At 41.4% G+C, this 71,837-nt stretch overlaps 4 protein-coding genes, 1 long non-coding RNA gene and 1 other non-coding gene across 10 annotated transcripts in view; 1 reads left to right on the top strand and 5 right to left on the bottom strand.

The window, feature by feature from the left end:
• Positions 1-23,521, bottom strand: part of LOC118396735 (FERM domain-containing protein 5) — a 117,635-nt gene extending 94,114 nt beyond the window's left edge. For all 3 annotated transcript variants that reach the window (XM_035791124.2, XM_035791126.2, XM_035791125.2), the window contains exon 1: positions 23,202-23,521. In XM_035791124.2, coding sequence (XP_035647017.1) covers positions 23,202-23,303 — 102 coding nt within the window. In that variant the 5' untranslated portion in view covers positions 23,304-23,521. The remainder of the gene's footprint in view (positions 1-23,201) is intronic.
• A 793-nt stretch (positions 23,522-24,314) lies between these two features.
• trnah-gug (transfer RNA histidin (anticodon GUG)) lies at positions 24,315-24,386 on the bottom strand. The gene has a single exon. It is a non-coding gene; the product is annotated as a tRNA-His (tRNA).
• Positions 24,387-24,977: 591 nt separating this feature from the next.
• malt3 (MALT paracaspase 3) lies at positions 24,978-39,340 on the bottom strand. Of its 2 annotated transcripts, none has more exons than XM_035791122.2 (15): positions 39,190-39,340; positions 38,243-38,332; positions 37,994-38,118; positions 37,746-37,884; positions 37,437-37,612; positions 37,133-37,229; positions 36,368-36,409; positions 33,650-33,853; positions 31,762-31,939; positions 31,553-31,627; positions 31,336-31,463; positions 27,982-28,131; positions 26,967-27,121; positions 25,882-26,004; positions 24,978-25,729 (listed from the first exon to the last, which is right to left on the bottom strand). In XM_035791122.2, the coding sequence occupies exons 2-15, from the start codon at positions 38,259-38,261 to the stop codon at positions 25,397-25,399; spliced, it is 1,944 nt and encodes a 647-aa protein (XP_035647015.1). In that variant the 5' UTR covers positions 38,262-38,332; positions 39,190-39,340; the 3' UTR covers positions 24,978-25,396. The 2 variants fall into 2 exon arrangements, with proteins under 2 accessions (XP_035647015.1, XP_035647016.1); XM_035791123.2 differs by having other exon boundaries at positions 33,659-33,853.
• Positions 39,341-40,159: 819 nt separating this feature from the next.
• Positions 40,160-62,455, top strand: alpk3a (alpha-kinase 3a). Its single transcript, XM_035791121.2, has 14 exons — positions 40,160-40,299; positions 40,659-40,938; positions 41,845-41,966; positions 44,476-44,593; positions 44,748-46,158; positions 53,613-56,046; positions 56,294-56,441; positions 57,048-57,175; positions 57,259-57,294; positions 57,415-57,689; positions 58,145-58,233; positions 58,399-58,616; positions 58,708-58,756; positions 58,917-62,455. Exons 2-14 carry the CDS (start codon positions 40,799-40,801, stop codon positions 59,284-59,286), a joined length of 5,538 nt encoding a protein of 1,845 aa, XP_035647014.1. The 5' UTR covers positions 40,160-40,299; positions 40,659-40,798; the 3' UTR covers positions 59,287-62,455.
• LOC127908234 (uncharacterized) lies at positions 41,992-46,078 on the bottom strand. Its single transcript, XR_008066428.1, has 3 exons — positions 45,938-46,078; positions 44,665-44,877; positions 41,992-44,537 (listed from the first exon to the last, which is right to left on the bottom strand). It is a non-coding gene; the product is annotated as an uncharacterized LOC127908234 (long non-coding RNA).
• Positions 62,131-71,537, bottom strand: slc28a1 (solute carrier family 28 member 1). Of its 2 annotated transcripts, none has more exons than XM_052465785.1 (18): positions 71,392-71,537; positions 71,058-71,128; positions 70,892-70,968; positions 70,240-70,331; positions 69,755-69,944; positions 69,508-69,649; positions 69,086-69,199; positions 68,615-68,689; positions 68,439-68,519; positions 68,219-68,299; positions 65,735-65,860; positions 65,487-65,617; positions 65,187-65,355; positions 64,663-64,860; positions 63,346-63,427; positions 63,140-63,238; positions 62,878-62,983; positions 62,131-62,775 (listed from the first exon to the last, which is right to left on the bottom strand). In XM_052465785.1, the coding sequence occupies exons 1-18, from the start codon at positions 71,393-71,395 to the stop codon at positions 62,664-62,666; spliced, it is 1,950 nt and encodes a 649-aa protein (XP_052321745.1). In that variant the 5' UTR covers positions 71,396-71,537; the 3' UTR covers positions 62,131-62,663. The 2 variants fall into 2 exon arrangements, with proteins under 2 accessions (XP_052321745.1, XP_052321744.1); XM_052465784.1 differs by having other exon boundaries at positions 71,058-71,131; positions 71,392-71,497.
• Between the last annotated feature and the right edge of the window lie 300 nt (positions 71,538-71,837).

Below are 71,837 nucleotides of genomic sequence, written 5' to 3'. Positions count from 1 at the left end.
GTTTTTGTCACAGCCGTGTTCCACCTCAAACCGATACCACATTCGGCCCTCAAGGAATTACACTGGAAACCACATATTCTGAAGCCGCATTTATTGTAGCTGGGGATTTTAACAAAGCAAATTTGAGGAAAACACTACCGATGTTCTATCAACACATCGACTGTTGTACTTGCTTAGGGAAAACACGAGATCACTGCTACACGCCTTTTTGAGATGCCTACAAGGACCTCCCCCGCCCTCACTTCGGCAAATCAGATCACGACTCCATTTTACTCCTCTCTTCCTATAAGCTGAAACTCAAACAGCAAGTACCAACGCTAAGGTCTTTTCAACACTTGTCTGACCAATCGGTATCCATGCTTCGAGATTGTTTTGATCACGTGGACTGGGATATGTTCCGAGTATCCTCAGAGAATAACATTGATGCTTACACGGACACAGTGACTGAGTTCATCAGGAAGTGTATAGGGGATGTTGTTCCCACAGTGACTATTAAAACCTACCCAAATCAGAAACTGAGGATAGATTGCTGCAGCATTCGCGTAAAACTGAAAGTGTGAACCACTGCATTTAACCATGGCAAGGTGACTGTGAATATGGAAGAATACAACGAGTGTAGTTATTCCCTCCATAAGGCAATCAAACAGGCAAAACGTCAGTACAGAGACAAAGTGGAGTCGCAATTCAATGGCTCAGACACAAGACATATCTGGCAGGGTCTACAGACAATCACAGATTACAAAGGGAAAACCAGCTACATTGTGGACACCGACATCTTGCTCCTAGACAAGCTATAAACCTTCTTCGCATGCTTTGAGGATAACACAGTGCCACCGACGCAGCCCGCTCCCAAGGACTATGGGCTCTCGTTCTCCGTGGCCAAGGTAAACCATTTAAGCATGTTAATCTCTCGCAAGGCTGCCACAGCATTGCTTGCCGCATCCTCAGAGTATGTGCAGACCAGGTGGCTGGAGTGTTTACGGACATATTCAATCTCTCCCTATCCCAGTCTCCTGTACCCATTTGTTTCAAGATGTCCACAACTGTTCCTGTACCCTAGAAAGCAAAGGTAACTGAACTGAATGACTATTGCCCCGTAGAACTCACTTCTGTCATGAAGTGCTTTGAGAGGCTAGTTAAGTATTATATCACCTCTACCTTACCTGACACCCTAGACCCACTTCAATTTGCTGACTGCCCCAATATATCCACAGAAAATGCAATCGCACTGCACACTGTCTTATCCCATCTGGACAAGAGGAATACCTACGTCCGAATGCTGTTCATTGACTACAGCTCGGCCTTCAATACCATAGTGTCCTCTAAGCTCACCAAAAAGATCACAGCCCTGGGACTGAACTCCTCCCTATGCAACTGGGTCTTGGATTCCTGACGGGCCGTCTCTAGGTAATGAAGGTAGGCAACATTACCTCCTCCACGCTGATTCTCAACATGGGGGCCCCACAAGGGTGCACCCTCAGTCCCTTCCTGTACTCCCTGTATACCCGCGACTACGTTGACTCACACAGTTCCAACTCCATCATCAAGTTCGTTGACCACACGACTGATTACCAACAACAACGAGACGGCCTACAGAGAGGAGGTAGACACTCTGAAGGCATGGTGCCAGGTACCTCTCCCTCAAAGGTGCTGATTGTGGACTTCTGGAGGAAGCAGGCTAGGCATTCCCCCATCCTCATCAGCGAGGCCGCCGTGGAGATGGTCAAAAACTTCAAGTATCATATCACCTCTACCTTACCTGACACCCTAGACCCACTTCAATTTGCTTACTGCCCCAATATATCCACAGACAATGCAATCGCCATCGCACTGCACACTGTCTTATCCCATCTAGACAAGAGGAATACCTACGTCAGAATGCTGCTCACCAAAAAGATCACGGCCCTGGGATTGAACTCCTCCCTATGCAACTGGGTCTTGGACTTCCTGACGGGCCGCCTCTAGGTAGTGAAGGTAGGCAACATTACCTCCTCCACGCTGATCCTCAACACGGGGCCCCACAAGGGTGCACCCTCAGTCCCTTCCTGTACTCCCTGTATACCCACGACTACGTTGACTCACACAGTTCCAACTCCACCACCGCTGACCGCAAGGCTCTACAGAGGGTGGTACGCTCAGCCGAACACACCATTGGATGCACACTGCCTGCCCTCCAGGACACCTACAACACCAAGTGTCGCAGGAAGGCCAAGCAGATCATCAAGGACCTCAGCCACCTGGCAAAAACTGTCAGACTGACCAATAGCTTCAACTCCCAGACCATCAGGCTGAATAGCAATTGCACACCATCCGCAACGAGCTTCCAGACGCATAAATAGGCTTTAAGTGAATGAATAACGTTTTGTTGGTTATTAGCTTTGAAATTAGAATATTTTTGGTTAGCATATTAACACAAACAAAGTACTAGGGCAGTGAACTGAGGTTCGCTTTAGCTGCCAGCTAGCAAGAAAAGTTAGCCTAGAAAGCTGGAAGCTACCAGTATCTTCTTCCACAGTAAAGTGTTTTAGCCTGTGTAGACATTGCTTTTGCACAGTAATTAACAGTTTCAACATTTCTATTGGCTGTGTTGCATTATTTCAGACTGTTCACTTCTGTGCAGCATGAATGGGGAGCTAACATGATGTAGCCCAGACTCCCAGTGCAGGCTAGCAATGAAGAAGTACCGAAAGTATTTTAGTATCAAACAAGGTCCGAAGTTTCAGTATACTGTGCAACACTATGGTACAGTCTGCACCCATTCACCAGCATTAATTCACCACAACACACATTCACCAGCACTAATTCCTCTGCCAGGACATACTCAGGGACACTAACAGGCATACAGTATAGCACTAATGTTCACACATGTAGGATAATACAGTATGTGAATAGACTAAAAAAACTTTAAAAACTAATACTATTTTACTATGTTTGAACCATGTGTCAAATCATAACAAGAAACCTAATTCCATTGTAGCAGTCTAATATATAATATATAAAGATAATCTAGGTATGTTTATTTTCATTGCAGATAATCATTAGCCCCAATTTTTACACACGGTTTCTCCCCAGGAGTGGAGGCTGATCTGGCTCTCCCATTTTGGGCTTCTGAGTGGCCACTGCATCTCAGTGCTAGAGGCATCACTACAAACCCTGGTTCAATTCCAGGCTGTATCACAACCGTATGTGATTGTGAGTCCCATAGGGCGGCAGGCACAATTGGCCCAGTGTCATCCAGGTTTGGCTCGGGTTGGCGGGGCATTGTAAATAAGAATTTGTTTTTAACTGACTTGCCTGGTTATATAAAGATTAAAGTGAAAAAATCCCTTCAGAGGCATCCAGTGCAGCGTGTTAAGTCATTTATGATGCCACTGGAGCATATAAATATCTCCAACAAGCTGTGCAATCTGTTAGCCCTGCCGCAGGCTCTCTCCTTTTACTCTATATGCCCTGCTATGGTCCTATCCCATTCTCTCTCTATCTCCATAGGTAATCAAAGTGGTCATAGTGGTGTGTTCATTTGGCCTGTGTAGAGCCAGGGAGGTTGAGGTTCAGTATTCATATCCAAAGCTGGAGCATTACCCCTGGAACCTCTCAGATTTCTCTCTCACTCGATACAGCCCAGACAGTACAATAGGAGGACATGGCAGACAGTTATTGATACACTGACAGACTTCTCGTCTGCGGTCTGTCCAGCCCACACAAAGACACTGGGGACTAGGGAGAAGACGCTCAGCCACCCGCCCAAAAGCACATAAACATTCACCCACACAGTGGTACCAAACTTGGCTGTGAAAATAGAGGCAGTTGTGTGTGAATTTGGGACAGACTAGTTGAGCAGCTTGTCCGCCACACTAAGCCCTTGTTATTGAATTCCGGAAACCCAATATCAGTCAGTGGAATATCAGGTCTATAGAACTGTGATAAATCATAAGGAAGTTAGGAATCCCATCCAAAGACAGCCATAAAAAAGGATGCCTCCAAACCCTGGAAGGCTGCATCAAAGAGGATTTCATTATGAACCAGACAGTGATGCTGATAAGTTGCTTCTATCCTAGGTAAAACACATGAAAGGGATCCAGAGAGCTGGGATGATTTGCCTTCAGTGTGCTGCTCTACTGGAACCCCATGTGATGTATTCATTGAATGCGGTAGCCACGCAGCCTTCCAGGGTTTGGAGGCTAGCCAATCAGCGCACAGCTGAGCCGTGATGCTGGTAAACAGTGGCGATGTACTCCGGTGTTAATTCCTCATAAAACATTCAGGCCTAGCAAACATTTGAATCTTTAATAGGCAGCATATCCTAATAGGCAGCATAGGTGGCTGCTCCTTCATCACTAGCTGACACATGACCGGTGGCGACTCATCAACATTATAATTTCTATTGTTCCTCTTTTGCATGTTATTTTGGCATTAATACGTGTCACATATCATTTTTCAAACAATGTAAAAATATATATACTGAGTTCATAAAGCAGCATACAAAATGTGATTTATTTTTTGCTTTCTTGAGTAAGGCAGCTCCAAAATGCAGGTGTTTCAGTCCAGCTCAGTGCTTTCTGTGGTGGTGAGGCAGCTAGCTGAAAATACGGAGCGTAAGGGTTTGTAATGTACTCTAGTTGCGCTGTAATTGGCTCGGTGTTCTGTCACTCATGGGGATACTGCATCACGTCACCGCAAAATATACAGGGAGAGCTCAAAAGTTCAAGCCCCTTGGGTGCTGCCAGAGAGTTACATTAGAAGAGGCCATCCAAGAAGGCTCAAGGTCATTGGCCACAGAAAGGAATTACATAATGTCAACATCTTACATTCAAAATCTTAGCTTGCAAGCTAGCAGTCATCATCATGACTCAAGTCGACAATCTACTAGCAAATCCTTTTCAATCCTTGTCGTAAGAAGAGAAATGATGAAGAGAAATTATACAGTTGAAGTCGGAAGTTTACATACACCTTAGCCAAATACATTTAAACTCAGTTTTTCACAATTCCTGACATTTAATCCTAGTAACAATTCACTGTCTTAAGTCAGTTAGGATCACCACTTTATTTTAAGAATATGAAATGGCAGAATAACAGCAGAGAGAATTATTTATTTCAGCTTTTATTTCTTTCATCACATTCCCAGCGGGTCAGAAGTTTTCTTACAATCAATTAGTATTTGGTAGCATTGCCTTTAAAATGTTTAACTTGGGTCAAATGTTTCAGGTAGCCTTCCACACGTTTCCCAAAACAAGTTGGGTGAATTTTGGCCCATTCCTCCTGACAGAGCTGGTGTAACTGAATCAGGTTTGTAGGCCTCCTTGCTCGCACATGCTTTTTTCAGTTCTGCCCACATAAGCCATTTTGCCACAACTTTGGAAGTATGCTTGGGGTCATTGTCCATTTGGAAGACCCATTTGCAACCAAGCTTCAACTTCCTGACTTGAGATTTTGCTTCAATATATCCACATAATTTTCCTACCTCATGATGACATCTATTTTGTGAAGTGCACCAGGCCCTCCTGCAGCAAAGCACCCCCATAACATGATGCTGCTACCCCCATGCTTCACGGTTGGGATGGTGTTCTTCGGCTTGCAAGCCTCCTCCTTTTTCCTACAAACATAACGATGGTCATTATGGCCAAACAGTTGTATTTTTGTTTCATCAGACCAGAGGACATTTCTCCAAAAAGTACAATCTTTGTCCTCATGTGCAGTTGCAAACCGTAGTCTGGCTTTTTGATGGCGGTTTTGGAGCAGTGGCTTCTTCCTTGCTGATCGGCCTTTCAGGTTATGTTGAAATAGTACTCGTTGTACTGTGGATACAGATACTTTTGTACCCGTTTCCTCCAGCATCTTCACAAGGTCCTTTGCTGTTGTTCTGGGATTGATTTGCACTTTTCGCACCAAAGTACGTTCATCCCCATGAGACAGAACGTGTCTCCTTCCTGAGCGGTATGACGGCCGCGTGGTCCCATGGTGTTTATACTTGCATACTATTGTTTGTACAGATTAACGTGGTACCTTCAGGCATTTGGACATTGCTCCCAAGGATGAACCAGACTTGTGGAGGTCTACAATTATTTTCTGAGGTCTTTGCTGATTTCTTTTGAATTTCCCATGATGTCAAGCAAAGAGGCACTGAGTTTAAAGGTAGGCCTTGAAATACATCTACAGGTATACCTCCAATTGACACAAATTATGTCAATTGGCCTATCAGAGGCTTCTAAAGCCATGACATCATTTTCTGGAATTTTCCAAGCTGTTAAAAGGCACAGTCAACTTAGTGTATGTAAACTTCTGACCCACTGGAATTGTGATACAGTGAATTATAAGTGAAATAACCTGTCTGTAAACAATTGTTGAAAAATGACTTGTCATGCACAAAGTAGATGTCCTAACCTGTCACGCCCTGACCTTAGATATCTCTGTTTTCTTATATTTTGGTTAGGTCAGAGTGTGACTAGGGTGGGTACTCTAGGTTTTTGTTTGTCTAGGGTTTTTGTATGTCTATGTTGGCTTGATATGGTTCCCAATCAGAGAAAGCTGTTTATTGATTGGGGATCATATTTAGGCAGCCCTTTTTCACACTTTCTGGTGTGGGATCTTGTCTACAGTTAGGTGCCGGAGCCGCCACCGAGGGTAGATGCCCACCCGGATACTCCCCTACAGGTTCAGGATTGCGGCCGGGGGTACTGTCACGCCCTGACCTTAGATATCTCTGTTTTCTTATATTTTGGTTAGGTCAGGGTGTGACTAGGGTGGGTACTCTAGGTTTTTGAATGTCTGGGGGTTTTGTATGTCTATGTTGGCCTGATATAGTTCCCAATCAGAGACAGCGGTTTATCGTTGTCTCTGGTTGGGGATCATATTTAGGCAGCCCTTTTTCCCACTTTCTGGTGTGGGATCTTGTCTACAATTAGGTGCCTGTGTGCACACCCGTAGCTTCATGTTTCGTTTGGTTGTTGTTTTGTTCAGTGAGTTTCAGTTCATAAAAAAATATGTGGAACTCTATTCACGCTGCGCCTTGGTCTCATCATTGCGATGATCGTGAGATAACCGACTTGCCAAAACTATAGTTTGTTAACAAGAAATTTGTGGAGTGGTTGAAAACGAGTTTTAATAACTCCAACCTAAGTGTATGTAAACTTCTGACTTCAACTGTAGATAAAATGTATCATGTTCATCGGCCATTGGGCATAAACATTACAAAACAAGTTGGAAATCACAAATTCAACAATGAGTGGTTTGGAAGGAATCAGTGGCTGACTGCAAGCATTGCAAAGCAATCACTAGTCTGCTATTCAGTGGTGTGGGTGTGTGGTCCAAGTTTGGGTTTAAGGGTCTGTTTTCTAAGCTTAACCCTTGTATTGTCTCAATAAGGGTACAAAATGACCCACCACTATGTTTAGCGGTTATAAAATAATTTACACACCACAAAGACACACACACACAATGAGATATTGAGATTGTGTGCTACTGATTGAACTCAGACAAAACTTTCTTTCTTGTGTATGTGCAGCATCTCTCTCCACGACCCCACACATGGCTCAAGTTCACAGGCAAAATAAAAACCATTTCAGACCAAATGAAAACAATTGTTTACTAATGGGGAATGCAGTCAGAGGCTATAAAAGTGCAGCAGATGACAGTCAGCCTAGTTCTCTCTTTGCCGAAGCCAGGAGTACACGTTTCAGTGCCCAACAGGTCGTAGATCTATTTTTTTTCAGATGTCCAGGAGGAACCAGAACACAATGATTTAAAAGAAGGGGTATCTGAAGAAGAAGATGGGGAAGAATACAACCCAAAACATGATGCATAAGAAGAAATCCCCCAAGCTGAAAGAGAGACATAACATGGTCTAAATAACATGGTCCTTGTCACCATATGACAACTAGAGCAGGATGGCAGCACAAAATGTCATAAAGACGACCCCAGGACCCACAAGACATGCAGTTGTCCATGCCCAGGACATCACCTCAACATTTTTTACTTTACCTTTATTTAACTTGGCAAGCCAGTTAAGAACACATTCTTATTTTCAATGACAGCCCAGGAACAGTGGGTTAACTGCCTTGATCAGGGGCAGAATGACAGATATTTACCTTGTCAGCACAGGGATTTGATATTGCAACCTTTCAGTTACTAGTCCAACACTCTAACCACTAGGCTACCCACATTACACATGTTCATCACACCAGCCATCTAAAAAAATCCTCCTGGAGATGACAAATGTTGAGGGTTTCCGTAAAGATGGAGACAACTGGAAAAGGATGGATGAGATTGACCTTCGTGCCTACATAGGGCTGCTAATCTTAGCGGGTGTGTATAGGTCCCGAGGCGAGGCTACATGTAGTCTCTGGGATGCAGAGTGGAAGGGCAATTTTCCGTGCCACGATGCCACTGAAAGTCTTTCACACTTTCTCAAGAATGCCACGATTTGATAACCGTGAGTCAACACCTGCAAGACGTGTGAGAGACAAACTGGAGGACATAACAGAGGTCTGGGAGAAGTGGGTGGAGCATCTGCCATACCTCTACAACCCGGGCCTGAAGTAACAGTTGATGGTTCCATTCAGAGGTAAATTTGTATTTTCATATCTGTAATGTAAGTGATTTTCACTATTCATTTTATTATGTATTGCTGCAATATAATTGATTTACGTGATTGTTTTCTGTGACACTGATACTAATTACTGATCTCTTTTGTCAAAAGGTCACTGTACTCTCCGGCAGTATATGCCCAGCAAGCCAGCAAAGTATGGCATCAAGATATGGGTGACCTGTGATGCACAATCCAGCTACACTTGGAAGATGCAAGTCCACACAGGGAAGCCGACCAGTGGAGGCCTGGAGGAGAACCAGGGGATGTGGCTTGTGCTTGATGTGACAGACTGACTGAGGGGGCACAATGTCACGTGTGACAATTTCTTCACCTCTTATGAACTCAGCCAGCAGCTCCTGAAGAGGAAGATCACTATGGTTGGCAGGTGTTACAAAGAACAAGTCTGAGCTCCCCCCTGCATTCCTCACAACAAGGGGGAGAGAGGCCTTCTCATCAAAGTTTGCTTTCACTCCCCACCACCACTCTAGTTTCTTACCTCCCAAAGAGGAACAAGTATGTGGTCCTCTGGAGCACACTGCACAAAACAGCTGAGATCAGTGATTGTGAGGACAGGAAGCCAGCCATCATCCTGGACTACAACCACAACAAAGGAGGCGTGAACAACCTGGACAAGATGATTGGAACTTACAGCTGCAGGAGGATGACTAACCGCTGGCCCCTGGTCATCTTCCATAACACCATTGATGTGTCCTCGTACAATGTCTTCATGATATGGAACAAGATCAACCTTACCTAGATGCCTGATAAGTGGAACAAGAGGAAGGTGTTCCTGGAGCAGCTGGGAAAGGCACTTGTAAACCCACACATTCATAGAAGGGAGCGCCTTCCCCGCACAGCAGCCTCTGCAGCGCTTGTGTAAGCTGTTCAGGGGTTGAATGTTGTCCGGATCCACCTGAGGCCGCAGCTGGGGCAGGCAAGAGGAGGAGATGCCAATTCTGCCCCGCAAAGAAGGACTGGAAAACAAATACTATGTGCTGCACATGTGAGAAATACATCTGCAAAGTCCATCCACACACACTTGCATACTGTTCTACATGTGCTAATTAGAGTTGATTGATTTATGTTCTTTGCATTTTTGTTTTGTATCTATTATCTTACTTTATTCTTATTTATTGTTATTGTTTATACACCTTGTGGGTGGGGGCAATGGTTAAACAAATGGGAAAATACTATTATTTTGTAGTTGAATTCCTCATTGTACAGTATATACGAATATATCACTATGTTGCCAAAAAAGTTAGACTTATTTTTTCCCTTCAATAAAATGCATTCAAAACTACTTTAAGTTACTTTCTTAGGCTATACAAGTGCTATCTCTTGCTAAAAAAATTATGTTTACACCTATTCAATACCTTTAGCAAAAATAATAATACATCTCTTCTTTAGTATGACAGGTGTGTTGTAATAAAAACGAGTGGTGTCCACTGATTAAATGCAGTCTTTCTGCATTGTGAAGAGGGAAAACCCAGATATTCACCAGGTTTGTGATGAATGACAGGTTGTTTCTTCATGCAAAATAGATTTGGGGTTTAAAAATCAATTAAGCTTCTTTGTTTTAGGGGTTTAGTGACGGCCTGTCATTTTTGACCCTGAGGACAAGGGGAGTATACAGAATGTTAAGGCTACACAAGGGTTAAAAGGATAAATATTCAACATTGGCCAAGCTGTCAATCCACCATGACTTCTGCCGCATTTGAAACAACTGGAAACTCGGAACTTGGAAATCTCAGACTTCAGTGAGTTCAAGACAACTGGGAAAAATATCTCCGACTGGGAAATATGTTTTGAACGGTCATCCAACTTAGAATTCCAAGTCGGCAACTCGGGCCTCTTTCTAGAGCTCCGACCTAAAGATTCCTGACATCATGATTCTACCTTGATTCTACCAGAGTTCTCGGTTGTCTTAAAAGTACCATAAATACAGAGAATGTCAGACTTTGATGACAAAGTTTGATGACAAAATCTGCCACGAAGGACCACCACGCCACCTTCCTGTTCAAGTGGACAAAGCACAACAAGGTGAGTCCAAAAATATATTTTATGCTGCTGCATAAACGATGCAATATTGCCAGGGAGATATGTATACCGTAGCTAAGAAAGTAATACTAATTGTATGTTGTGTAGTAAGCTGTTAGTAGCCCCTAATAATTGTTTCACATTTCCCCTCATAAATTAGCCTACTGTTCTGACTTGGTGGTGCACATTTAGCCTATAGCCTGTTTTAGAGAAATGTCATCATTGAATATTGTAAGAGCTTTCATTGGCTGCTTATATGCCCCCTTTATTTATCCTATGATTCTGACTTGGTGTACAGGGAAAATACTGTAAAAACAGCACATGTTCTGAATTCTGATACTGTAGATTGCAAAGGTGCTGAGCAAATAGTTATATTGTCTCATTAATGTCTTAATCAATGTCTTAATGTCTTAATCAAAATTACGGATTGCCTCTTATCCACTCGTCGTCTCCTTATGCCATAGTTTGTACATCTCAATTGTCAGTAGAAACCACATTTGTCTAAGCAAGTCAGCCAAATCAGCTATGTTTTTTTTAAGCCAGTAATTCGCTGCCAGACAAGACCCCGCTGATAGCCAGGTGTAGCAGTGGTAAGGTGTTGGGACAGCTTTATGCAGGCCCTAACAGTTTGTGGGCACCGTTTGTCAACATTATAGTGCAATTAATGTAATGTTTATTGTTGTGTAGTGGCTTTGCTGGCATGCATCACATTAATTATTTTTTTGACCCACCAAAATGTACATGCTTAAATCGCCACTCCACATGACTATCTGACAGAGAACTGTATCAGGCTCCTGAGGACCTGACAGGAGCATGTGAGCAGACGGTGAGAGAGAGGAAGGCATGGGAGGAGGGGCATGGGAGAGACCTGAGAGAGACCTTTAGAGAAGCTTGGGAGGAGACGCCTGGGAGGAGAAGTCTGGGAGAGGCCTGGGAGAGGCCTGAGAGAGATTGGGAGGAGAGAAATGTTATGAAAGGCATCCTGGATTATGATTAGCAAATTAGCAAATGGCAGGTCAGGGAGCAGTCCATTATTCAATATCTAAAAGCTCATATGGAAATATGAAACATAACACTCACAACAATAAACAAAAAGGTGCACATTAACCAGACACATCATAAATTGTATGGGCTGTTTTATAGACTAGACAATCAAGAAATTTTGTTTTGGCCATAAAATACCTTTGGCCAATCGAAACAGCGACAGCTTGAGTTTTTGAAGAGCCAGGAATTCCATTCAATGGCCTCCAACCCCATTCACACATGCAGACTGCATGGTCAATGTAGCATCAAAGCACAAACAATGCACACTGAGAAAAATGATGAAACCATTACATTTTCAATCTTAATTAGATATTCTTCATCTAAGCCCATAAAAACTGTGTCACAGTAAGATACATAAAAGCTTCTAAGGAGTGGAGTACAGAGGAGTCTTTGACGTTGAGAACAGCATTGTGGGGGAGAGGGGAACTGGAAAACTGGGTCAGGGGAACAGTTGGACAGGACTGTGGTGTAGTAGTAAGTGGGATTAGTGACCTCATCACCAGTATGCTCCAATAACATTCAGGGACTAAATAACCTTATCTTATCTGTTACACTTTGAGTGGCTACAGTTTGTCCATCGTTGGGACTTCTACATTGCCTTGGGATATCCTGACTAAAGTGATCTCACATTTTGGCAGTGTTAGAAGTCACCGTAGCAACAACTGAATGTTTAAATGTAACCCCTCCTGTCCCCCTGCCTGCCGTATCACCAAGGAGACAGACCCTAGGACAGTCTGTGCAGCACCCTCTTGTGAAAATTTCCCCAAACATTTCAGTCCTGCTTTTCTTTAGGGAGAGGAGGGTGTGCTCTAATGCTTCTCTTTACAGGGCAGTTTTTGCATGGAATCATCCAATCATCCAATATTGTCTCACCACATGCTTATTGGATTGTTCAGTGCTAGCTACAGTAAAGATCCCACATTTGTAAGGTCAAAAATGATCTGTCACTAATGTTGATAAGATCTCAGCATGACATTGCTTGGGACACTTAACACAAAGAGCTGAAGAGAGAAAAGATATCAGAATAAAATACTAAGGAGTAACCTAAATTAGTGTCCCTGAATCTAATTATCTGTATGGCAGTTCTGAAAGGATCCAATTTAAACATCCACTGACCTGAAAATGAGAGTATCTATCTCAATTATCCTCCATGGAATTCTATTCAATATTTCCAGCAGTTCACATTCTTTAAAAACTATTCCCAACACATTATCAGATTCAGACTCCAAAGCAAACTACATTGGTTTAAATTAGATAATATAGTTGCTCTTAAACACATTCTGGTCTGAAAGCTCACGTAAGTGCGATACAAAAATACAAAACATATACTAACGCACACTGTATAATTAGCTATTGATGTGGGAAGGTGTACTGCACCATTGACAACCATCTGGGTCTTCGTCAAATCACCATTTAAATGTATGAATAAAACACAGATTAACAATAAACAACACATTGGGTTCCCTGGAAATTACACGTTTCTTCCTCCAATTAGAGAAAGACTGTACAAAAGACTCAAGCACTGAATATATCACACGTGCTCTCTTTAAATGAAGAGCAAAGTTTCTGTAAAAACTTCTCTATGTGGGCTAAAAAATGTAGTATTCTGATATGACTTTAAAGTGCTATTTTATGCCGTTTACCAGAAAATGGCATCTTCTTTCTTAAATGCAGCTCATGAGTAGTGATGAGGCTGATAAGCACAGGAAACTGTGGAAAGCACATCCTATTTTTATTCTATGAAAAGCCTGAGCTTGGAGAAATAAAGTTTCTGAGAAAGCCAAATAATGCTAGATGGTTCAAACCCCCACACGCATGCACACACACAATTAACACAAAGTAGCTTTAAGCATGCACATTCTCCCTGGATTTGGTTGAAAGTATACAGTATGCTGCATATCAAACACAATCTACTGCACATCTTGGCATTTACACCATCGTCAGCCAAGAAGCTGCAACTTACTAAGGAAAAAGCACACCAGCACTGTGTTTTATAAAAAATAATTGCTGCTTCCAGCCTTCATTTCTTGGTTCTTTACGTGCTCAGCTGGTACAGCAGTCCCATCCAGTGTCAAGCAGGGACAGAGTCTGTAGATGCAGCGATGCAACATGCACTCAAGGCTTTTGTGTTGCCATGCAGATTTACCTAGGGGCTTGACAAAACTTTTAAAAGGACAGCAAACAGAATACACAACCTGAGCAAAGAAATCCCATTCATGATCTTAAATAATATATTGGACAGGACTAAATTAGAATAATGTTCAAGTCTTGCTTTAGACCTGAAGACACTGCTTTGATTTTATCGCAGCTCAGTAAAGTGCCTTCGTTCTGTGCTGTTGTGAGTCCTACCTCAACGCTGAGACTAGCTCCATCTGGACAACTATTCTCCCTGGGATGTGTTGATTTTTACCAGCAAACAGCACACTATGACACAACACCTCTCCAATAAAGCAATACAAGATGTTATGGATAAAAACAACCACATATAGACAGAGATAGCTATTGGTTTGCAATTAGAAATCCACCTTCAACACACCTTGTTGCACTCAAATGTAACTAAATGGAGAGTGTAGCTGAATACAATGAGAAGACTGAGCCACTGATGTAGCAGCAACAAAATGGGGCTTTACAAACATGCAATGATAGGTCAGAGAGCTTGTGATGAGGGTAGAGGGAACACATGGTCTAGACATGGCCTACTTTCACTCTCACCTCTATCATACAGGACAAAAAAAAGGACTCCCATTTAGACAGCTGAAACAACACCCGTTCAACTGTGTGTTCATCAAGAGAGGTTGCTTGAACAGAGAACAATTCTGGAAGAACACTCTTGAAGAGTGTGTGTATTTATGTAATTATTACTGTGCCTGTCTGTGTGTCATACATACACAGTACACATACAGCTGTCTACCTTCCATTTCTAATCCTCTCTTATGCAAAATCACTACAGCCTGGCTGCCTTCGCTTGTCTGCTATTCAACTGTGACCTAGAGATGTGAGGAGCCTTGAAATTCCCAGCCATCACCAATGCTGTGATACTGCATCAGAGGAAGAGGCCTGGGGCAAGTCATTTCGAAAAACCCGACCCTAGGCAACAGTGACTACCCACTGGGCACACACTGTTGAATCAACATTGTCTTGACGTAATTTGTCAACATTTTGTGACGTGGAATCAACAAGGAAAATACACTGGATTTGAAAAAAAGTCACCAAGCAGCTGTTTTCATCTCATTTCATCCAGCGTTGTAAACATTAAAATTAGGGTAAAAGTTCAACATAAATATATTGATATAACAACCTTAGTCAGGTTAAGTCAATCTAATTTCAACATAATCATCAGAACTATGTATATGTTGAAATTGCAATGAAAATTCCATGTATAAAAGTACAAATTCTTGTTCATCCTATATTCAATGTACACTGAGTGTACAAAAAATTAGGAACACTTCCTAATATTGAGTTGCACTCCCTTTTGCCCTCAAAACAGCCTCAATTAGATGAGACATGGACTCCACAAGGTGTCGAAAGCATTCCACAGGGATGCTGGCCCATGTTTACTCCAATGCTTCCCACAGTTGTATCAAGTTGGCTTGATGTTGTTTTGGTGGTGGACCATTTTTGATACACATGGGAAACTGTTGATCGTGAAAAACCCAGCAGCATTACAGTTCTTGACACACTCAAACCGGTGCGCCTGGCACCTACTACCATACCCCGTTCAAAGGCACTTAAATATTTTGTCTTGCCCATTCACCCTATGAATGGCACACATTCACAATCCATGTCTAAATTATCTCAAGGCTTAAAAATTATTCTTTAACCTGTCTCCTCCCCTTCAACTACACTGATTGAAGTGGATTTAACAAGTGACATCAATAAGGGATCACAGATTTCCCCTGGATTCACTAGGTCAGTCTATGTTCTTAATGTTTTGTACACTCAGTGTATATTGGGGTCGTTGAAATGATGTTGAATTTCATATTGATTAGACATATTTCATTTGACCTTGTTTCAATGTTGATAGTAAAATGGTATACTATATATACAAAAGTATGTGGACACCCCTTCAAATGAGTGGATTCGGCTATTTCAGCCACACCCATTGCTGACAGGTGTATAAAATCGACATAGACAAACATTGGTAGTAGAGTGGCCTGTACTGAAAAGCTCGGTGACTTTAAACATGGCACCATCATAGGATGCCACCTTTCAAACAAGTCAGGTCATCAAATTTGTGCCCTGCTAGAGCTACCCCGGTCAACTGTAAGTGCAGTTATTGTAAAGTGGAAATGTCTAGGAGCAACAACAGCTCATCTGTGAAGTGGTAGGCCACACAAGCTCACAGAATGGGATCGCTGAGTGCTGAAGTGTGTGGCGCGTAAAAACCATCTGTCCTCGTATGCAACACTCACTACCGAGTTCCAAACTGCCTCTGGAAGCAACGTCAGCACAATAACTGTTCGTTGGGAGCTTCATGAAATGGGTCTCCATGGCCTGACAGCCATAATTGGACTCTGAAGCAGTGGAAACGTTGTCTGGAATGATGATTCACGCTTCACCATCTGGCAGTCCGACGGACAAATCTGGATTTGGCGGATGCCAGGAGAACGCTACCTGTGTGCATAGTGCTAACTGTAAAGTTTGGTGGAGGAATAATGGTCTGGGGTTGTTTTTCATGGTTCGGGCTAGGCCCCTTAGTTCCAGGGAAGGGAAATCTTAATGCTGACATTGTAGACAATTCTGTGCTTCCAACTTTGTGGCAACAGTTTAGGGAAGGCACTTTCCTGTTTCAGCATGGTAATGCCCCCGTATTACCATGGATACATACAGAAATGGTTTGACGAGACTTCCAAAGATCCAATCAACCATGGATGAATGAGAGTATACCTAGCTACACGCTGAAATGATGGTGCCCTTTGTTGAGCAAATCAGATGTCAATGTAGCCTACATAAACCCAACCTCACTCTGAATTTACTTTCACATACAGCTTGGATATTTTTTATTCACCCAGTCAGATAAACACTCCAAACAGCCTACCCGACGTTCGGAGGTATCTGCATGGTCCTAAAGCACACCGTTGCCTCATTTGTATAACATTCCAATGATAACACTGGGGGGGACAAAAATGCAATTTCAGAATGTGGGGGGGATATGTCCCCCCTGTCCCCAAGTGAAAGTTGTGCCCCTGGGCAGTGTAGTTCCTTTATGCCTAAAGAGTCTGTCATTGAAACCAGAATCCTACGGTCGGGATTTTGAGACTATGGGGATAGGGGGATGGCAGCGGCTTCAATCAAACTACAGGGATATATAATGTTGAGCACTCCCTTTCTCATCCCACAAATATAGAGGAAATATCCATAATTCATTGGAGTAAAACTTAAGGCCATGCATTAAGACAGATACAGTACTTTTCCCATCTATGTTTTAAGGACTTCCTCTTCCCTGGTTTTGACACAGAATTTTCTGAAGATGATGATAGTGAAGGCTGTAATGGCCCACCTGTGCATTGTAGATGTCAAAGGAAGGAGGCCATCCTGCTCCAGAGGCAACTCTGAATTTGTTAAACAGTTTAGGGAAGAGATCAGAGTGTAATGAAAACAGGTCCCCAGGGGGAATAGGATATGCGCAAAAGTGTGCGGGTGAAAGAAGTGAGCGGGTGAGAGATAGCGAGAGAGAGAGAGAGAGAGAGAGAGAGAAAGAGAGGGTGACCTAGTTACGCCTTTCACTGCTTCCTGATTCCAGTCTAGGTGTCCTGGAATCCTGGGTGTCTTTGGCAGGCTAGCAGCCTGGGAGAAAGGGCAGAGGAAGAATTAAATGAGGAACATGCTCTCTGGACCTCCACTGGCATGGCATGTCAGGTGTATTATTCCCTAGCCCAGTGGTTCCCAAACTGGGGGTCGCGACCCCATGTGGATATAAAAATGTGGTCTCAGGAGAATTTCCAAAATCCTGAAAAAATACAAATATATATACAAAAATATACATATTATAATATCGTCATTGTATCTCAAAATCCTTGGAATGTGGTTAACCTTAAAAAGCGAAATTTAAAATGTTCACATCTAAAATTCAACCAGAGAGCGTCCTTAGATCATGTGAAAAGGTCACACTTGACCGTTGCATTTGAATCCTTTATGAATGTGTCTCCATCTGCCATATGGACACATTGTATGATACACGGAGAGCAACTGACGGCAAAAGAGCTGAACACAGAACTATATACTGCAGCAGGTAACTTAGGTTGTAAACAACATCCGCTGCGTGCACACTTGTTCAGAAAAATATGTGGAGATATGGGATCAGAGCATTTTTTTTATTTAACCTTTATTTAACTAGGCAAGACACATTCTTACTTACAATGACAGCCTACCCCAGACGACACTGGCCAATTGTGTGCCGCCCTATGGGACTCCCAATCACGGCCGGATGTGATGCAGCCTGGATATGAACCAGATACTGCAGTGATGCCTCTTGCACTGGGATGCATTGTCTTAGACCACTGCGCCACTCAGGAGCCCATGACAGCATGACAATGTTCTATTTCACACTTGGTGGTTATCGATGGGGAGTGTTGGAAAGATTTTTCGCATTGAGAGAGGAACTGTTGTCATTCACAATGGATGTAAAAAGAAAAGAAGACTTGGTTGACTTTCTGTGTAAGAAAATGTGCCGCCTTGCCTATATGACAGACATATGGTAAACTGAATGAACTGAACCCAAGCAGGCAGGGCTACAAAAACATTCTACAGATGGTAACCGAATCAGTGGATTCAGATCAGAGGAAAGAATTCTTATTGGAGTCTTCCAAAAGCAAACCATGCCCCCCCCTTCCATCGGCTGTGCATGTTTCTAACAGAAACAGCATCAGTAAGGGTCCCACACAAGTGATGACTGCTCACCTACAATGCTTGGAATAGCACTTTGGGACCTACTTTTCAATCCATTTGACTGTGATTCTGGCTCAGAAGACATGCCGGTAAGTGAAATTGAACAGCTGACCGAGCTGTCATGTGACCGAATGATGCAGACAACGCATTCACGGGTCACACCGGAGGTGTTTTGGTTTCTGACTCAAAGCGAATAATACCCTGCCGTCTCCATCTGAGCATTAATGCGGCGTTCAAAATAACTGGGAACTCGGAAATCTTGGAATTCCGACTTCAGTGCGTTCAAGACAATAGGGGAACTCTGAATAAAACTAGCTCCGACTGGGAAAAATAGTTTTGAATGGTCATCCAACTCGGAATTCCAACTCGTGAACTCGGGCCTCTTTCTAGAGCTCCAACTTTCTGACCTGAAGATCACTGCCTGACCTTGTGATTTGACCTCACATTTTTCAGAGTTCCCAGTTGTCTTGAAAGCACCATAAAACTCATGCTACCCTTTGCCAGCTCATAGCTGTGTGAAGCTGGATTCAGTGCTCCCGTCTGCATTAAAACCAAATATCGATCCAGGTGACAGCAGAGATGAATTGGCACTGTCGACCACGCTCCCTAACTTTCAGAAGTTCCGACGCGACATGCATCAAGCACACCCATCTCATTAATGGTGGTGAGATATATTATGTCAAGTAATTTGCGACTGACTGTCATAGCCCCACATTAAAAGTATGTGATGGTGGATGGTGAGTTAAGAAGACAATCAGAAATACTATTAGAATGTTTTTCAATTGACTGCAATAGCCCCAAATAAACAAGTCAACATTGGCTGTTAATTACATCATTGTTTTCACATGGTTGCGATCATTTTCAGATATCAAAATAGGGTTCTGGGCCAAAAGGTTTTGGGAACCCCTGCCCTAGCCACATCATCACCAGTTCTTTTTGAACTGCTATTTTTGGTGAATGTCAGGAAACAAATCGCATCTGTGAAAGAGCTGTTCATTTGTCTCCCTGACTGTCACACAATTACTACTGCTTTAGACAAGAACTATCTGCAGATAAATTAGAAAAACATTCTCTGAAGATTGTAATTCCTCACTGCATGACTTTTTGGTCAACACATTCTGCAGTGCATTAAAAAAAATCTTACATTTTTGGCAGGCCATCCAATAATTTGGGCAGTTAACATGTACACTGAACAAAAATATAAACACAACATGCTACAAAGATTTTCCTGAGTTACAGTTAATTTAAGGAAACGAGTCAATTGAAATATATTTATTAGGCCCTAATGTATGGATTTCACATGATATGCATCTATCTGTGGTCACAGATACCTTTAAAAAAAGGTAGGGGCTTGGATCAGAAAACGTGTCAGTATCTGGTGTGATCAACATTTTCCTCATGCAGCGCGACACATCTCCTTCGCATAGAGTTGATCAGGCTGTTGATTGTGGCCCGTGGAATGTTGTCCCAATCCTCTTCAATGTTTGTTTGAAGTTGCTGGATATTGGCCGGAACTGGAACACTCTGTCAATCCAGAGCATCCCAAACCTGATCAATGGGTGACATGTTTGATGAGTATGCAGGCCATGGAAGAACTGGGACATTTTCAGCTTCCAGGAATTGAGGTGATGGCTGCAGATGAATGGCACGACAATGGGCCATGATCTCGACATGATCTCGACAATGATCACGACAATGATAACATCACGGTATCTCTGTGCATTTTAATTGGCATTAATAAAATACAATTGTGTTCATTACCCATAGCTTATGCCTACCCATACCATAACACCACCTCCACCATGGGGCACTCTGTTCACAACATTGACATCAGCAAACCTCTCACCCACACGACACCATACACACTGTCTGCCATCTGTCCGGTACGGTTGAAACCAAGATTAATCCGTGAAGAGCACACTTCTCCAGCGTGAGTGGCCATCAAAGATGAGCATTTGCCCACTGAAGTCGGTAACGACACCGAACTGCAGTCAGGTCAAGAGAGAACAAAAGAAGTAGCCAGCCAATACTCCAGTCCAGACTGCCAGAGCAGAGAATAGGCAGATACTTTCTGCTTCATCACTCCTCACCCCCATGACTTCAGCTCAGTCTCAAGGCACTAGCAAGAATACAAGGGCTGTTAATATGGCCTGTTTACAAGATGGGCCTTCTGATATCACTCTCACTCTCCTGGAGCTCTGAGATTCTATCTCCTATCATCAACTCTAGAGGGAAAAGGTTCTACAGCTGCACCATCGAGAGCATCACTGCCTGGTATGGCAACTGCTAGGCCTCCGACTGCAAGGCACTACAGGGGGTAGTAAGTGTGGCCCAGTACATCACTGGCTTCCTGCCATCCAGGAACTCTATACCAGGTGGTGTCAGAGGAAGGCCCTAAAAATTGTCAATGACTCCAGCCATCCTAGTCATAGACTGTTCTCTCTGCTACCGCACGCCAAGCGGTACCGGAGCACCAAGTCTTGGTCCAAGAGGCTTTAAAACAGCTTCTACCCTAAAAGCCATAAGACTACTGAACATCTAATCAAATGGCTACCCAGACTACTTGCATTGCCCCAACCCCCCTATTTTACACTGCTGCTACTCTCTGTTATTATCTATGCATAAGTCACTTTAATAACTCTACCCACATTGATATATTACCTCAATTACCTCGACTAACCAGTGCCCCCACACATTGACTCTGTACCGGTACCCCCTGTATATAGCCTCGCTATTGTTATTTTATAGCTGCTCTTTAATTTGTCTTTTGTTTGTATATTTGTTACTTTTATTTCTTTGTTTTGTAGGTATTTTTCTTAAATCTGCATTGTTGTTAAGGGCTTGTAAGTAAGCATTTCACTGTTGTACTCGGCGCATGTGACAAATACAATTTGATTTTATTTGAAATATATCTCCAACAGAGATGCATGCAACCAAAAGGGAAATGTTTCAGCAAGATAACAGAAACAAAGACTGCAGCTTTAACATTTAATTGCATCATACAGGTGTCCCTAAACCTGATTCATTTTTCCTTCTTCAAGATTTGTTGAATGTCTCAATGTGTTAAAAATAGTAGGAGCCCTCTAGGGATTTCCTCAGTCCAGGGGATAGCTCTCTCCACTAACTTCTGAGGAACGATGATCCACAGATGAATACACACACAAACATACTGTAATTGGTTCTGATCGACCCTCTCCCCTACCTTTATTTCAGGCTGAATATAAAACGAAGGATACATCAAAGCAAGACTAGCAGCAAACAAAATAAAAATAAACAAATACCTTACTCCTTCCTATCTTCCCTTACAGGAAATCAATCTCACTTTGATTTATACAGGAAATGTATCTCACTTTACTTTCTACAAAACATAACTTGTTTTATTATAATGATATGTCTACATATAGTAGTGAACTATATACAGGCTCATAACAGTTTCAGTAAACAAATTGCTCTTGAGCAACAATAAAATCCAATCTGAGTAATAATAACATTGAACTCTTAAAACTGTTGACAGATTCAAATATAAAACCTGAAAACTTTTGATCACTTTTCAAACCCCTACTTCCAGCGCTGTCATGATAGTGAAAAATAACAATTCCACTAGTAGGCTAGATTATGTGTCTGTTATAAACCATTTCCTATTTGCCATGTTTAGCCTATGTCAGCAACAAAAACGCCGATGAGGTCATGTGTCTGGTGGATTATCATACAGATGTACAGTTACCTATAGGACATCCTCTATGTCAGGGTTTCCCAAACTCCATCCTGAGGCCCCCCTGGGTGCACATTTCCCCCTAGCACTACACAGCTGATTCAAATAATGAACTCATAATCAAGCTTTGATTCTTTGAATCAGCTGTGTAGTGCTAGGGGGGAAAACTAAAGTACACCCATGGAGGCCCCAGGACTGAGTTTGGGAAACCCTGCTCTCGGTGCGCCAAGTCAGATGGCATAGACCAGAGTTCCCAACTGCCTGCAAGTGGTCCGCGGGTGGTTTCATTTGGCCCCCAAATTTTTCTGAGCAAAAAATAAACACAAATATTATTTGTATTATTGTTGGCCATAATAGACTAGAAAAACACAAGGAGCTCAGCTCCGAGTAATTTGTATTTAAGAAATCTGTTCCCAAGTACTCTCACGCATAATAGAAAGACACGTGATCGTATACAAACGTAAGCAAGGTTTGAAATGATTATGTTTTAGTCTAACATTATTTATGTTTGGGCTTCTTGCGGTCAATTTGCGGTCTACACAATTATTTTTAATTATGTTCCTGCGGCCCGACCATACGCGCAAGAGAACATCGGCCCACGTTGATGATCCCTGCACAGGCTACGGCAAAAAAATGTGTTAGAAAACAAGTTATTCACACTGCGATATATTCAGATCATGCCTATTGTGGGTCCTGCGGGATGCGGGCACTTTCTGAAGGGTCAGTGCAATCCAGAATTCTTGGGACATCCATACTCTAAAGCCTAACCTCATCCCTTACCTTAACCATTTTAAATGTTAACTTCAATGGAGGTATGGACCCTTGCGGTAGTAACATCCTGAAACACTGTGCGTGCTTTTCTATACAGCACTTGCCTTGCAATATGCTCTGCAGAGGGAAAACAGTTATTGGAAAAATATAGAGCACGTGACTGACCTGAATTGTGCATGTGTATTCCGTATCATCCAGGAGTCTGACGGTGCAGTCATATTCTCTATCCAGATTCCTGATGCTGCCACTCATTATTCGGCTCAACATCTTCTCACAGAATTGCTGGTCTGTGTCTAGGACCAGAACAATACACTAAACACAGCACAGAATGACTACATTTTTCGATCAACCAGACTAGCAGCAGCTGAAGATTCTACTGCCAAGACGCAGCATAGTCTATCCCATGAAGTTAACACAACACAGACACTGGCCACAGTGCGGAATCATTGAAATGACGCTCGCATCCAGATCCAGGAGCAAAACCGTGGCCGAACGATGGGTGACCATTCACCACTTGCAACCTGAGCTAGAGGGCGGTCCCTTAGAATAGACAGACGTCAATGAGAACCAACGAGAGCGATGTCCACAAAATGGGCAGAAGCCCTAAATAAGCAACACCAAAAATGAATATTTCATCTTTTAATTTTCTTAAGCCACCAATTGGCACAAGGAGGTCCAAAGGTGGTGTTTTCAGTCTCCCATGCATCCCATGTTTATGAATGTTTAGCGCCTCAAACGAATGAGGGGTAGCCCAACCAGACGCAAGATGGCGGTATTATTCATTTTAGGCTGCGTCGTTTATGACAAATGACTTAAAAGGAATAATACCACCATCTTGCGTCCGGGATAGCTATCCCTCATCCGAATGTATTTCCCAATTGTATGACTCAGTGGCCAGAGCTGTTAAGGAGTCTTTTGGACCAAGACTTGGCGCTGCGGTGTCTTTGACAAATCTTTCTTTGTAAGAACTTTGTGACGAATGCTGATGTAAAAAGGGCTTTATAAATACATCTGATTGATTTATTTGATTGATGGCTTTTCGCACAATAGTCTCAGCACAACAATTATCGAATAGCGACTCTTCCACCCCCTAGCGGACATATAACACATTTCATATGAATGACTACAGCCGACTTCATAGGTTCGCTGTGTTCGGAAAATTGATTCGACAAGCAATGACTGAACGAGGATAATTTATAAAACATTTTGAAGCTTAAAAAAAAGAACAAGACAATCCAGAAAAAAATCTACCCTTTTGCCGTGACATTGTGTTCGCAATGCCGTGACCCGGATTCGAACCGGGGTTGCTGCGGCCACAACGCAGAGTACTAACCACTATACGATCACGGCGAGCTACCAGGGCTTGTATAACTTTTGGAGATATTAGGTTTATAACCCAGTATGCAGCGGCATAAATTGACAAAATTGTATCTAGTGAGCTAGCTAGATTACTTTTTCTTTATGAGGTAATGATAGTATTTTATGCATTTTATAGACCTTTCAAATGTCGAATGCTATGTGTAGTAAACTATCCAGAGACAATTGAATCTGAAAATGTGACACCATGTTTAAAAACTATTTGAATCATTTTATTTAGATATGTATTTTTGTTTGGTACATTTCAGTCATAAATGTTTAGGATTCTTCTTAGTTTTATGCAAATTTGCAAATGGAATTAGTTAGCTAATATCCTATTGTTCCTCATCTGCTCATCATGTCTGCTTATATGATGTTTATTGTAGCTAACCTTTCTTGACTTTTGTCTTTTGCCTGAATTATTGTATTTTTTCTTTCAGTTCATGGAAATTGTATTGAATTGTAGGATTGTTGTTAATACGGTTAACATAGGCTATATATTAATAAATATATTAAAGTAGTTCAAATATAAAACCACAAATTGTGTTAATCATAAATGAATCTTGAATAATACAGTCCTAAAAATGGTATTTCATTCATTTTAATAGTTACATACAGGTACATAAGAGCTGAAATGTGTATTATTATTGTTATTATTCACAAGCATGTAGAAAAGTCAGCTTTTTTCATACTGTGATCATTTAAGAATAAATATTGCTTGGGTATCATGCTGAGAACTAAAAACCGAATAGTGCTTTAAGAGAGGAACATAATCCAGGAGATAATCTCCTCAAACTCACATGCCACATGTATACACACACTGACACACACACCTCATAACCATCATTAAACTGATGAAATGTAGCCTAACCAGAGAAATAGAATGTATCATGCTGATTTAATTATGTACATTGCTTTAAGCCTAAACAGCAAATATCCTATTGACTACTCTAGTCACTACTACTACTAAACTATCCTTTTTCCAAAGACGTGGAGAGCGGAAATCAGAAGGTAAAGTCTTGAGGCTCAGTCTCATCATTTTCCTCTGGTTCGTTGCTCCTTGCTGTAGGGACTTTGGCAGCACACTCTGCCTTCCTGGTGAAGGGGCGACCTGGCTGTCCCAGTGTTTGACGTGGGGGCTGCTTGCTGTGTGAAACGTGGCCCATACTCTGGGAAGGGGCACCTTCTTGTCTCTGGGTCACCAATGCTTGCTGTCCCCTGTACTGATCACAAGATGCTACCAAAGGCTTTCCTATGTCTAGCTGTTTGCTCTCTTGCAGCCGCAGCTTGCTGCCCGTGTGGGTATAGTGTAGGTCCACCTTTATCACTAAGGATCCCTTTGGAACAGAGAGAAAAAAACAGAATGTAGATTTTTATTCATACTTTTAGTTAACCATTGAATAAATGATAGATTGCAAAATGTAAACCGTTCTACCATATTATTGAATACTTTCAATTTTAAATATGAGGACGCAGAAAGTAAGCATACCTGGAGCTTTTGAAGGCCACAAAGTCTGAGGCTACAGTCAGGGTTTTCAGCAACCAAGTTGTTTAGCAAGAGAGAGTCCATTTCACCTGACCTGCCAGGACTAGAGAAGATATCCTCCATTGCCTAGACAGAGGTTGGGAATCAAATACATCAGGCAACTACAACAAAACCTGTCACACCCACTTATTATTATTATACACATTATACATGGAGTGGCAGGTAGCTTAGTGGTTAGAGCGTTGGGCCAGTAACTGAAAGGTTGCTGGAATGAATCCCCGAGCTGACAAGGTAAAAATCTGTTGTTCTGCCCTTGAACAAGGCAGTTAACCCACTGTTCCCTGGTAGGCTGTCATTGTAAGTAAGACTTGCCAGGTTAAATAAAGGTTACACATACATGGTATAATGGTTTTGTGTACGGGGAAAATAATGCATTGAACCACTAGGTGTCAGTATGCTCCAAAGAGTCACACCACAGATGCAAACACTTGATAAGCGGTTGTGCACCAATTTCCTGCTCTTGTTTCTCACTTCGGCCATTTATTACAGCTAGGAACTCTATATATGGGCCAACATTCTTGTAAATGGGAAACATCATTCAATGACTGTGTTACGCTGTCGTGAAAGCCAAGAGGGCATACACTGCATAAGGCAGACCTGTGCCAATAAGTGTGCTGTGCATAAGATATACCCTAGAATGGGGAGGGGATGATACTGCGCTCTTGACAACCTTTGTACATGCATGTTCTCTACATATAAAACTTAGTTTTATGAGCAATAAACATTCAAAATTGCAAAGAGTTATGCCGTGTCAGGTTCAGATAAATATCTATACGACAATTTTAGCCTTGAGAGCTGTGACCACAAACTTAAATAGTTCAGACACCATTTGCAGAACCAACTCTTAGAACCTTCTCTCAAAAAATTTTCTTAACATTCTGTTTTCAGTTTTGTTGTGAGTGTAGCTGCAGTGTCATTTAAGTTATGCAACTAAATCAAAATTCTGATTAGTGGGTGTTTGTTCACCACACCCTGCCCTTTACATGATGTGGCAGGTATCAACAAGTAAGCGTGAAGAGGTGACTCACAGGTGTGCTCCTCAGAGTAACAGTGCAGTCCTGGGTCCTGGGGCCAGTAGTTTTCACTGTGCCGAAGGCAACCATGACGTTAGAGAACAAGGCTGAGAAGCTGACCTCCACCTCAACTCCACAGGGGAAAATAAGCAGCTTCTGACGTGGTAGCTCTGTGTGGGATGATATCACATGGAAAGGCAGTTTTAAGATACAAATCCTATGTCAGAAAGCATCTGACATAGGATGCTATCTCTTATTCGTATCCATATTTTTTGAAACTGCACTGTCGGTTAGGGGCTCGAAAGTAAGCATTTCACTGTAAGGTTGTTGTTGTTGTATTCGGAGCATGTGACTAATACATTTTTATTTGATTTAATTTTATCTCTAGGAGACAGACTAGATAAGAGAATTAACCAGGCATGTTATCAGAAAAGTTTATTTTATCAGATGTTACCTTGTCCTTGAAAAAGGTTACAGTAGGAGTTTGTTCTTCAAAATCTGAGGCCAAAATATACATAGGGATTTTCAAGAACTTCAGTGATGACAACATTCTATTTGAATAAATAATACACGATAAGCAAGTTCCTAGGTGACAGGGGGACAACAAAAGTATATTCCCTTCTGTTATGTATACAACTGATATACTGTGAGTGAAATAAGCTTATAGTTGACTTTAAATATACAAATAAGTTCGCTGTCTAAACTGTCAATTATTGAATGGTGGTGTGATGGTCATGACTCATGCTAAACCACACTGTTTTTAACAGCCACATCCATATCACATGCAGAACTGGAGGGGTGTAGGGAGGAGGGAACATATTGCTATTCCTCTTTCTTGATAAGACTAGTTTAGGGCAAGAAAATTATATTACAGTATGTCAGAGAAAATCACACACCATACCATTGCTAATGCATCTAAAATAAGAACAGCACTTGACATACACACAATAATTTATCAATAGTGTCTTTAGATTACCCTTTATTGTGGAAAAAGGGTCTGGATTGCGGATATTGTGGTATAAAAACTTACCGTTGGCTTGTCTCCAGCAGGCATCTCTCAGACGTAGCTCCCCAGTGTGGCCGGTGGTCCTGACCGGATCTGTAAGGGAGCGAGGCTCCTTCAGCGTGTGCTTGATCTCCACCGCCTGCTTCCCTGTGACCAGAGGGTCTCTGCCTAGATCTGAGGAACAGGGTAAATGTTAAAGGTTAGCCTATGCTGCCAAGGCAACAGCTGTTCTTAAGGAAGGTTCAATAGTAGGACTGAAATGAAAATAATAATACTATTTGACTGATGTAAAGGCTCTGAAATTATAAACATGTGGATAATAAGAGTGAAATGTTTAGATGACAGACATGTACAAGACATTGTGGGCCAGAGTTGACATTTTTTACATTTTAAATGTAACCTTAATTTACTCGGCAAGTCAGCTAAGAAAAAAATATTCTTTACAATGAGGGCCTACGGGGACAACTGAAAAGGGACAACTGATACACTGAAACCCTATTCAGGGCCCTGGATACAGGCTTACTCTTAGCCTTGCAGAGGATATGGCTTTAGTACATATTTTAAGCAAGCTGTCTTCGCTATGTTTCCATTAGAGTTGAGTGAACAGCAGTTCATCATCAACTATTTTTCCATTAATAAATAACTCGAGGACAGAAATAGATCATAATTCTTCAAATGAGGTTCTGGGAACATGGTCTCATGATCTGTCACTTCAGTGAATATTATTTCATAGACATGAATTAGCAAAGGTTGTTTAAGGTCTAAAATACGATTCTGATAAATGCAACAGTTAGACAAAGTATTCCCACGCATAATAGAGAGATGAGATCATGCACAAATGTAAGCAATGTTTGAAATTATTATGTTTTAGTCAAATTTTATATCTGTTTGGGCTTCTTGAGGTCAATTTGCAGTCTACAAATTATTTGTAATTATGTTCCGTCCCCCCGACCATGAGCTCAAGAGACAAATCGGCCACACGGCTGAATCTAGTTGATGATCCCTGCAGTACAAAACGTCACCTTTTATTCAAGGGTATTTTCATACATATCTGTTTTATTGTGTAGAAATTAATGCACTTTATGTATCTAGTCCCCCCGTAAGTATTTGAACAAATTCACTTAGAAAATTAAATTAAGTCAAACGTTTAGTATTTGGTTACATATTCCTAGCATGTATTGACTACCTCAAGCTTGTGACTCTACAAACGTGTTGGCTGCATTTAGTTTGTTTTGGTTGTGTTTTGGATTATGTTGTGCCCAATAGAAATTAATGGTAAATAATGTATTGGAGCCACTTTTATTGTGGAGTCACTTTTATTGTAAATATGCATAGAATATGCTTCTCAACACTTCTATATGAATGTGGATGCTACCATGATTACTGATATCCATGAATTAATGAAAGTTACAGATGCACAAATATCACGCCCCCAAAACATGCTAACTCACCATTACCAATAACAGGGGAGGTTAGCAATTTTTGGGGGTATGATATTTATTTCTCTGTAACATTCTAACTCATCATTATTCACGATTTATTCATGATTACACTTCCAGAAATGTAGCTGTAAACCTGAAATAAAATGTATTGTGTCACGTTTGTTTTCACAATGTCCCAGTGAATAACGGTGCAGTAAATATATGTCTTATGTAAGCCGTGAGCTTCTGTGCTGAGGTCCAACCGTTACAGCCACTGGTAATTCATCAGTCAACCAAAGCAGTACTTTACCACCACCTCCTTGGATGGGTTGTGTTAAGTTATGCAGGATCACTGGAGCTGGAGCTGATTGACCACAGGAGAGCAGTGTAGGGGGGTACATACACACGCCAGAGCAGCTGTCTTTAACTCTACTGCTCTCAGGTTTCCTGCTGTGCTCTGACCAACAGTGTGAATTTCCAGAGAATGAGGTCACATGCTAATGCAGCTCTGTCCCACAAAGTCATGTTACCAGAGAGACCCATCAAACATGTTACAGGTTTTCACGCATTTCGCTACACCCGCAATAACATCTGCTAAACATGTGTATGTGACCAATCAAATGTTATTTTATTTAAGATTTTGGTTTTTCCAATTATGTTTTGAGGTTAGACTTTAGCACGTATAGATCGTAGGGGGCGCTGAGTGGTGTCACCTCGTTACTCAGTATGTGTTGCACCTGTTCTGGTTTCCGTCTCGTTAGTGGGAAGGTGTTTCACCTGTGCTGGCCCAGGTGCTATTCAAGAGTGGCTGGCCCAGTGCTCCAATTGCCTTGAGAGATGTGGAGGGTCAACACCTTTAGTTGGTGTGTTTATAGAAAAGCGTTCCTTTGTCTGATTTTGGTTTGATTCCTGTCTTTAATTTTGGTGTGGGTCTTTCTTTTGTTTGCCTCTTGGGCAAATGTATTGTGCGCTCGTGGTGGGTGTCTTTTAGGTTCCAGTTGTTGTTGCTATTCAACTTTCAGTGGACAACCCCATGAGTGTCTTTCAGAACCCTTCATAAAACCCATCTGTTTTGGTTGTTGGTCAGTAACTCTTTGTTAGTTCCCCCTTTGAGTGACACTTTGATTTCGTGCTGGGGAATGAAACAAACAAAACAAGCAGCCCTCCAAGCGCCGCCCACTGCTACCTGCTGAACCAGTGGGAGTAGTTAGTGATAGAGAAACATTAAAGGCCCAGTGCAGTCAAAAATGTGATTTACTTGTGTTTTATATATATTTCCACACTGAGGTTGGAATAATTCTGTGGAAAATTATGATAATGTCCTTTTAGTGTAAGAGCTGTTTGAAAAGACCGCCTGAAATTTCATCCTGTGTTGATGGGATGGAGTTTTGGCCTGCCTGGTTACATCACCAGGTGGTAAATTAGTTAATAGACCAATAAAGAGTTCCAAACCTCTCTCAGACCACTCCCAGATAGTCCAAGCTAAATTCTTGCTTAAGAAATTGAACTTTGCTAAGAATTTTTTGTTCTTTTTTTAAACCATTTAATTAAAAACAATCACAGTAAGGAAATTAATTGTTAACTAGAAATGATTTGAGATTGAGATAAAAACAGCTGCATTGAACCTTTAGGATGTGAAAATGTCTGTGCTTCATCCAACAACAACTTCCACACTGACCCAGTTTACAGACACTATATTATGCATCTCATATAGAGGAGCTATAGAACCCAGAGTCACCTAGAGTCATTAGCAGGGAATTTAGTCTTTCTTGGGTAATATCTAGTATTTTTTGGTCAAAAGAAATACAGGGGTTTCCCATATGAGTCATGGATTGGTGTTAACAGTATGTCAAAACATCCATCCTGGAATTCCAAAGCCACACAGACTGAGGGAAGTACTATAAGCAAAGCCACCGTCATACTATAAGAGCAAAGCCTATCATCCAATAACACTGACCCTCAGAGACCTGCTCCAGGACGTGAGTGACCTTCTCCGGCTGCAGAATGTGCTTGTTCAGGTACTTGGTGAAGATCCCAGTGCTCTTCCCTCCGTCCTGCACCTCATACGCTTCTGCATCTTCACATCTTTTAAGGCAGCAGTAGGTCATTTAGATGTCAGGTCATGAATGAACACTCATAAAATAAGTTGTTACATACACACAAAAAATACATACGTGGCATATCCATACACTGTGTTTCCCATGGGTACCAAGGGCCTGATTTCAGAAGTTATGCAATCTTGGTTGTACCTTAAAATACAAATATACAACTTAACACGAATATACAACTTAACACCTGTTTTAGTCCTTCCACAATCATAATACTGTTTGTACAATAGTTGTACAAGATGTAGCGCCACAAACAGTAACATGAGGAGGCCTACCATGTTCTGCAGGTGTCTAGTAAGACCACACTCAATGCAGTCCGTCTCTCCTGCATCATGCGCATGACCCTCTGTACACAGACACAGTTCTCTGGACGGTAGGGCTGTGGAGCGTCTATGGCCACCAGGTAGTTCCTCCCTGAACGTTCGTACCCATGACCAGCATAGTAGAACAGGGCTGTAGGGGATATCATAACGTTACAGGTATTTTTTTAATGTATTTCAGTGATACACCAAAATTACTATTTAGAGTTAGTTACCATTGATCACATTTACTTCATCAGATGAACACAGGAAAGACAAGTCTCTCATAGGTGTAAAATAGTACATTCAGAACACAAGAAGAGTACACTGAGTGTACAAAACATTATGAACACCTGCTCCATGACATAGGCTAACCAGGTGAATGCTATGATCCCTTATCGATGTCACTTGTTAATCAGTGTAGATGAAGCCTTGAGTCACTTGAGACATGGATTGTGAATGGGCAAGAAAAAAATATTTAAGTGCCTTTGAGCAGGGTATGGTAGTAGGTGCAAGGTGCATGGTATACAGTCTGTCAAGAACTGCAACGTTGCTGGGTTTTTCATGCTCAAAAGTTTCCCGTGTGTATCAAGAATGGTCCATCACCCAAAGGACATCCAGCCAACCAACTTATCACAACTGTGGGAAGCATTGGAGTCAACACGGGCCAGCATCCCTGTGGAACGCTTTCGACACCTTGTAGAATCCATACCCCGACAAATTGAGGCTGTTCTGAGCTCAAAAGGACGTGCAACCCAATATTAGGAAGGTGTTCCTAATGTTTTGTACACTAAGTGTATATTCCCGTTCAGAGCGAGGTAGAGATAAGGAAGAAGAAAGGGTGAAACTGCACATGAAAAAGGTCAGGGGTTTTCAGAGCAATGAAAGTAGGACATAGTAGAGCCGCAGTAGCTACATGTTTCATACTCTTTATGCATCTGTCAAACAAGGCTCCATGTTTTAGCCGGTTTCATTTGATCAAAGATATACTGTGTAGAATATCACACAACACTGACCCTATCCTTTATCAACAAGCCATTATGTTGCTTGCTTTCTAGGTATTATGTCCAGCGGAAACAGGTCAACTGTGCAGGTCCTAAAAGCTCATAGAAAGCCAAGTTGATACTTTTTAGATAGTTTTTTTAGTTTCACATTAAGCTGACCTCGTTTTCTATAACAGCCAACAACACACACGGAGAGTTTTGACTGTGTTAGATTGCTTCTTGTGTAAATATTTTCTGTCTGGATTTTAATGATTTGTATGTATTGTATTAGATGAGGCAGAAAGTTATACATTCTTAAAAATGCTTACATACCAAATAAAATGTAATGTGTATGGCTCAGTGCCTGTAATAACAGTGTGAACGTTTATTTATTTGACTAAAATATAAAAGGGAGATAAGCTGACAGTTTGCTGGGTTGCTAAAAGCCCTTTACAGGCGCTAAATAATTCTGTAAAGTAGAAGTATCACAGGACTTTAGAAACGGCTATAAATAGCCAGGCTTTTCACACCAAACACTACAGACCCATGCTTCTCCTTTCCACCTCTTATCTGCCTTCTAAACCACACTCACACCAAGCTACTAATAAGATCTCAAAACAGCAGCATAGAATTATGAACTGTGACCTCAACAAGTTCAACGGAAAAGAGTAGAATAAGTTCAAAGGGAACTTAACCAGACTACGAAGTCTAATTTCCACTTAACATATACTTTTAAAAAATACATTTACACCTATTTATCTGAGATGGGGAATAGTATTACTCTCATCGTTAGCTTTTTAGAGTCTCTGAAAAAAACTCAATTCAAAATACATTTTCCATTGTAATGTTACCACCAGAATACTGTACAATGTTAAACTCACCATACACACCCCTATCAAGCAGAAGAATGAACTTGTCAATGGCTGCCAGCATCTCCTCCCTGGTGAGGTCCAGAAGAGACACCACTCTGAAGCCCAGCTGCTGCAGCAGGTTGGCCAGCTCATGGACATCCATAGTGGGGGCCATCAGGTCCGGGTGGTGGGAGTAGTTGAGGTTACCAATAAGCAGGGCCACTTTGTCAGTCGCTGAATGGAAAGACCATAGTGGAATTAGTAATTGGGGTTAATTTACTGTACAAGAACAGCTAATTAAACTGTAGAAACATGAAACTGCATGCAGTACCAGTCAAAAGTTTGGACACACCTACTCATTCCAGGGTTTTCTTTATTTTGACTATTTGCTACATTGTAGAATAATAGTGAACAGATCAAAACTATGAAATAACACATATGGAATCATGGAGGCTGCTTTTCCTTCAATCTACAGTTCAACTCATCCAAAACCATCTCAAATGGGTTGAGGTCGGGTGATTGTGGAGGCCAGGTCATCTGATGCAGCACTCCATCACTCCCCTTCTTGGTCAAATAGCCCTTACACAGCCTGGAGGTGTGTTGGGACATTGTCCTGTTGAAAAATAAATTATAGTCCCACTAAGCGCAAAGCAGATAGGATGGCGTATTGCTGCAGAATGCTGTGGTTGCCATGCTGGTTAAGTGTGCCTTGAATTCTAAATAAGCCACTGACAGCGTCACCAGCAAAGCACCATCACTCCTCCTCCTCCATGCTTCACAGTGGGAACCACACATGCAGAGATTATCCGTTCACCTACTCTGCTTCTCACAAAGACATGGCGGTTGGAACCAAAAATCTCAAATTGGGACTCGTCATACCAAACAACAGATTTCCACCGGTCTAATGTCCATTGCTCATGTTTCTTGGCCCAAGCAAGTCTCTTCTTATTATTGGTGTCCTTTAGTAGTGGTTTCTTTGCAGCAATTCGACCATGAAGGTCTGATTCACGCAGTCTCCTCTGAACAGTTGATGTTGAGATGACCCTGAGACTTAAAGTCTGTGAAGTATTTATTTGGGCAGCAATTTCTGAGGCTGGTAACGCTAATTAACTTGTCCTCTGCAGCAGAGGTAACTCTGGGTCTTCTCTGGGCGGTCCTCATGAGAGCCAGTTTCATCATAGTGCTAGATGGAAGAAACTTTCAAAGTTCTTGACATTATCCAGATTGACTGCCCTTCATGTCTTAAAGTAATGATGCACTGTCATTTCTCTTTGCTTATTTGAGCTGTTCTTGCCATAATGTGGTCTTTGTATTTTACCAAATATTGCTATCTTTTGTATACCAGCCCTACATTGTCACAACACAACTGATTGGTTCAAACGCATTAAGGAGGAAGAAATTCACCTGTGTAATTAAATGCATTCCAGGTGACTACCTCATGAAGCTGGTTGAGCCTCGGCATACACATCACAGACAAACTGAATTGGTCCACTCACACTGACAGCGTCGTGAAGAAGGCGCAGCAGCGCCTATTCAACCTCAGGAGGCTGAAGAAATTCGGCTTGTCACCAAAAGCACTCACAAACTTCTACAGATGCACAATCGAGAGCATCCTGGCGGGCTGTATCACCGCCTGGTACGGCAACTGCTCCGCCCTCAACCGTAAGGCTCTCCAGAGGGTAGTGAGGACTGCACAACGCATCACCGGGGGCAAACTACCTGCCCTCCAGGACACCTACACCACCCGTTGTTACAGGAAGGCCATAAAGATCATCAACGACATCAACCACCCGAACCACTGCCTGTTCACCCCGCTATCATCCAGAAGGCGAGGTCAGTACAGGTGCATCAAAGCTGGGACCGAGAGACTGAAAAACAGCTTCTATCTCAAGGCCATCAGACTGTTAAACAGCCACCACTAACAGTGAGTGGCTGCTGCCAACACACTGTCATTGACACTGACCCAACTCCAGCCATTTTAATAATGGGAATTGATGGGAATTATGTAAATATATCACTAGCCACTTTAAACAATGCTACCTTATATAATGTTACTTACCCTACATTATTCATCTCATATGCATATGTATATACTGTACTCTACATCATCGACTGCATCCTTATGTAACACATGTATCACTAGCCACTTTAACTATGCCACTTTGTTTACTTTGTCTACACACTCATCTCATATGTATATACTGTACTCGATACCATCTACTGTATGCTGCTCTGTACCATCACTCATTCATATATCCTTATGTACATATTCCTTATCCCTTACACTGTGTATAAGACAGTAGTTTTGGAATTGTTAGTTAGATTACTTGTTGGTTATCACTGCATTGTCGGAACTAGAAGCACAAGCATTTGCTACCTCGCATTTAACATCTGCTAACCATGTGTATGTGACAAATAAAATTTGATTTGATTTGAGCGAATGCCAAGAGTGTGCAAAGCTGTCATCAAGGCAAAGGGTAGCAACTTTAACACTTTTTTGTTACTGCATGATTCCATATATGTTATTTCATAGTTTTGATGTCTTCACTATTATTCTACAATGTAGAAAATAGTAAAATAAAGAAAAACCCTGGAATGAGTAGTATGCGTGTCAACTTTTGACTGGTGCTGTATATTCGATAATACTGCTACAACAGTTCCCCTCTTCAATGAGGAAATGCTCAAACTGCATTCTAAAAATTACAAATACTTTATTTACACTAATACTTTATTTACACCGAGCCATACCTGTGAGTTTTGGAGCTGTGGCTTTGAGTTGATTAGATGGCTCTGAACAAAATGGAAAAAAGAAAGAAAAACAAAGGTTGAAATCAGTGCATAACTTCACACATCACACTTCAATCTGTCAATCAAACACAACAAACAAGATCAAAAGCAATATGAGTGTGTTAAAGGCCTCCGTTTTACTTCAGACTGGTTGAGTCAAAATGTAGAAAACACATTCAAATGCAAAAGGGGAACATACATCCAAAGGCTAGTTTCATTTCAAGTGATTTAGATGTTGTCTATACAACCCTGCCCACTGTTGAGAGCCTGACAACTTCCTACCATTTCTGTCTTTAACAAAGGGAAAGTACCTTAAATCCTCAGCAGAATGGAAAGACCCACTTGATAGTTTTGTACAAAGGTACTGGGAGACATGTGCAGAAATCGAAATATTCACAGCTATTCCACTAGCTCATTGAAACGTGCGGAATTACTTTTACAGTGAATTATGTGGTAGACTTCATCAGGGAAAATAGAAAATGTTAATAGTAAAGCTCATGCCACTGAACAAATAACTGTTGTTATTGTTTTGTCATGTGCTTCTATGAAGGACTTTTGGGTTTCATATTCACTATATCTATATATAATTAAAGAGACACATTCACAAAAGATAGAGTCCATCATTTTACAACATCATTCACAGTGGGTTGACTTCCTACAAAGAACAACATTCCTTCCTAATTATTTGCAAAGATGCCCTTCGAGCTCTATCATATTTCCATTTACCTATATCAACATCAGCTGGCTCTGTCCATCTTTCTTCTTCAACATTGGACACAGAGCAGAGATATGTTCCTCTATCGTCTGCCTCTGCATTATGTATCTACAAGGGACACAAACACATTCCCATTAATGTTTGGCTCTACTCATGCACATAAGACTATTCTAGAAAACAAACCGTATGTTAAATATTAACCAAGTTCTTCTAAATTGCAATGTTTACATAGGACTGCTGAAGCAGCCAGATCAAATGTCAAGACAGAGTAAATACGATGACATCAGTGCAGGAGTAATTAAACACTGGAGTTACCTGCAATGTGTTAGTGGTTTTGCCCAGCAGAGGATGTCCATTTCTGTACCACTGGTAGTGTGGGATAGGAATGCCAAAGGCAGAGCAGCTGAGGGTGAGTCTCTGCCCCTGTCTGACAGTCTGGGGTGCAGGGTGTACAGCGATATGGAGCTCCCCTCGCCAGGCTACTGGGAGACCTAAAGAAATCAAAAATGCAATATTAATACATTCTATGCAAAATAGTTCTCTGCAATGATCAAATAAGTTTAAACATCTGCATTGAAAACATATTATCTTATAACTAGTAACTAATATAGACTATTCATATACCTGGTTTAGCAATGTCCGGGACCTTTACTTTGACCCATTCACTGAACACACAGTTGCAGAACTGGTCATTCACTCGGCAAATGTAAAGCTGAGACCTCTGGGCTGTGACAGTCAGATCTGCTCTGGTTGCACCAAATACCTAAAAAAAACATTAGCCATTTCATTGGTTATACACTGTGTTACTCTATAAATTGACAACATAATACAGTGTCAGACAAGAATGACAAAAATCCTCCACAACCACATACCTCCTCTTTATCAGATTTGAACCACTGGTAGTTCAGGATACCTGTCCCCTCTGCTCTCACACTCAGATTCACCTGATAGTTCAGTGGTACACTCACAGAAACAGGATGCTGCACAATGACAAGGTCTGAAAATGGAAAGTGATAACATTATATTACAGAATTGTTATTAAAAAATAATGTTATGTCAGCGTACTGATCAAAGGTCACAGAACATAGTTGATTTGCAAAATAAATTGGGAAAATTCACACCTCTGATCATGTTTTTCATTACTTCAGTGTGGAATAGGAGCTTCTAAACCTCAAGTATAGTCGGTTCTGGTCATTCCTGCACTGTGCTGCCTGTAAGATGTGAAAAAAATACAAAATATGGGCATCAGACTGGGTATCAACCAACACAAATCAAGATGCAGCCAAAAATCACAGGAACACGTGGAGCTGATGTCTGATAAGGGCCATGACTATGTTTGTGGACACAATGGAACAAATGTGCATTGGCAAGTATGACTAGCAGATTTCTGCCCACTTCCCACTTTACAACTGTACATGTGACAATCACCATAAGACAATTAATCTATTTCCAGAGAAATAGACTGGAGGCTAGCATCTTTACAACACAATCTGTGCTGGCTGACCAAATCTGGACAGTTGTCCATCATCATCTTCCTGAAAATTGCTTATTACAGAGTAGTAACAAGTATATGCTACTATCAATATGCTGTACAGTTCTACAGTTTAATGGCTGTAAATTTAGACCTGAACAATGTCCACTACTAGTCTACAGCTCAAAATTGTGACTGTTAGTTATATGGTATACTACTTGACCAATAAGAATGTCCTGACGCACACATTAGTAGCCTATAAACTTAGGTGAATCACCACCACACATTCCTGTCTGCACACTCATCCCATAATGTGCTGCGTTGTTTCAGCAAGAAGGCACATAAATATGTTTTACAATTATTAGTGTTTGATCATATATTATTGTCATAGAAAAAAATCACTAGGCCTATGTTAATTGTTGTAATTGTGAGAGGTATTCTTACATTAAATGAAATATAGAAGTCTTTGGTAAACACGAAGGGGAACAAGCAGAACAAACACGCAAATAGTATGATTATAGAAGAAGTGATCCAACACATTTCTATGGCTAGAGAGGGTTATTGTGTAGGCTACCTATATCAATGTTTTGTACATACCTGAACTGCGACCAAACACCATGTAAATGCCACACTGTAAGAGCATTCATTCGACTGCCTCAAATAAACTACAGTCGAGAATTTAACTAACCGAGAATCCTCAAAACTTTATCTCAATAAAAAAAATAAAAGGACATCCTTTTTTCCCGGAACAATGATACCCGCCCTTTACCGTAGTATATGTAGTATATGAGCCCTATCATATAAAATATCTTATGAAATGCAATACTAACGCAATTAAATTAGGGAAATAGTTATCCACAACGAGATCAACAGTCACACGTGGACAACAATAACATAGCACAGACATCTAAAAGGTTGATTCATTTTGATTTCACTTTTGAAGTCTCTCAAAATGCTCAACAATGCTCCCGCCTTATCCCTTTTGAAATAAATAGGCTTATTACGTTATATGAAACGTATTTCGGTTTTATGAAATTACTCTTGTGCTTATTAGTTTAAATTGGGATTGAATTAAATAGCAATGTTTTATGTAATGCCCCACTTTGCTGGTAGTCCTCTGTGCTTAGTGTGTAAAGGTAACCTAAGCAGGCAATGGAAAATTAAGCAATGTGATCAGATGGATGAATTTACAACCCACATTCTCAAGGGTGTTTTGGAAGAACTCTTTAGTGGTAGGCAGTATCAAATGGGGGCCGCCCCTGGGTAAGCACACTGACAAAAAGTATCCCTGGATACACAACATATTAGTGTTTTGCAACAAGTCTGCCACCAACACAGTGTCCCACCGAAATATGAGTCTATACTCACTGTTGTCAACATGTTAAGAGGTTGGATGTTTAACATGACCTTGCGTGGTCAACTATGATAGTGTATAATGGTCTGTTATCTCTTGTGATATTTATTTGACATACATTCTTCCAATTTGAAATGTATAGATTTTTCCTCAGACATTACCTTTAGCCTTCTCTTGTTGAATATATGTCTGAAGGCTAGCTTGGGAAAATGTGATGTGCACTTGCGGCTATTTGTAGGTCTGCTATAAATAGTGTCCTGATGGCACCACAAGCACGCCTATGATTGACAATTGCATTCAGAGTTTTGCTGCTGGGAATCAGGCTCCAAAGGACACTGAAAAGCCTATAATTGGTAAGTTCACAATATTATACACTTTTCTTTCAACCAAGAAGTCTTTGAGTTCAATGTTCACCTCTGAATTGTAAAATAATGTCTAAGGATTATGTTTGACTCCTAAAAACCTTTGTAGAGTCTGATAGCAGTTCCTATTTATAACATTCTCCATTGCAACTGCTTAACTTGGTCAAAGGAAAGCAGTTACCCACTGTCTGAATTATATTTTAGTTCAATAATTGTTACATTGCTTGAGAAAGGTGCATACATGTTATTTTTTATTCAAGGATCTATTTGAGTTGTTGAAAGGTTTCCCAAAGACTAATCTAGATCACATTTTTTCAGTATTCACAGCTGTTTTCTCCTTTCTTTTCCAGCAACTCTTACATCGGTAAGACACTGCAACTTGAAACTGGGGCTTTGATCCATGCCAAGCTGAGCATTTTTTACTCAAGGACCAGTCTTCTGTAGTAGACACTTTTCCTTTATATTTTTGGGAATATCTGTTGAGTGGACAATGACTTCTAGAAGACCAATGACCCGTTCTTACTCTGGCAATGGGAGGTCCGGCGGCAGCCACAATGAGGAGGAGGTCAGCTCTTCGAATGGCCGCTTGGAGAGCTGCAACTACCTCTCCAATGTCAGGCCCGGAAACAGGTAGATGACCTCTTCTTCCTTGTTTCATTACGACTCTAGGCATTTCAGTGTGACTCTGTCCACCACACACATTCATTAGATACTTTGGCCATCTCAACATATCTGTGGAGCCTTTTCTAGTCCAAAATGCAAATGTTACATGGCAAGTAATAACCATGCAACAGTATTTCAGTATTCTAAAGAAAAGTACAGCTCTTAGAATACCGGTAAGTATTCTTCATTTGTAGCCTACTTTATAAATACAAATGAGCCATGTAAAATAATCTAAGACATAAAACCACCAATATGACTGATGAGATGCCTTTATTCGCCTCCTCTATGAATTCCTCTATGTATTCTCAAATCAGGTCATCGAGGTAATGCATTCTTTCTAACATTTTAACCACCCTTCCCGGTTACACCCAAGATTGAAAGAGCAAATCTACACCTGTTTTTAACAATGCTGTAAGTGAATATGTTAAATTGACTTCTTTGATGTTATTGGACATCAACGTTGATATACAATTTAATTCATACAAAGTTATATGTATATTTTCAACAACGTTATAGGCACTGTTTCCATGTCACTTTCTCAACTGCTAAGAAATGTAAAATATTTGAGAGAGCAATCTCAATCTTCCTTCACAATCAGTAATGATCATGAACTGCCTTCTTCCCCTCCCTGGAATAAACAACACTCTGTGCAATGATGTCTATTCGACATCTATTCCACATTGTTTCAGCGTAATTTAGTAAAAATGACGTGAAAACAACATTGATTCAACCACTATGTGCCCAGTGGGAAGTGAAGAATGAATAATGGTTGGCTAAAAGATCCTTGAAATATTGGCTTTCTCATTGGAAAGTACTTCAGCACATGCCCTGAAGAACAGACACACAAGCTAAAGCACCATTTTTTGTCTCCAGGAGTACATTGTTCGGTGTGATGGCTCAGCTGACTGAGGACACCCAGCCTGTATTTGAGACCACCTTAAAATCCAAGGCCGTGTCAGAGAACTGTAATGTTAAGTTGACATGTGTGGTTACAGGTAGGCCTACACTAAACAACCTCCATCAGAGTTGACCTAATTACTTGCATTTGCGTATGTGTGTTTGAATGCTTTAGATAGTTATGAGTAGGCGATGGTATTAGTCATTCTGTGGTTAGTTTGAAATCAAAGCAGAGAAACAAACCTACTTCTGAACAGCGATGCAAACATGAATTGAGAAAGGTAATGCATATATAAACGTCAATTGAAGACAATGAAAAGAGAAAAGTTACTTTAAAATGCTTATGACTGCTTATTCTTATGTTTTCTTCTATAGCTTATTCATTAATGCGAAAGTAAAATAAAACTGTTAAAAAAGTAAAGGCAGCTGAGACTAAATTAGCAATGGCATAATGTTGGCGCAGAGAGGCAAGACATAAATAGGATTAAAAATCTAAGCAGGTTTTGCTATTTCCTTCCCCCCGGCATCTGAGTTGGCCCCTTCTCAACCACAGCAGCAGAACTTGTGGCCTTGAACACTGCCATGACGCAGCAGTCTGAAACAGGCCTTTGTTCTTGATACAATTTCCTTTCAAAGCTTTCTGTTCCTTTTGTTTTATTGCTGATTAATTAATTCATAAGATGCTTGAAAAAAAACAGCGAATGGCTACTGTGTTCATACTTCAATGGTAACCTAGAAATTAAAATAATGATCATACGGGCATAATCTTAATGAGAGATAAACATGAAACTATATCTAATAAAAAATAGTTTTTTTGAGTTTTTAACCAGGTTATTATTTTACACTGTATGTCTGTGATGTACAGTCGAAGTCGGAAGTTTACATACACTTAGTTTGGAGTCATTAAAACTTGTTTTTCAACCACTCCACAAATGTCTTGATAACAAACTATAGTTTTGGCAAGTCGGTTAGGACATCTACTTTGTGCATGTGCGGCCGATGTGAAATGGCTAGCTAGTTAGCGGGTGTGCGCTAATAGTGTTTCAGTCGGTGACGTCACTCGCTCTGAGACCGAGAAGTAGTTGTTCCCGGTAAAGATGCTTTGTGAGTGACTGTGGTTGATGTGTGCAGAGGGTCCCTGGTTCGAGGCGAGGAGAGGGACGGAAGCTATACTGTTACACATGACACAAGTAATTTTTCCAATAATTGTTTACAGACAGATTATTTCACTTATAACTCACTGTATCATAATTCCAGTGGGTCAGAAGTTTACATACACTAAGTTGACTGTGCCTTTAAACAGCTTCTGAAAATGATGTCATGGCTTTAGAAGCTTCTGAGACTAATTTATTTAATTTCAGTAAATTGGAGGTGTATCTGTGGTTGTATTTCATGGCCTACCTTCAAACTCAGTGTCTCTTTGCTTGACATCAAGGGAAAATAAAAAGAAGTCAGCCAAGACCACAGAAAATAAATTGTAGACCTCCACAAGTCTGGTTCATCCTTGGGAGCAATTTCCAAGCGCCTGAAGGTACCACGTTCATCTGTACAAACAATAGTACACATGTATGGAACCACGCAGCCGTCATACCTCTCAGGAAGGAGATTCGTTCTGTCCCCTAGAGATTAACATACTTTGGTGTGAAAAGTGCAAATCAATCCCAGAACAACAGCAAAGGACCTTGTGAAGATGCTGGAGGAAACAGATACAAAAGTATCTATATCCACAGTAAAACAAGTCCTATATCGACATAACCTGAAAGGCCGCTCAGCAAGGGTGAAGCCACTGCTCCAAAACCGCCATCAAAAAGCCAGACTACGGTTTGCAACTGCACATGGGGACAAAGATCATACTTTTTGGAGAAGTATCCTCTGGTCTGATGAAACAAAAATAGAACTGTTTGGCCATAATGACCATTGTTATGTTTCGGGGTGCTTTGCTGCAGGAGGGACTGGTGCACTTCACAAATAGATGGCATCACGAGGGAGGAAAATGATGTGGATATATTGAAGCAACATCTCAAGATATTAGTCAGGAAGTTGAAGCTTGGTCTCAAATGGGTCTTTCAAATGGACAATGACCCCAAGAAAACTTCCAAAATGGTGGTAAAAGGGCTTAAGGACAACAAAGTCAAGGTATTGGAGTGGCCATCACAAAGCCCTGACCTCAATCCTATAGAAATTTAGTGGGCAAGCAAGGATGCGAGCAAGGAGGCCTACAAACCTGACTCAGTTGCACCGGCTCTGTCAGGAGGAATGGGCCAAAATTCACCCAACTTATTGTGGGAAGCTTGCGTAAGGCTACCCGAAACGTTTAAAGTTAAACACTTTAAAGGCAATGCTACCAAATACTAATTGAGAGTATGTAAACTTCTGACCCACTGGGAATGTGATGAAAGAAATAAAAGCTGAAATATATCATTCTCTCTACTATTATTCTGATAGTTCACATTCTTAAAATAAAGTGGTGATCCTAACTGACCTAAGACAGGGAATTTTTACTCGGATTAAATGTCAGGAATTGTGAAAAACTGAGTTTAAATGTATTTGGCGTAGGTGTATGTAAACTTCTGACTTCAACTTACCATCTCCATGTGATGTCCACAGGAAACCCAGCCCCAGAACTGACGTGGTACAGAGACGACATGGAGTTGGACCGATACTGCGGTCTTCCAAAATATGAAATTGGCCGCAATGGAAAAACACACACACTCCAAATTTACAAGTATGTAAGGCAATGAGAATACCATACACAATTTACACCAGATAATAAATGTCACGAAATTCAACAATTACAATTTGGGTTTAGAAGATGTGTATTCTTGTGCTCAATGGTGCCTGCACTGTTCCCAAAATGATTTGAGTCTCTCTCTTTCCAGCTGCACAGTGGATGATGCAGCCATCTATCAGGCTTCAGCCAGGAACAGCAAAGGCATTGTCTCCTGCTCTGGGGTTCTGGAGGTGGGCACCATGAGCGAGTTCAAGATCCACCAGAGGTTCTTTGGCAAGCTGAAAGAGAAGGCAGAGAACAAGAAGAGGGAGTTGGAGGAGAGCAGGAGAAGGGGAAATGAGAATGTCCAGAAAGATCCTCAGGAACAGAAGCCTCTCCAGAACAGCCCGATCGCCCCTCAGAGGAAGCGCCGGATCCCAAGTGCCCTCTCTTCACCACCGAATGGGGAGGAGAACACAGTCAGCCAGGGGGCAGTGGCTGTAGAACCTAATGGGGCCAGTGCTGAAGTCAGTGAACCGGCCCCAGTGACGACTACAGAGAATGGGAGCAAGACTCCCAACAATGACTTTGACAATGTGGAGATTGCCACCACCAAGCCCCCAACCACAGAAATCTTTGCCAAAAAAAAGATGAAGATCTCAAATGGTATAGATTCTGGGGTTGTTAGCTGTAACAGTAGTCATACAGGACCGGGCACAAGTGAAAATGCATATGATGGAGGAATAAGTTTGGCTCAATTTCTGTCAGAGACCCTTCATTCACAGACTGCTGAAGAAAAGAAGTTCCCTGCACGAGTGGAGGAAACTGTGGCAATGGAGGCAATGGATACTACTACTACAGATCCTAAAACAAATTCAGAAAAACAGAAAGAAAGAGAGGAGAAGGGGAGAGAGAGGGCAGAAAGAGGAAGGGCGGAGAGAGAGAGGATGCTTGGAGAAGAACAGGAAAGAGAGAAAATGTCAATTGAGAGAGCAAGAGAGGCAGAGCAGTTGCAAAGGACAACAGGACATAACAACACTGCCTCAGAGGTCAGAATGGAGGCTAAGACGCATGTCCATAAGGAGGGAGATCCTCAAGATTACCACCACATTCAGGAAACACTTTCCAATGTGCTCCACTCAGTCAAATACTTTTTCTTTGGTAAGAGTAAGAAGGATCATGCTTCTTCTGATCATCATGTGAAAGGTCAGGAGAAGGACAGAGGTCATCCAGTTGCCCCAACCCAGCCGTACCCTAGCCCTCCCCATCCACAGGAGCCAGATGGTCACCCAGAGGTGTATAAAAACCCCACAGAGGAGACAGTGCCCATGGCAGTAGTAGCACCAAAAACTAACGTACCACACAAGCAGCTAGCGTCATTTGAGAGGTTGAACCCAGCTGAACACAAGCATGGATTTACTGTTTCACACTCAGAAGAACCCCCGCCAGCTCCCAGAAGAGCACCAGAGAGTGTGCCTGATTCACTGGAGCATGTTGAGCAGAAGGAGGTATGTCCGGAGGTGATGATCAGCAGCAGTACAGAGACAGTGCCCACATCTGGCCCTCCAGCCCTCAGTGAGGTAAGTACCTTGTTGCTTCTGAGATCAGCTTGACCGCTCAGTCTCAGTCTCACACTGCAGTAGGCCGGGTTATTTATAGTGTACATTTGTGCAACAAGACTTGAATCTAACCACACCAGGCCAACAGCCAAAACTGTACAAATTATTAAGCCACAGCAAATAGACAGATAATGTCCAGAGTCCAGACTACGGAGAAAATGGTGAATGGGTTTGTTAGTGGGTTTGTTAGTTTGTTAGTTGTTTGTAGGCACCACCTACGCTCTGGAGCAGACATAACACAGTAGCCCATTTAGGAAACTATCCTCAACAGCCATCCAGGCTCTGTTACACCATCTAGACTGTTGAGAGTGTAAGTTTCAGTGCATTAGTATCACTCGAGAGCTACACCTCGCACAATGTAGGGAGGGAAACAAGGAACTTGCCTACATGAACATATCAACTTGTATAAAAGAATGAGACTGTTGGGGCAGTCTGCTCTTGACTAATACAAATAATTCTCATAGAGATTGGATGAGGTTATGAAAAAATGTGTCTTTACAAAAACTTTAAATTGCACTGATGAAACAAATGTTGTAATTCTCTGTGCACTCTTTCCCACTGGGCTTTAATGGTAATCCACTTGTCAAAATTGGACCGACATGCTGAGCGTGTAGACACAGGGTACCAGGGTCTTGTGGTCTCTGAGGCAGGCCCTGGCATGAGAGTAGGACCTCTTCACATTGGACACATTGGGCACATAAAACTCTGTCTCTTCTGTAATGGAGGAAGCCTCTCCAAACGTAGAGTGACTGGGCACTGGTGCTTCTATCTCCCTGTCAAACTCTCAGGGTTGTATTAGCTTTCGTTTGCATGTACTGAAGACAATAAGATAAGCATACCATTATGTTGTGATCATGAAATAGGATTACATTTCAACAATGAGCTCTGCTGGATGATGTAATGGTTGTTTGATTGTAATCCTGCCCACATGATTTACTGGCACTGTTCAGTTCCATGTTATACTGTAGACTATGTAACAGTATGGCTCATCATGGATTAACTTCACTGGCAAACAGATATGCTTTTATTTCATGGATTTACTTCCCTTCTAGTTGAAATGCTGAAAGATTGTGTCAGTAATGCAACTAGAATCCACATCTCGCTCAATGCCAGTGACACATGATGACACAGATTCTATTAGTTCCCTATGGTGCTAATTTCATTAACCTCCAAGTCTTCTGTCCAGTGTGTTTGTATTGGATTAGAAGAGCATGTGCAGTAAGGGGAGCTGCTCTCCACTCTTAACACACACTTACACCTGGCAAGCAGTGGTTTTGTTAACAGGTTTCTCCATAATGTGGAACTGCAACTCCCTTTTTCTGTTGTGGCGAGTTAATGTTAGATGTTGGAGCAAATCAGTTGGAGGAACTCATAACATTCGTTAGAACTTGTGCTTGCGCACAAGAGTGAAACTTCAGTGAAATAAAGAGGCCTAGTTCTTGCCAGAGCTCCATCTTTAGATTGAACGTGACACCAGTTCCTCTCCATTAACCACAACTTCTATTTTATGGGCTCTCCTGTTCAAACATGTTGTCATAGAACTTCACGTGGCTTGTTTCTGTCAGGAGCACATGAAAGTGATTTATCATGAATGACTTAATTAAGAAAAAAAATGACCTAAGAAAAAAGTCAGGGGAAGTTGTAGATAGGACTGACATAGGTTCCTCAAAATGATAAATGTTATTTTTCAGTGTAAACTACATAGTGCTCAAACAAACCTGTAATCCAGGAAAAAGAAGATTGCATTAAAATATAATTTTTAAATTGTCTGAAACATTTGTTTGAATTAAGATGGAAATTGCTTTTGCCTCAGGCATTGTTACTTTTATTAGGTTCAGTTTTTCAAAACAGGAAATATGTTGACACAAATATAATTTTAAGTTAAAGTCACGTAGGTGTTGTCACTATTTCCCCAAAGACAACTGAATTTCCTGAGCATGTGCTGGGCAACAGTAAATTACTTTGAGCATGAGTCACTTGAGCTGGGATCAGTTTATGGTCCCTTGCCAACAGACAGGCACTCATTCATTCAGCTCACTAGCTCATTGTGTAAATAACACACCTGTTAAAGGACTGGGGAAATCCCCAATTTCAACACAACCGGTCCCTTCTCAGGATACTTTAACCTGCCTAACAGGTAAACACCTCAATTATCATAACACAATGATCTCCCTTCAAATACATTACTACAAAATAGAACCGCATGAAACAGAACAAAGTATAAGAATGCTTGAATTTATGGCATCTTTGTATCATCAAATCATATGATTATTTTGTTGATTATACTGCCATGTTTAATATAGTAGCAGTAGTTTGAATACAGGTTGTTTCCTTGTATGGAAAAAATAGGAGCTGTTTAGCTTATCATATGTAGACAAAGCTCTCAGTTTTGAAAAACTCTTTGTATTTGCCAAATCTTGGCTTCAACTAACCTCTAGCCTACTCAATATGGGAAGGGCGAGTTCATTGAAAACTGAAAGGTTGTTAAAAGAATGATATATTGTCCGTGGTCAAACAACACTACGTAAACGTCTGCTGATACAACATGTTCACAAAGGTTTAACAGTTCACGTATGATGAAAACTCTGATACTGTATAGGGATCTTTAGATGTTATGGCTTTATATTATATCAGTGGTCATCTTTAAAAGCTAATCTATGATAATGGCACCGGAGGGGATGGCTGCCGTTCCACGGGCTCCTAACCAACTGTGCTATTTTGTTAGTTTATTCGCATTGTTTGTAACTTATTATGTACATAAAGTTGCTGCTACCGTCTCTTATGACCGAAAAGAGCTTCTGGATATCAGAACAGTGATTACTCACCTCGAACTGGACATAGATTTTTTCTTTAACGAGTCCAATGCAAAGGATATACTGCTTTCCGGAGAACAGGTCCACATCCCGTCATTCGCGTGAAGAAAAGGCGGAGATACCGAGGGAGAAGGTCTGGATGCCTTGTTACGATCCGTAGGCGAGTGAGTAAATCGGCACACCATTGGTTCTATTGGCCAACGTGCAATCAATGGAAAACAAACTCGATGATCTACGGTCGAGAATATCCTACCAACGGGACATCAAAAACTGTAATATCTTATGATTCACCGAGTTGTGGCTGAACGACGACACGAATAACATAGAGCTGGCTGGTTTAACATGTCTAATGTTAAATAAGTCTCGAAATATTGCTCACTTGAGGTAGAGTACCTCGTGATAAGCTGTAGACCACACTATCTACCAAGAGAGTTCTCATCTATGTTATTCGTAGCTGTCTATATACATATATATATATATATATACAAACTGATGCTGGCACTAAGACCGCACTCATTGAGCTGTGTAAGGCGATAAGCAAACAAGAAAATGCTTATCCAGAAGTGGCGCTCCTAGTGGCCGGGGACTTTAATGCAGGCAAATTTAAATCCGTTTTACTTTATTTCTACCAGCATGTCACATGTGCAACCAGAGAAAAAACTATTCTAGACCACCTTTACTGCACACACAAAGACACATACAAAGCTCTCCCTCGCCCTCCATTTGGCAAATCTGATCATAACTCTATCCTCCTGCTTACAAGCAAAAACTAAAGCAGGAAGTACCAGTGACTCGCTCAATGCGGAAGTGGTCCGATGATACGAATGCTATGCTACAGTACTGTTTTGTTAGCACAGAGTGGAATATGTTGCATAATTCATCATTGGCATTGAGGAGTATACCACCTCAGTCACCGGCTTCATCAATAAGTGCATTGAGGACATCGTCCTTACAGTACATATCCCAAACCAGATATGGCCATAGATTACAGGCAACATCCGCACCGAGCTAAAGGCTAGAGCTGCTGCTTTAAAGGAGCAGGACACTAATCTGGACGCTTATGAGAAATCCCGCTATGCCCTCAGAAGAACCATAAAGCAGGCAAAGCGTCAATACAGGACTAAGATTGAATCCTACTACACTGGCTCTGACGTTCGTCGGATGTGGCAAGGCTTGCAAACTATAACGGATTACAAAGGGAAACCCAGCCAAATCAAATCAAATCAAATGGTATTGGTCACATACACATGGCTAGAAGATGTTATTGCGAGTGTAGCGAAATGCTTGTGCTTCTAGTTCCGACAGTGCAGCAATATCTAACAAGTAGTCTAACAATTCCACAACAACTTTCTAATACACACAAATCTAAGTAAAGGAATGGAATAAGAATATATACATATAAATAAATATATGGATGAGCGATGACCAAGCGGCATAGGAAAGATGCAATAGATGGTATAAAACAATAGCCGCAAGCTGCCTAGTGACGCAAGCCCACCAGACGAGCTAAATGCCTTTTATGCTCGCTTCAGCTGTTCCCGGACAACTGTGTGATCATGCTCTCCGTAGCCGATGTGAGCAAGACTTTTAAACAGGTCACTGTTCACAAGACCGCTGGGCCAGACGTATTACCAGGGTGTGTACTCAGAGCATGCGCAGACCAACTGGCAAGTGTCTTCACTAACATTTTAAACCTCTCCCTGACCGAGTCTTTAATACCCATATGTTTCAAGCCGACCACCATAGTCCCTGTGCCCAAGAATGCGAAGGTAACGTAGCACTCACATCGTAGCCATGAAGTGCTTTGAAAGGCTGGTCATGGCTCACATCAACACCATCATCCCGGAAACCCTAGACCCGTTCTTATTCGCATACCACCCCAACAGATCCACAGATGACACAATCTCAATCACGCTCCATACTGCCCTTTCTCACCTGGACAAAAGGAACACCTATGTGAGAATGCTGTTTGTTGACTACAGCTCAGCGTTCAACACCGTAGACTAAACACTTCCCTCTGCAACTGGATCCTCGACTTTCTGATGGCCGCCCCCAGGTGGTAAGGGTAGGCAACATCACATCTGCCATGCTGATCATCAACACCGGTTCCCTTTAGGGGTGGGTGCTTAGTCCCTTCCTGTAGTCCCTGTTCACTCACAACTGCGTAGCCAAGCACGACTTCAACACCATCATTAAGTTTGCTGATGACCGTAGGCCTGATCACCGACAACGATGAGACAGCCTATAGGGAGGAGGTCAGAGAGGAGGTCAGATATGAGCAGGACAAAGGAGATGATCGTGGACTACAGGAAAAGGAGGGCTGTAGTGGAGCGGCTCTAGAGTTTCAAATTAATTGGTGTCCACATCACATGTCATGTTCCAAACACATCAAGACAGTCGTGAAGAGGACACGACAACACCTTTTCCCCCTCAGGAGACTGAAAATATTTGTCATGGGTCCGCAGATGCTCAGAAAGCTCTACAGCTACACCATCGAGAGCATCCTGATCGGTTGCATCACCACCTGGTATGTCAACTGTTCGGCATCCGACTGTAAGACGCTACAGAGGGTAGTGCGTATGGCCCAATACGTCACTGGGGCCAAGCTTCCTGTCATCCAGGACCTATATACTAGGCGCTGTCAGAGGAAAGCCCAAAAAACTGTCAAAGACTCCAGTCACCCAAGTCATAGACTGTTCTCTCTGCTACCGCATGGCAAGCGGTACCGGAGCACCAAGTCTAGGTACAAAAGGCTCCTTAACAGCTTCTACCCCAAAGCCATAAGACTGCTGAACAATTAATCAAATGGCCAGCTGGACTATTTACATTGACCCTCTGGTACCGGTACCCCCTGTATATAGCCTCATTGTTTTTATGTAATCTTATTGTGTTATATATAGCAAATATTTTCTTAACTCTATTTCTTGAACTGCTTTGTTGGTTAAGGGCTGGTAAGTAAGCATTTCACGGTAAAGTCTTCGGAATATGTGATATATACAATTTGATTTGATTTGAAATAAAGGGGACCCATAAGCAGACAATGAAAGCTCTTATAATATTTGATGATGACATTGCTCTAAAACAGGCTATAGGCTAAATGTGCACCACCAAGTCAGAACAGAAGGCTAAATTATGAGGGGAAAAGGGACCAAATTATTAGGGTGAGGCACATGGGCTACTAACAGCTTACTACACAACATACACTTAGTATTACTTTTTTAGCTACAGTATACATATCTCCCTGACATATTACATCATTTATGCAGCAACATACAAGACATTTTTGGACTTACCTTGTTGTACTGTGCTTACTTGAACAGGAAGGTGGCGTGACGGTCCTTCGTAGACAAATCTTGTCATCAAACTTTGTCATCAAGTCTGGTATTCTCTATATTTATGGTGCTTTCAACACAATTGTGAACTCAGAAAAAAACAAGGTTGAATCATGATGTCAGTGATCTTCCGGTCAGAGTTCTAGAAAGAGGCCTGAGTTCCCGACTTGCAATTTAGAGTTGGATGACTGTTCAAAAAATATTTTCCCAGTCGGAGCTAATTTTTTTAATGAGTTCCCAGTTGTCTTGAACTAACTGAAGTCTGGGATATCTCAGTTACGATTTTCCAGTTGTTTTGAACACGGCAGAAGTCATGCTGGATTGACAGTGTTGAATGTTTATTCTTTTACTCTCGGAAAAGACACCCTTAAACCCAGACTTGGACCACACACCGACTCCACTGACTCGCAGGCTAGTGATTGCTTTTCAACCACTCATTGTTAAATTTGCCATTTCCAACTTATTGTGTAATGTTCATGTCCACGAGCACGGATACGTTTTATATGTTATTGCTCTTCATTATTTCTCGTCATATGATAAGGATTGAAAAGGATTTGCCAGTAGATTGTCGACTTGATTCATGATGATGACTGCTAGTTTGTTAGCTAAGATTTTGAAAGTATGATGTTGACATGATCAGTCCAATAAAAGCAACGGTAGATATAACGTGATTTGACTTAATTTTATCTGTGGCCAATGACCTTGAGCATTCTTGGATGGGCTCTTCTAATGTAACTCAATGGCAGCACCCAAGGGGCTTGAATTTTCAAGCTCTCCCTGTAAATTTTGCGGTGATGGAGTGTCCCCATGAGTGACAGAACACTGAGCCAATCACGCTATAACTAGAGGACATTATCAACCCCTATGCTTCGTATTTTCTGCTGGCTGCCCCACCACCACAGAAAGAACTGAGCTACTGTAGGCTGAAACACCAGCATTTTGGAGCGGCCTTTCTCAAGAAAGCAAAAAAGAGACCATGTTTGTATGTGGCTTTATTAACTCAATTATACATTTTTTACATTGTTGCAAACTGATATGTGACATGTATTATTGCCAAATTAACATGTAAAACAGGCAACAAACAAAATCCAACAACAAAATGTTTTTTTCCTTTTTTTTAGCTAAACAGGTTGGGCTCAAAACAGAGGGGGCCCTGCCCCACCTGCCCTGAACGACGGGTCGCCACTGTGTTGTTCAGGGATTTCCAAATACCATTTGAGTGTGTTGATGTTTTGTAGTACTAAACAGCTGTGTTTGTTTTTGCCTCAAGGCAACTGTGGACCAGACCCAGGCAGACCCTGTCCCCCATGTGATTGTCTCAGCCCCACATGAGCCAAACATCCAAGTGTTTTCTTCCAGGACTGATCAGGTGACAAGACATGATGCCAAAACTGAAGATTTACACAAACAGGGTCCATCTGACACTCCATGGAGCCCAGACCCCAGCAGTGGAGCAAGTTCCCATATGTCAAACCGCACTAGTGTGGGTGAAAGCGGGAGTGCTCCTAACAATAATGTCTCACCCACAGTCAACCTCGGCCTGATGACAGTAACCACAGAAAGTGAGAAAGAGAAGGTAATGCATGTGGATGAGAAGGGCATTGGAAGTGTCTATGAGACACAAAATAAATGTTCTTGTGCTTTTGAGGAGAAAGGAGAGAAAGGTGATGTCAAAGCAGAGAATCAACCATGTCCCACTTTAAATGTGAGTGTTTTAGAGGAGAGGAGAGAGAAGATACATATCAAGGAGATTCATTTCAAAAGTTTGCTCCCAGAGAGTTCAGAGAATGATGGTCAAAATACACCAGAGGAATGCCCTCCTGTGGCAGGGGGGGACCAATATCTCAACATAAAAGAGAATTCTACCTTAGCTTTGGAGGAAAGTCTTGAATGTGCCTTAAAAGTGGAATATACTCCTGCTTTGGAGAAAAGTTTTGTGGACAGTTCATTTGGCAACCTGAAGATACAAGAACAGGTGGCACCTATTATGCAGAAAATGTCTGAGCAAAAGGATGTGAACTTAGAGAGAAACGAAGTGCCGACCCGCACTATTGAGAGACATGTTGAAACAGAAGAAAAGGTGACTGAAATAAAGGTGGAAGTGCTGGGTGAATCTCAGATCCACTCAGAGACCCAGCCTGTGAAAGGCGCTGTCATTGTGTCCCCTGTGCCACCAGTGTCAGCATCAGTTACCAGCCCAGAGGCTAATTCCACTCATCTGGGTGGATACTTTGGAAATGTACCACCGATTAGAATGGTAGATTCTGCTCTTAGAATCCCAGAAATCAAAATAATTGTGCCAGAACAACAGATAAAAGAAGAGCAAATGATTATACCAAATATAGAGATTATGGAAGCAGAAGTCAAAGAGCCTACACAGCCATCGATACCTATTACACCCAATGAACCTTCATCAGAGACAGACATTTTCCAAAAGGATGTTGCAAATGATGTGTCAGGCATAATGATAGCAGAAAACAGCTCAGCTTTTACCCCAGTGGTTATAGATGTGACACCCACTCAAGAAAGTATGTGGAATGATGAAATCATCCGACCAACAGAGAAATTGCAGGAAGTTCCACAACCAGTTGAAGAGGCAAAAACACCTACGGCAGAGCAGTCAACTAACATAAAGAATGAGTGGCTCACAAAGACGTTAATTCCTGCAATAAATGTTTCCTATACTGATGACAGTAAACTCAGGAAAATAGATCATGAATATTCACATGTCAAGCCCCACGTCTTAGATAGAGGAAAGCCAAAGGAAGCACCCAGTGTGCCTCTGCGTGTGGTCCCTCCTATTTCTGAAAGCAAGGAGCTTCCTAAAAATGAGAATAAAGAATCAGAATCATTGGCGGATATGCTCAGGGGGGTCAAGAGTGATTTTGAAAATGTTACTTCCTATGAGTCTGACAAAACCCATAGTGAGCCACAGAAACAGACTATAGAAACAAAGGAACAGAGTATGATAGACAACATCCCATCTGTGTCATATAAAGCCTTAATGCTAACAGAAGTAACAACAATGCAAAAAGCTGGGGACATCAGTTTTACTGAAACTGAAAAAGTAAAACCACTCAAAGAGTCAAGGATAGAGTCTTACATCATTGGCGATGAACCAAGAGAAAGAAACCCTATTGAAAGGCTTGCTGTCAAACCCCCAACACCCCCCAGGAGTCCCAGCAGTCTCCGCAGGCTCACGTCAAGGACTCCCCCTGCCATTACTGTGGATGACCCTCTTAACAGTGAGAAGGCAGTATCGGAGCAGAGTGTTGGAGACACCCCAACGTCCTCCCTGTCCTGTGAGAGCAGCCCCAGGCTGAAAAGAAGGGACAGTCTGACCCTAATCCGCTCTGCCACGCCCGAAGAGCTGGCCTCTGGAGCTCGCCGCAAGATCTTCATCCCCAGGGAGGGAGAAGGGGTTGGGGTAGTGGTGGCACTGGGTGTGGGTGGTAGTCCGCTGGACACCCAGGTCAAGAAGGAGGCTCCATATATGTCACCCAGTCAGGCTCGCAGGGCAGCATTCCTGCAGGCCCCAGCAGGATTACAGACCCCACCGCTGGAGAGACGGTCCCCTCTTTTGAGCCGTAGGAAGGCCACCCTGGAGGTGCCCAAAGTTGTGGAAGAGATCAGCACTGAGGAGCCAGAGAGCCCCAAGACTGAGGTCAAACCTCCTGAGAAGGAGAAGCAGAACCCATTCAAAGGTAAAACAATAAAATAGGACAAGTAGGAGATTGAGTTTGATTTTAAATTAGTTAGTTGTTTTACATTAACACAATATTGTTGTTTTGCTCATCTCTTGGTGTTGCTAACTCAGGGACTGTACAGTAGACACGTGTCTCCTATCAGGGTGGGCTGATCAGGAAGCTTCCACAGGAGGAAGTGAAAACATTAGAGAGTATCATGTACAGTATATCTTTACCTTGTTGTCCCCCCTCCCTCTCCCACCAGCTCCTCAGGTTATCCGTAAGATCAGGGGAGAGCCTTTCCCAGATGCCTCAGGACACTTGAAGCTCTGGTGCCAGTTCTTCAACGTGCTCAGTGACTCCACCATCAAGTGGTACAGGGACGAGGAAGAGATAGTAGAGGTGAAAAGAAGGTAAATCTCTAGGCAATCTCCCATCCCAGAGTTTACAGTATCTGCTTGCAATACAATCTAGTGGTGAAATATCATTTATACTCAACCTGATCAAAGCCATTATGTAGTTACAGTGTTAGACACCAGCCCTCTGAAAACAGTTGCTTTGTAAAGTCATTCTGTAAACATGAATTAATAGCCCAATAGACTGGTTAATCTGAGCCATATGCTATATTTGAAGGACTAATGTTGTGAAGATGAACAGCCTTTAATTATACCAGCGTGGCCATCACACAGTCATGGCATTCTTTCATTCTCACTCGGAGAGGTATCCAGCTCATGTGACCAGGGAGTCCACCCAGCTCTGAGCCTTACTGTGACGCAAGGCCAGACACAGCCACTGTAAACTGAGACACTCTATTTCGCAATCACCATGGGACATTAAAGTCTAGATCTGTTCTATTGGCTGCTGGGTCAGCAAAATCTCCCCTCGCCAAGCACGGCACGCAGCACTACTGTCTCTCTCAGTCTCACAGTGACCTCTTGTGGAGGTGAATACGATATTGAATATGCCGTGAGCGTATGCCTTGTGTCATGTCAACCTGTTTATTTTCCTTTATTTCCCAGTGGAGGAGATGAAAGCCAAGTGGCGCTGGCTATCGTCCAGACATCCAGTCGAGATTGTGGAGTGTATGGCTGCTCAATCAAGAACGAATTTGGGACAGATTCCACTGACTTCCTTCTCAGCGTAGACCGTAAGTGATGTCAACTGAACATAATTTTGAAATATTATTTCAACTATTTTTTCCATTTGTGATTGTTTTCTCTTCTTCTGCAGTACTTTCAGAGTACTTCCTGCGGGAGGATTTAGAAGGTAAGCCTCACAGGCACTGAGAGGTTTTTAGTAGGTTTGTTGGATACCTTATAGCAATTATTCTAACAGTGTTACTACTCCTGTGGAGAGCTTCTGACATTCATATGGTGTTCTTTACAGTTGGAGAAGAGATGGAAATGACTCCAATGCTATTCACCAAAGGCCTAGCAGACCCGGGCTACTGGGGGGAGAAGTTATTTGGGCGCATCATGACACAGGAGGCCCACCTGGGAGAGGGCTGTGCACATAAGGCCTGCAGGGTGAAGGTTATCTATGGCCTAGACCCTGTGTTTGAGTCCGGAACCACCTGTATCATTAAATTACAAAGCCCCATCGCCTATGGGACCAAACAGGAGAGCAACCTTGCAGAGAAAAACATGGAAATTACTAAGCAAGTGAGTCTTATTGTACATGTATGTACAGTACATTTCATCACAAGAACAGCTCTACTATAGAGTTATGTAATTGCTCCGAATCTGCATTTCTGTGTTAAGCTTGAAAAAATGTACAGAAATGGTCAGCTGTAGTTTGGTATTGCAACATATGGATTGCATCTCTACTGGGTCGTATTTATTAGGCACCAAACAGAAGAAAATGGACTGAAACAGGGAGGGAAGGGACTACCTGAACTTTAGTTTTCTGTTGCAAAACATTTTGCTACGGTGTGCCTTAATGCATATGACCCTGGTCTTGTGGTGTTATCGAATAATAGCTTTCGGGTACTAAGTCAGAGACTGAGTCCAGGGTTCATACCAATGCATAACCGCCGTTGATTGGTGTAACAATTGAATTGAAGAGCCTCAGTGTAGAGAAAACGCATATGGCATATCTTCACATTTTGTCTCACCAGGAGTGCAAAATCCAAAACACAGTTCGAGAGTATTGCAAAATCTTTGCAGCTGAGGCGAGGGTGATTGAAAACTTTGGCTTTTCACTGGAGTAAGTAATATAATGACTGCAATGTATATTTTGATAATTAAAACATGTTCTTTTTATCAATACACAATAGTATGAGTAAATTGAGGACAAAAAACAGCTGAATATGATTATGTAATTCTTTCCCTGCACGTGCTAACACCTTTGTTTTTCTGCATCTTTACACAGAGTGAGCCCTCTCTATCTGGTGTACCGCCCTGCCAACTCTGTCCCTTACGCCACTGTGGAGGCTGACCTGAAGGGCATCTTCCTTAAGTACTGTATGATGGATGCCAAAGGCAGGCTGATCACCAGAGCCACCTCAGAGGTGGAAATGAAATGCTGCTCCTTCCAGCATTGGATCCACCAATGGACAAACGGCAACTTACTGGTCACTGGGCTGGAGGGTAAGAAAGATTAGCAGACAGGGTCATTCCCAAAAAGATGAACAAAGTCAGTTCAAATAACAATATGATCCATGTACTTTGTTTCTTTCAGGTGTTGGACCGAAGATCACTAAAGTTAGAATCGTCACAAAATCAAAGGGGTTTGTATAGCGAAATATCAGAATAATATATTTAGGTTGTCATATGGAAATACCTATTGATGCTAGTATTTGAAGTAGGTCTGTACTGTGTTAATGTTTTACCAGTTGGTCCACATCATTTTATCCAACTCTTAGTTATGAAATTACTTCTGCATTGCAGGTATCAAGGCCTTACAGATGATGGTTATCCTAAGGTGTTTGAGCAGTTCCTGACCCAGCATCAGTGTAACTACTACTGTGGGCTCCTCAGCCTGAGAACTCTGAAGCCCATGGACACCCTGCAGCAGCCCCCCAAGATCAAAGGCTCCCGGAGCCCCTTGCTCGGCAGGAAGTTAGGCTCGTCCAGCCCTCAGCACAACAGGAAGTTGGGCTCATCCAGCCCCCAGCTGCAGAGAAAAGGACTGAACAGCCCCTTGACAACCAGAAAGGCCACCTCCAGCCCAAAGGTGCCTAGAAAGACTAGGGAGACAGAAGACAACCAGTCCACAGCCAAACCCAAGGCGGAGGAGAGTATCAAAGTTGTGGTATGAGGTAGCAACGTCCAAAGGGAATACATATCAAAGCAGCTTCCCTTTTTCCTTTCACGCCAACGTTCAGCTTTTTTATGTTTTCCTGTCACCCATTGCTGTATTTAGTTGGGTTGAAGCAAGGACGACCAGCATGGCCTTGAACAAAATGTTACAGAGATTGTGCCTGAAAAGTCTTCATCCAAGAAGGAGAGACAAACAGGGAGATGAGTTCAAATCTAGGGAATAGGTCACCCTAGGGGATATTTATATAACATTACTGTGAATTTCTCAATAACCATCAGTAGTAGTAAGATACTCCCCATTCTCCAGCTTTATGCTGAAATGGTTTAAGTGAGTGGAGGAGGTACAGTACCTTTAAGAAAACTTCCAGCACTAAGGAAATGGGACAGTTTTCTCTCACATCCAGTAGAGTCTTTTTCAAAAGAAGAGACTTATGAAGTGGTTGAAACAATGGTGCTGGATACAAAGCCGTGGCCGTAAGCAGAGCTCTAATAGCTTGATGCAGATGCAAGTGTAGTGAAGTGCACCAACTGCATTGTACATCTGGGATGTATAAGTCTTGGTCATTGAAATTGTTTTTGTTGAACAGTAATTGGATCTTGTTACTGTTGGTCGTATAGCATGCTCTACTTGTTTCTATTATGGCAGTATTATGTCCTTAAACTACGCATTACAGTCTTCCGAACACTGAGCAAAGACAACACTACTCTTGCCTCTTCACTGGGAATATGTTTTTGTGCACTTTTTTTGCCAAATGTTTTCTTGCCTTTTGAAAACTGCCAGGTTTTAGTAGTTCAGTTCATTTTTGTTGAACTTTGTTCAAACCCTGTAATCTGTTCATTGTAAATGAACATGTTCACATGCTTAACTCTGAACAGTACAGTAGACCGATCCCCTTAACCTGGTTCTTTAAAGGAATAGTACAGTACACCGATCCCCTTAACCTGGTTCTTTAAAGGAATAGTACAGTACACCGATCCCCTTAACCTGGTTCTTTAAAGGAATAGTACAGTACACCGATCCCCTTAACCTGGTTCTTTAAAGGAATAGTACAGTACACCGATCCCCTTAACCTGGTTCTTTAAAGGAATAGTACAGTACACCGATCCCCTTAACCTGGTTCTTTAAAGGAATAGTACAGTAGACCGATCCCCTTAACCTGGTTCTTTAAAGGAATAGTACAGTACACCGATCCCCTTAACCTGGCTCTTTAAAGGAATAGTACAGTACACCGATCCCCTTAACCTGGTTCTTTAAAGGAATAGTACAGTACACCGATCCCCTTAACCTGGTTCTTTAAAGGAATAGTACAGTACACCGATCCCCTTAACCTGGTTCTTTAAAGGAATAGTACAGTACACCGATCCCCTTAACCTGGTTCTTTAAAGGAATAGTACAGTAGACCGATCCCCTTAACCTGGTTCTTTAAAGGAATAGTACAGTAGACCGATCCCCTTAACCTGGTTCTTTAAAGGAATAGTACAGTAGACCGATCCCCTTAACCTGGTTCTTTAAAGGAATAGTACAGTACACCGATCCCCTTAACCTGGTTCTTTAAAGGAATAGTACAGTAGACCGATCCCCTTAACCTGGTTCTTTAAAGGAATAGTACAGTAGACCTATCTCCTTAACCTGGTTCTTTAAAGGAATAGTACAGTAGACCGATCCCCTTAACCTGGTTCTTTAAAGGAATAGTACAGTAGACCGATCCCCTTAACCTGGTTCTTTAAAGGAATAGTACAGTACACCGATCCCCTTAACCTGGTTCTTTAAAGGACTAGTACAGTAGACTGATCCCCTTAACCTGGTTCTTTAAAGGAATAGTACAGTACACCGATCCCCTTAACCTGGTTCTTCAAAGGAATAGTACAGTAGACCGATCCCCTTAACCTGGTTCTTCAAAGGAATAGTACAGTAGACCGATCCCCTTAACCTGGTTCTTACATTTACATTACATTTAAGTCATTTAGCAGACGCTCTTATCCAGAGCGACTTACAAATTGGTGCATTCACCTTATGACATCCAGTAGAATAGTCACTTTACAATAGTGCATCTAAATCTTAAAGGGGGGGGGGGGTGAGAAGGATTACTTATCCTATCCTAGGTATTCCTTAAAGAGGTGGGGTTTCAGGTGTCTCCGGAAGGTGGTGATTGACTCCGCTGTCCTGGCGTCGTGAGGGAGTTTGTTCCACCATTGGGGGGCCAGAGCAGCGAACAGTTTTGACTGGGCTGAGCGGGAACTGTACTTCCTCAGTGGTAGGGAGGAGAGCAGGCCAGAGGTGGATGAACGCAGTGCCCTTGTTTGGGTGTAGGACCTGATCAGAGCCTGGAGGTACTGAGGTGCAAAGGAACAGTACAGTACACTGATCCCCTTAACCTGGTTCTTTAAAGGATTAGTACAGTAGACCGATCCCCTTAACCTGGTTCTTCAAAGGAACAGTACAGTACACCGATCCCCTTAACCTGGTTCTTCAAAGGATTGACTCTTTAACTGACCTTGAGTGTTGAAGAGCAATAAAGGGATTACTGAAATAAACGCTTTAACTTTGGAATGCACATGTTTGGTGCCATTTAAATGGGTCAACTCACAAAGTGAAAGAATAAGAGCTATAATATCAGAACCATGTAGAAACTGCTTTGGACCTGGCCCATGATCACAGTAAAGCAGTAGCTTACCTCCAGCTGACTTTTGTGATTGAAAATGATATGCATTCTCAACATTCACACTTCTGGGGGAGGGGTGGGATGGGGATATTGTCACTAGTTTTGAAGCGTACAGTATGTGAATGTGTGTGTGAGTGTGTGAGTGAGTGAGAGCGTGCAAGAGGGATTAAGAGTGTTTGATATGTTGGCAGAATGCTAATGAAATTAATGTCCCTGACACTGTAATATCTGGTATGTTATGTTGTGATTTTGTACATACAATTCATGTCAAACGTTCATATTCATATTTTCACATACTGTTTATTTAGATACAATGCATAATTTGACTTACTGATTTACTCAATGCAAATAATCCACTCTTACAATTTCCAATCCTTATTTAGCACATTTCAGCATTTCTTTGCATTGATTTCCAATATATCTGTTCTCTGACTCTTTGAATGAAAGAGTGAATCTTTAGAACTAAATAACTATATTTATCATAAATAAAATTGTAAAAACCCGTTAAAGGATTTGTTTTATCTGTACAAGCTTGATCTTCATTTTGTAATCTCTGGATGGAGTTTAATCTACATTACTTATAGTATAAATATATACAATCAAATGTGAAAAAAAGTTATGAAACATAATATATACTGAAAATATATACTGAAAATACAAAGAGCTGATCTACTCACTGGTAATTAACACATAAAATGACTTACAGGAAGACCTAGTTACAAACTGCATAATCAAAGAGATTACAGCAGTTCGTAAAGTACAAAGTGGCGTTGGTCACCGTGCTCCAGGAGCCCTCAAATGAGATGGTCCCATTGTTCACAGTGCTGCAACAAAGTATTAGGTTAGATTTGGAGAATGATCTGTAGAGAAACATGTTATATCCAGCTCCTAACCCCTCTTTCACTGTTGTACTTATTCAAACCTACCTTCCAAAGAGATCAGTACAGCAGTTTTTTAGGTCTATATTTGTGGTGTTGAAAAAGGACGTCCCGAAAACATCCAAACAGTCAAGAGGAGGAACAAAGAGAATACCTGGAGAGGTCACAAAGAAACAAAGTAAACATTATGCTCCTGCACTCCTGCACATACTAATCTAAAAATAAACGTATGAGATGACACATCCAGGAGAGGGCAGATGATGAGGAAACTGATATTAAGAACAGTTTTGAAGTGAAAATAAGCACAGACCTGCAATACAGGCATTAATCAGAGACACACAGGTCCCAGTGAACAGGGCTCTCAATACCAAAGAGGAGACGTCGGCTCTTCTGGATGGGCATATGGAGGCTATAAAGTAACATCACAAAATACAGAAATTGTTAAAAATATATTCTGATGGATGGCAACACATGGAGAAAGATAAGGTGGTACAAAGTGTGGAATCTTATACTCACAAAGGCCTCCAATTACGATCCCCAGTGAGCTGAAATTGGCAAATCCGCACAGAGCAAAAGTGGAGATGATCTCTGATCTGACCTGTAAATGTAGAAACTCAGTACATTAGAAGATTGTGCTACAACTGTAATGTGATTGTCTCACCTAGCTATCTTTATTTTATTTGAATGAACCTTTATTTAACTAGGCAAGTCAATTAAGAAAAAATACATATTTTTACAATGAAGGCCTACCCCAGCCAAACCCTAACACAGACGATGACGGGCCAATTGTGCGCCGCCCTATGGGACTCAGAATCACGGTCGGTTATTATACAGCCTGGAATCAAACCAGGGTCTGTAGTGACACCTCTAGCACTGACATGCAGTGCCTAAGACCGCTGCGCCACTCGGGAGCCCTTAAGTTGAATGCTCTAACTGTAAGTCGCTCTGGATAAAAGTGTCTGTTAAATGACTAAAATGTAAGATACACTTACAGAGCATCAAAGAAACTTCCATAGTACACAGGTCAATACAAAGGGTCTTACACATGTGGAGGAATGGTTCACCTAGGGGTCATGATGGGGGCTGTACCAAATGTTTGATGTATTATAATAATAGATTATGCTTATGTTGTATTAAGAGGTATAGGAGTTATAAGACCCCTCCCTCATTACATTTACAGGGTCCTAGACTACAGATTAACAATATTGTTCCACAGTTGTTTTCTAGTCTATCTGCCTCTTATAAAGAAAGAAACGTTCTGAGAAATGTGTGACTGAGACAGAACTCTGCAGGGGAGTGTAAGAGATAAGAGACAAGTCAGACATTCCACAATTAATCAACTTGTGGAGTGGACATTTACTGCCTAGGCCTTAGAAAACACTGGAACTATTGTATCTCTCTTGCAAGTTTATATAGCTGTGTATGCATGAGCTTGGTCTGATGAGTAGAAGGTAACGATGTATGCAGTGACATCACTAGGGATGGACTTCAGGTTTAATAAAATAACTTGGGACCTTTTCTATTTTGCAGAACTTACTCGGAAACATGCGTGCTATGTACCTGTTGTCAACTTCTGTCTGCAATTGCATTAATAAAGTATTTTGAATGATTTAATTAAAGCTATTGTCATAATGCTAATTTCACCAATGAGCCAATGATTGACAAGGAACAAGGAACGAACCCCAACAGTGACCAAATCCACGTTTTGGGAATAATCAGTAATACTACAGTATGCATGTACAGTAGTATTTATGATTTTATGCACATAATAACTTCCAATAAGCACATACAGTATTTGTACACTAATTATAAGAGTGGGGAAAGCATACGCACAGAGATCCATTGCCTCTCATCGCCAATAATTTCATCCAGACCGTTGACTCTGTTACTCTTCAACTCTGACAGCTTCTGATATGCCAGAAACTCATTGAGGAAGAGCTTGGTGCCGATGAGTTCCGCTACTATGAAACTCTCTTCAAATGGTATCCCCATCATGAAGGCCACAGGCATGAACACATAGGAACAGATTATCTATGGGTGCAAAGTGCAGCAAGAGCAAGGGTCAATCAATAATGGGGTTAATAGTTTCCAGTACATAAAGTATAAACTTTAGATATTCTAATCTGAATTATTTTACACATTTCGATGATTTGGACATCTTACCAAGGCACAATAAATAATTATCATATCTTATTTTGTGATGTGCACAATTATTCAGCCATGCATCACACGCGTTAAATAAAAAAATGCCAAAGCATGTCCATCACTCATCACGAAGTACTGGGTTAGTCATGGGTGTCAAGACAGAAGGATCTTTGAATGTGGGATTAAGGTATGTGGAGCTGCCTGGAGCATACCTCAAATGTGATAGAGGGAAATCCCACCAGGCCTCCCAGCCAGCCAAGAGATGCATTGATGAATGCCAGTATCGCAAGGAATGCAATCAAGTTGGCAGCTATATTAGCAACAAGGCCTATTGATGTAGATGCTCCACTGCTAGCTGCTTCCAAAACGTTCTGTTCATCACTGGGGAGTTAAGACAGCCCAATATGAACCACAGAAAGTCTATTATATATACAACAAAATGCAGAGGAATGTAAAAAAAATTGGTAAATGGCAAACACATACACACAAACACAAAACACAAAAACACATACCCACAAGCCACTTTGATATTTTCCTCTGATGTAAATTTGCTCTCTTCTGTCTCCGGATAGGACAGCTTGGAGATTGCCAAGGCACATGGGGCAGCCATTACAGAGGCAGATATCATAGAGGATGCATCAATCTGTGGGGCATTGAGCAATCTCAATCTCACATAACGATGAAGATCAGTTATGTTACAATTAACTGAGACAAAATATGAAAAACTGGGTGCATTGGAGGGATGACTCTTTGGTCTTACCCCAAATGAGATGAATGCACCCATCACACTTCCTGCAATGGTGGCAAAGCCTCCAACCATGACAGCATGCACTTCAGATTTGGTCATGTCCATCAAATAGGGGCGAATCAGCAATGGCGCTTCAGTCTGATGAAGAAAACATTATAAAGAGGAATGCTTTAATAAAGAATTCTACACAGCAAGTGGATAGAATCAGCTAAGCCTAACCAAGTTGATTTAATGTTTAACTTCACATTTAAAAAAAAATAATGATTTGAACAATTCATTTGAATCGATTAATTTACAAAAGAATTTGATGTAATGACCGATTACCATACAAATATTTTTAAACAGCTGAAGCAAGCACACACATTTTCTACAGGAAATGTACCTTTTTTAGTTTAGCCATATTTATCTTACCTTAGAAGTTTTTAATTGAATTGCAATGTCCCATAAATTGAATGCCCAAATCAACTTGAAGTATCTACAAAACAAGTTTTGCAGCCACATAATCCAAAACGAAGGCTAGCTAAAAAATGTATTCCTAAAATGACTGTTCGCAATAAACAAATGAATACTTTGATTCACATGATTTGAGCAGTCATGGTGGACTGAATTATGTGAATCAAATGAATCATTTGTTAGTTTGTTAAGATTTTACTGTGTTAGAGTTCATATAAGGAAATCAGTCAATTGAAATACATTTGTTAGGCCCTCATCTATGGATTTCACATCACTGGGAATACAGATATGCATCTCTTGGTCACAGATATATATTTTGTAAAAGGTAGGTGTATGGATCAGAAAACCAGTCAGTATCTGGTGTGAACACCATTTGCCTCATGTAGCACGTCACATCTCCTCCACATAGAGTTGATCAGGTTGTTGGATGTGGCCTGTGGAATGTTGTCCCACTCCTCTTCAATGACTGTCGCTGGATATTTTTTTATTTAACCCTCATTTAACAAGGCAAGTCAGTTAAGAACAAATTCTTATTTACAATGATGGCCTGGGAACAGTGGGTTAACTGCCTTATTCAGGAGAGAATGACAGATTTTTACCTTGTCAGCTCGGGGATTCGATCTAGCAACCTTTCAGTTACTGGCCCAATACTACAATCACTAGGCTACCTGCTGCCCCGATATTGGTGGGAACTGGAACACACTGTTGTACATGTCGATCCAGAGCATCCCTAACATGCTAAATGAGTGATGTCTGGTGAGTATGCAGGCTATGGAATAACTGGGACATTTTCAGCTTCCAGGAATTGTGTTCAGATCCTTGCGACATGGGAATGTGCATTATCATGCTGAAACATGAGGTGAAGGAGGCGGATGAATTGTACGACATTGGGCTTCAGGATCTCGTCACAGTATCTCTGTGCATTCAAATTGCCATTGGTAAAATCCAATTATGTTCGTTGTCCGTAGCTTATGCCAGACCATATCATAACCCCACCGCCACCATGGGGCACTCTGTTCACAACGTTGACATCAGCAAACCGCTTGCCCAAACGACGCAGTCTGCCATTTGCCCGGTACAGTTGAAACCGGGATTCATCTGTGAAGAGCACACTTCTCCAGCATGCCAGTGTCTATCGAAAATTAGGATTTGCACAAGAAAGTGAGTTGCGATGCCGAACTGCAGTCAGGTCAAGACCCTGGTGAGGATGACAAGCCCGCAGATGAGCTTCCCTGAGATGGTTTCTGACAGTTGGTGCAGAAATTCTTCGGTTGTGCAATGCCACAGTTTCATCAACTGCCTGGGTGGCTGGTGTCAGACAATCTCGCAGGGGGGAAGAAGCCGGGTGTGGAGGTCCTGGGCTGGCGTGGTTACACGTGGTCTGCGGTTGTGAGGCCGGTTGGAAATACTTGTGAGGCCGGTTGCAAATTCTCTAAAACGACCTTGTTCGAGAAAATAACATTACATTCTCTGGCAACAACTCTGGTAGACATTCCTGCAGTCAGTATGCCAATTGCACGCTCCCTCAAAACTATCCGTGGCATTGTGTTGTGAGAAAACAAATATATATTTTAGAGTGGCCTTTTATTGTCCACAGCACAATGTGCTAAATCCCCTTGAGTTCTCAAGGGATAATTAGGGGGTTACCCTGACCAGGACTCAAACTGTGGTCCCTGAGACTGTCATTCCAAAACCCTTATTTAAAAGGCTAAAATCTCTTGGTCACTAGGTGTTTACTAAGGTTGTTTAGTAAACTAAGGTTGTTTACTAAGGTTGTTTAGTATTTTTACAATTTGTATTGTATTTTGTCATGTTTCATTTTTATTCGCTCGCCTCACTTTTCAAAAAATGTAATCTGTTAAACAGTAAATCAACTTTGTATGTCCTAATCCTCATCAATATTACTTTGTAAGACATTGTGAAGTGTAAACATCACTTAGTGTAATTACTACAATGGTGTTATCTTCAGTATATGTATCCTCCAATAATTCTAATATTAAAGTAGGAACTGAAATACCCTCGACCACAAACAGGCAAATGTACCTGTCCAACAAATATGTTGCCTGCAACACTCAAGGTCTCAGTGGGTGAGGTTCCCATCGTTATCTGCATTACCCATGCGATCTGAAAGGGGAAAAACACATGGCTTCTTGTTAACATAAATCATACAGTACACACACAAACCTAGAGCCATATGTATATGACTGTGCCCAAACCTAACACAGAAGCTTCATTTTCTGCTTAATGTTTGAAGGTCTCTTACCTTAATGATGAGCCATTGCATTATTCCAAGGAAATAAAGAACTGACATCACACTGCTGAAGAATATCACAATGGGCAAAGCCTGGAGAAGGAACAGGGACATATATTGATCAATCCTGGATTCATTATCAAATAAATAAAGTTTCTAGTACATCTACTGAACTATTGCTCACTGACCTGAAATGCGAAGATGTCGGATACTAGTGGTCCAAAAACAAATGATGACCCGTGTTTTGTGTAGTTCAAGAATATCTGAAATTTTTAAAACGAGGGAAAATATGATTGTCTTCTCATTTGTATTCATGTCAACAATGAGGCTCATAGTTTGTCATTCCATGCAACTAGCTACAATTGTTACTTACATAATACTGTCTCAAATCAATGGTTAAGACAAAATAGCAGTTTTAGATTAGAGAGTCTGCCAGGTTGCAGTTGTAAATGAGAACTTGTTCTCAACTGGCCTACCTGGTTAAATAAAGGTGAAATAGTTTTTAAAAAAGTTGTTGTAGATAGCTTCATGGGCCATCTATGAGATTTCACTGTGCCTCATAAAAGAGGGACCTCCCAAGATACAAGGACAATTTCCAGGTAGTTAAGGTTTACTACTTTAAGATAAGGAGATAAGGAGCACTTCAGCAACAAGGATACCTGCACTTGCTCTCCAAGCCATTGGAAGGCTGTGAGTCCTGTCTCTGTCCTTATGACAAACAGTCCGATACAGAATTGTAAACCAAGACCCCAAAAAACTGACCTCCATGCCACCTGAAACAGAGACAAACAAACACACTTGACATACTATTCAAACAATGTTTGGTTATGTATTATTGTTTAACAAGTGATTCTCCATAAATTGGTGAGTCAATGGAAGGAATTATTAGGCGTAACTGGTAAAAGACATACAAGGCCAAACAAAGGAAGTCCACAGCAAATTCAAAGTCTAAAGAAAACAGTCATAGATAAGCGGTTATAACCAATCATGTGTTATTACAGGTAGACATGCATTATGGGAAAGCCTGGCCACTCTCATCCTGTGATGGGATCGGAGCGATTTGCTGTGATGTTAAGCTTACCTCTGTCCTGTGGGCTGAGAAGATGAAAATGACTAGAATGAACATGCAGACGCCTCCAAATGAGATGAGCTGCTCTGGTCGCTGGCTTGTGTCCACAACGAGCCAAGTCACTAGCAGGACCAGCACCGCAACAACGAAAACTCTAAAGAACCCACAACAGACTCTCAGTCAACAGAGGAAAATACACTCACCAAATGAATTCATTTTCTCAGACCATTTAAAGTGTCCATATGAAATAGCTTCTTACCCTATTATCCATCCCCGGAAATTGTTGTAGCATCTTTGAGCTGGTATGAAACATTTGGTTATGCTATCTCCATGGTATGTCTTCACAAGGTCATAGGCTTTGGAGACAACTGCCAAACTGGTGAGGACCACAAGGGCAATGGACCTCTCAAAGTCTAATATGCATGCTGTGATGAAGTATGCCACATAGCCTGTGATATAGAAACAAAGGTAATATCAAAACAGCATCACATTGTTGTGATACGAAATTGTCAGGGGACTGATTCTTAGAACATTTCACTTTCATGGAATAATTCATAGGATAATTCATAGGATAATTCATAGGATAATTCATGGGATAATTCATAGGATAGTGTACAATTTTCTCATTCAGTCTAGTTTTATTTTCTGGTGTTTGCACAAAAGGCGACACCTATATCTAGCAATGAGTTTGTAAATTAGAAGCCCAATAAGTACATTTCTTAGGGTTAAATTCAAATAAAATACCTGCTCCGAGCAAGCCCAGTACAATGTATTTGATGGTTTTGGCATGAGCTTTAAAGTAATCCTCTGTGGCATTAATAGGCTTGGAAACCTTACTAAAGAACCAATCAAAGAACAGGTTAGTTACCATGGCATATTACAAACAACAATTCTTATATTTATCTAATAATCAACAAAGACATTACAACTTGTATTTTTTTTCTGCACAATAGCTTGACGTGGCATCAGGTAATTGTATTTATATTGGGAGATTTCTCTTATTATGAGTTCATAAACATGAAGAGGACTTCATGAAATAGGATAGCTCAAGATAAAAGCAGGGACAAGAAGATTATCTGAGGTTGGAATTTAATCAAATAAACACATTGCAGAAAAATGGTTTTGTCTCTCGCTCTGCACAATGTACAGAACATTTACTGATACTAATAACAACATGTTATTGAGTGGGTGAGACGAAACTAAACTAATTTTGATTTGAGTCAAACTTTTGCAGTGAAGTACTGTAGTGTAATTGTGTTCTACATCCCTGCAACGAGGTGTTGATTAAATCTGTTTCTCAGAATCAACATTCAAAACGTTATGCTGATGTGTATGCTGATGTGTGTACACCACAATAAACACTACAAACTTTAGCCCTTTAGTTTGATTGGCATACCTTAAATATAATCCCAATCCTTTTCTTGAGTGCTCCTCTTTGAAACTGCTTCTGTTACTAACTGAAATGCTATCCCCCTGAGAGGAATGAAGTGTCTGTTTATTCATCAATTCACATACTGTACATGTTGAAAAATGTAAGCATGCAATTTTTTCTTTATACATACCTGTGTTTCAAATCCCTCATTGACCACCCCATTAACATGAGACAGAACTTTAAGCGGTGTACCAGTGTCTTCTGCTGAAAAAGAGAGGTAAAGTTTAGTCATTTGTATCAGCTGTTAGAAAAACAATGTTCACCACACTCAATGGAGCCAAAAACGTCACATCTTAAATCTATTTCCTCTGTGAAACACTGAGATTCTAGCACCCAGGGAGGGCGAAAGCATTCAAACACTATCCTCATGGTCATCTTGTGGAAAAAAGTCCTCAAAAACACACCATCTGTTCAAAACTTCCTTAAACGTTCAATTCAGGAAAACAGGAATGCCAATAACTTACTCATTGTGAGTGCTGCTAGTCTGTGTGACGAATACTATGTTGCAAAATACTGTGTCGGGACATATACACTGCCCTCCTTGAGAAATCTTATCATAAATTAACAGACAAGTTCAAGAGGAGCTTTAATCAGTTTCTCAGGCAGTCCTTGACGTAGGCATGCACGTGGCAAGTGTTGGGATTGATTTATTGATAGACCATTTAAAATAAATATTAGATTAGAGGCATTCTGTTTACTTTGGAAACCAAATAATTCACTTTGCCCATTCAGCAAAAATAAAAAACAGATACGATTTTAGACTTAGGCCTAACCATGTAATAACATCCGATATGCAATGGTTGATTAGACATAACTGACTTTGTTAGGGTTAAATTCCTACTAAAGAGTCCATACAGTATAGTGGATTATCCTAGAAGGTCTATCTGGTAAACACTCCACTCCACCCTAT

This window comes from Oncorhynchus keta, chromosome 17 (assembly GCF_023373465.1).
Source record: "Oncorhynchus keta strain PuntledgeMale-10-30-2019 chromosome 17, Oket_V2, whole genome shotgun sequence".
Taxonomy (NCBI): Eukaryota; Metazoa; Chordata; class Actinopteri; order Salmoniformes; family Salmonidae; genus Oncorhynchus; species Oncorhynchus keta.
Note: the sequence above shows the minus strand (reverse complement) of the source record. Positions and strands in the feature narration are given on the sequence as shown.

Excerpts from the sequence above, each read along its gene's own strand:
- malt3 (XM_035791122.2), bottom strand. Across the intron at positions 37,613-37,745 it reads CCCGGACATTGCTAAACCAG|GTCTCCCAGTAGCCTGGCGA; the intron begins GTATATGAATAG and ends TGATTTCTTTAG. Across the intron at positions 37,230-37,436 it reads AAACCACTAACACATTGCAG|ATACATAATGCAGAGGCAGA; the intron begins GTAACTCCAGTG and ends TGTCCCTTGTAG.
- alpk3a (XM_035791121.2), top strand. The coding sequence starts at position 40,799 with ATGACTTCTAGAAGACCAATGACCCGTTCTTACTCTGGCAATGGGAGG. Across the intron at positions 44,594-44,747 it reads CACACACTCCAAATTTACAA|CTGCACAGTGGATGATGCAG; the intron begins GTATGTAAGGCA and ends CTCTCTTTCCAG. Across the intron at positions 46,159-53,612 it reads GCCCTCCAGCCCTCAGTGAG|GCAACTGTGGACCAGACCCA; the intron begins GTAAGTACCTTG and ends TTTTGCCTCAAG.
- slc28a1 (XM_052465784.1), bottom strand. Across the intron at positions 69,650-69,754 it reads TTCCGGGGATGGATAATAGG|AGTTTTCGTTGTTGCGGTGC; the intron begins GTAAGAAGCTAT and ends TGGGTTCTTTAG. Across the intron at positions 65,861-68,218 it reads GCAACATATTTGTTGGACAG|ACTGAAGCGCCATTGCTGAT; the intron begins GTACATTTGCCT and ends TTTCTTCATCAG.